Source organism: Camelina sativa, chromosome 20, assembly GCF_030686135.1.
Source record: "Camelina sativa cultivar CO46 ecotype springtype chromosome 20, ASM3068613v1".
Classification (NCBI taxonomy): Eukaryota; Viridiplantae; Streptophyta; class Magnoliopsida; order Brassicales; family Brassicaceae; genus Camelina; species Camelina sativa.
In genome coordinates, this window is record NC_141899.1 from 12,066,259 (window position 1) to 12,138,347 (window position 72,089).

Sequence of the window (72,089 nt, forward strand, 5' to 3'; positions counted from 1 at the left end):
ATTTCGTAAGTTTAATCGTTTTATTTCTTGCATTTTTATTTACAATTTCTGAAACCAAAAAAACTACCTTTGGTTCGCTTTAGCTATTTACGTCTCTTGCAAATCTTTAGTGTACCATTGTTCCTTGTGGATTCGACCTCGTATATATTGCTTTACGGTTAAGTGTATCGGTAATTGCTCGAACAATCACAAAAGTAGAGCCCACATGTTGCAAATATTTGATGAGGGGCTCTCAAAGAGAATGCTCGAAGATTCGTATTCAAGTGGACTTCCTATCCTCTCCAAATATAATAATCAACGAGATCCGTTTAAAGGTACAAACTATAAACCCTCCCAATCTTGATAATCTGCATTATATTTCCACAAGTCAATGTAAAAACATTTTTCTAAATTTGGCTTTTTTGAATTCTCACTTCTCACGTAAGGATTTGGATGTTCAGAAATCTGAACACCATAGGACTCTCCAATTCTATACTGAGACTAATCGAGAGGCGCAATCGTGTTGAGATGATGATGATGATGATGATGATGATATGTTTCCTTGCTTGAAGGTGAAAAGGAGACGAGGAAGACGATTGTGAACCACCAGCTTTGGATGAGAGATTTTGCCATGAGTCCTTGATAACTCTCTAATTTACATGTTTTAGACACCCTTTTTGTCCATATTTTGCATTATATATACCCTAACCTTAGCATTTTTAGGTCATTAACTGTAGGAATTTTCATTTAGGCCATTTAGGGTGCTGCATTCTTTCATTTGTGAATTTTGGATGAAAACAGGTGCTTTAGAGCCTAAAATGAGGGAAAACAAGGTCAAATCCGAGCATGTACCCGAATGAGCTATTGAGCAGGAAGAACAGTCTGAACCTCAACCCGATCGAAGAGGATCCAAGGGCAGGAAGAACAACCCGAAGACCTACACGAGGAACAACCCAACCTTATCCTCGAGCGCCGCCTCGAGCAGACCCTCGGGCAGGATTGAGCAGCTAGGTTAAAAGGGTTTCCATATATAAACCCCCCTCTTCTTCGTCTCGCCCTAGCACGCCGCAGACACTCAGAACAGAGAGCAAGAGCTTTTGAGAGAGAGACTGAGCGATTCAAACATTTTTTCCACTTTGTTAGGATTCGTTTTTATTTCTTTTGCTATTCTTTTTAGTTTTCGATTATGTACTCTTCTATTTTTGTCTTATTTTCAATACAATGCAGTTTTCATTCACTTGCATTTTTATGCTTTCCGCAATGAGATCTGAGTATTGAAATAAAGTTTCTAGGGATGGGATAGACAAATATGTGTTCTTGATCGGTTAGGATGTCTTAGCTTGATTGTTTATGTTATATAAATTCCTTTCTAGTTTGGTGTTCTTAATGCTTTTTTCAGACCGAGAGGTTGAGATTAGATGATGTGATCGCAGGACGCAACCTCGGCCAAGAAGACCAAGACGCGCCGGACGCGACCGAGACGTCTGACCAAGACGCGCCGGACGCGACCGAGACGTCTGACTAAGACGCATCGGACGCGGCCAAGGCAACCACTTCGGACGCGGCCAAAGCTCCAACAATCCTCCCCGGAGCCACCACACGCTGCAAGAGCTCAGCGAAGGCGGCCAAGCAACGGCTCAATCTATTCGTCCGGACATTCGCTCAACACCAGCCATCCCATGAAGACTCCGAAGGTTCGATCCGCCTAGTCTTCACTATTACCCAAGAGTGAAGACGATCAAGTCGCTCAAAGCGATGAAGTGAACTCTTTTTCCTTACTCCGGGTTTTTCCCAATGGGTTTACCGGAGAAGGTTTTAACGAGGCAGGGAGCTTGGCGCACAAAGCCTAAGGCCAAGTTGTTTCCCCGCAAGGCCAAGGCAGTTATCTCTTTTATTTCTTCTCTTGGGTTTAAATTTGAACTTTGGGAATATTCTTCCTTTAACCCTTTTGCTTATGAACGTTGAGAGCTTAGCGTTGAAAGTCAATTGAGGTGACGTGCTCCATTTACAAGGGAAACACGTCTAAGGACGATTGTGCGGACCATTAAGAGTCCGCTTGTCCCTAAGCCCTCACTTGACCTAATGTATTTAAACTCTCTCTTAGCTTTTGTTCCTCCTTAGACTTGTATGAAAATAAAAGTTTTCCTCAAGAGAGATTCTTGAAACTTCTCTCACTCTTTTCTTTCTTCAATCCGGGATTCAACCTTGAGAAAACCGTAACAAGCCTCGAACCGGGTTCGACCTTGTTAGAGACCGTATCAAGAGGAGAGCCAAGCCTCTTGTGTCATCTCTTGATCCACTCTCATTTCCCCCTCGCGTCACTTCCATCTTTCCACCATCGCAACCTCGAGTTCTGTTCCACAAGCCCTCGAGTCTTTACCGTTCCATCTTGACTCCTTACCACCGTCGTTTCCACCACTTCCCTCCGATAGCCGCATCCGTACGATACTAAGAGGCCTCACGACCTTACACGCGAACTACTAGTTGGAATCTCCTCTTCTCTCGTTTCTGTGGTTTGAATCCTCCATAGATACAAACCCCCAAGGCTTGTCCGAGCAAACTTTAACCGGTTTCGACTTGGCCGAAGACGCAACCTTCCATCGGTCCGCATCCGCGTCTCCGGGTCATATCATTAGATCTAGGGTGTTTTGCCATCAAGAGATGTTGTTGAAATGCTTGAATCAATCAATGCTAGAGATTGGTGACAACTTGTCCTATGGGAAGGTTGTTAAAGAGTGGGGACCATGGTTTAAGGAACACCTGACGCACCAATAACCTACTGGTGGATTTGGATGTGAGATCCTTTCCACGGTGAAGGGCCCATGGGGACAAGCTAGCGGGGGCTAGTGGGGTCCATGAGATGGATTGTCACAGAGATATACTCACTTAGCCTAAGAAATTAGATGTGTAAGGAGTTTATTGACAATAATGAATCGGTTTGTAATGCCTGCTTTGTCATGTTTCTCAAACGAGAGTTGGGTAGGGGAGTGACAAAGGTTGATTGTTTCTATCACGAGAGTGTTTTAACAAGATTTTAGAGATTCATTGATGTGACCAAAGGTCACGGTCGCGGAACGATCGGAGGAGGCGTCTTCGGACAACACGGGTTAGGCGGAACTTTCCTTGGACAAGGTTTGAGGAACCGAAACTAGAGATGAATCAAACGAGGAAAACGGAGTTTGAAAAGATTCAAACGAGCCGATCGAGAGAACGGTCGTGAACCCACGTTCTGGTCGTACGGATGCGGTACAGATGGGTCGGATGCGGAAGCGACTAAGAGTGGATGTGGTAAGATGCAAAGGACGTTGTGAGATGAAATGAGACGATGAAAGAGGAGGTGGATTGAGTGACGACACAAGAGGTTTGGCTCTCCTCTTGATACGGTTGCTAACTAACAATGAACCCGGTTCGAAGTTAGCTAGAGTTCTTTCCCTTAGACAATCTCGGATATAGCTAATGAAAGGAAGGAGACAACATCAAAGAATCTCTCTTTGAGAAAAGTTTTATTTTCATTCAAGTCTAAGGACTACAAAGAGCTAAGAGAGGGTTTAAATACTTAGGTCAAGAGAGGGCTTAGGGACACGCGAATTCACATTGATCCGCACATTTTTCCTTAGACGTGTTCTCCTTGTAAATGGAACACGTCGCCTCTTAAGACTTTCAACTTAACACTCTCAACGTTCACAAGGAATATTCCAAGTTCAAAATAAAGATGCAAAACAAAGGAAATAAAAGAACCGCCTTTGGCTTTGGCGCGGGAAGCGACTTAGCCTTAGACGTTGTGCACTAGGCTCCTTGCCTCGTTAAAACCTCCTCCGGTAAACCCAATGGGAAAAACCTGGAGTTTGGAAAAAGAGTACAATTCCTCACCTTAGTAACTTTGGCTGCCTTCACTCTTGGGTAAGAGTGAAGGCCATGCGAACTGGTCCTTCGTTGTCTTCTCGGATTGGTTGGTGTTGGACGAATGATCGAACGAAGAGGTTTATCCGCTGCTTGGCCTCCTTTGCTGAGCTCCTTGATCGAGTCGTGGCTCCCAGGAGGATCGCTGGTGCCTTGGCCCGTTCGAAGTAGGCATTTTAGCCGTGTCCGGTGCATCTTGTTCAGGCGTCTTGGTCACGTCCAGCGTGTCTTGGTCGGCTTCCTGTCCGGCGCTCACATCATTCCCGCCCCCTTGAAAAGGTTTTGTCCCCAAAACATCTTCGTCGTCACCTACATCAAATGGGACAAGGTCAGTAACATTGAAGGAGGTAGATGTACTATACTCACCTGGGAGTTCGAGTCGGTATGCATTTTCATTGATCTTCTCGATGACTCGAAATGGACCGTCTCCACGCGGGCTGAGCTTATCCTTTTGCTTCTGTTGGAACCTCTCCAGCCTTAACAGCAACCAAACCCAATCTCCAGGCTTGAACAACATCGGTTTGCATCCACGATTCAAGAAGCGTGCGTACTGCTCGGTCTTTCTTTCAATGTTGGCTCGAACCTCCTCGTGCAGATTCTTGACTAGCTCTGCTCTTGCGGCTCCGTCTTGGTTCTCGGTCTCGTCCGGTGGTAGAGGAAGGAGATCCAATGGTGTAAGCGGCTTGAACCCATAGGCGACTTCAAAAGGAGACTTCTCCGTTGACGAGTGGAGGGCCTGATTGTAGGCGAACTCTATGATGGGAATGCACTCAAGCCAGAAACCCTTATTGCTCGCGATCGCCGTTCTAAGCAAGGCGCCTATTGTTTGGTTTAAAACCTCCGTTTGGCCGTCAGTCTGTGGGTGAGCGGCGGTGGAGTAAAGAAGCTTTGTGCCGAGCTTCCTCTAGATGGTTCGCCAGAAGTGACCGAGAAATTTAGGATCACGGTCGGAGATGATAGTGTGCGGAACGCCATGAAGTCTGATCACCTGGCTGAAGAACAAGTTCGCTAGTTGCACGGCGTCATTGCTCTTGTTGCACGGTATGAAGTAGGCCATCTTGGAGAAGCTGTCCACAACCACCATAATGCTATCCTTATGCGCTAAGAGAGGTAGGCCGAGGATGAAATCCATAGACAAGTCAATCCAGGGCGCCGTCGATACTGGTAAAGGCATGTAGAGTCCATGAGGATGCGTTGTCGACTTGGAGGCTCGACACACGATGCAACGACCACAGTGCTTCTCGACCATGCTGCGCATCTTCGGCCAATAGAAGTGCTCTTGAAGCACGGCTAACGTCTTGGTGATGCCGAAGTGACCTGACAAGCCTCCGCTATGAGCTTCTCGAACAAGTAACTCACGAATGGATCCGGTTGGGATACAAAGCCGTCGCCCTCTGAACAGGAACCCCTTATGAAGATAGAACTCGGTGTAAATTCCCTTCCCATGATTCTGGAAACAGTCACCAAACTCAGCGTCTCCAGCGTATGCATCCTTGATGCTTTCAAAACCCAACACTCGAGCGTCCATGGTAGTGATGAGAGCGTGCCTCCTTGAAAAAGCATCGGCTACCACGTTTTCCTTCCCTTTCTTGTACTTGATGACGTAAGGGAATGACTCAACAAACTCCAACCATTTCGCGTGTCTTCTCTTAAGGTTGGTTTGGCCGCAAAGATGCTTCAATGTTCCGTGATCGGTGTGAATCACGAACTCTCGCGCCAGCAAGTAGTGCTGCCAAACCTCCATTGCTCGGACGAGGGCATATAGTTCCTTGTCGTAAGTTGGGTAGTTGAGCACTGCACCACTAAGTTTCTCACTGAAATACGCCAAGGGCTTGCCTCCCTGAGTAAGAACTGCACCGATCCCAACTCCCGAAGCATCGCATTCAACCTCAAATTTCTTGTTGAAGTCGGGTAAGGTCAACAAAGGGGCTTGCGTGAGGCGGCGCTTGAGCTTGGTGAACGCTCGGTCTTGCTCTTCTCCCCACTTAACCTCCTGATTCTTCTTGATCACGGCAGTGAGGGTTGCGGTGATCGTACTGAAGTCCTTCATGAACCTCCGGTAAAAACTTGCGAGACCGTGGAACGATCAGACTTGTGTGATGCTTGTTGGCGTGGGCCACTCCTCGATTGCGCGTATCTTCTCTCCATCAATCTTAAGTCCCTGCGAACTCACAACAAAGCCTAAAAATACTAATTCATCAGCAGCAAAGACACACTTTTTCCAGTTGACGTACAGTTGCTCTTCGCGGAGAGTAAACAAGACAGATTCTAAGTGTTTAACATGATCTGACAAACTAGAACTATATACAAGTATATCATCAAAGTAAACTACTACAAACTTATTAATAAACGATCTTAAAACATGGTTCATGAGACGCATAAATATAGAAGGAGCGTTAGAAAGACCGAATGGCATTACTAACCATTCGTACAAACCCTGTTTTGTTTTGAAGGCTGTCTTCCATTCATCGCCCTCCTTCATGCGAACTTGATGGTAGCCACTCTTCAAATCGATCTTTGAGAAGACGTTGGCGCCACTTAGTTCGTCGAGCATATCGTCAAGGCGTGGTATGGGATGTCGGTACTTGACAGTGATATTATTGACAGCTCCACAGTCAACACACATGCGACATGAACCGTCCTTCTTAGGCACGAGCAAGACTGGGACTGCGCACGGGCTCAAACTCTCTCGAACGTATCCTTGCGCCATGAGTTCGGACACTTGGTGCTCCAGCTCCTTCACTTCTTCGGGGTTGACTCGATATGCTGGACGGTTCGGAAGTTGGGCTCCGGGAACAAGGTTGATTTGGTGTTCAATGCCTCTGATCGGTGGTAGACCTTCAGGAAGTTCTTCGGGGAACACGTCGGCAAAGCGCCTAAGGACGTCGCGTATCACCTCCGGTAAGGCGTCTATCGATCCTTCGAGGCCTGAAAGCAATGTCTCTCGAAAAACCATCAGTAAGACTTGGGTAGAGTCCTTAAGGGACCTCCTAACATCACCATACTGAATCAAAAAGTTCTTTTTATCGTGCGAGTCTTTAGACAACCTACTTTACATTTCGTGAACTTGCGTGGGGCTCAAGGGTTTCAAGCAAATACGTTTGTTGTCATGGACGAAGAAATATTGGTTTGTGTGGCCGCAATGCGTGGTTTGCTCATCAAACTGCCATGGTCGCCCCAATAGGAGGTGGCTAGCTTGCATAGGCACCACGTAAAGTAGGACTTGTCCTTACACGGACCGACACTAAACGAGACCATGACTTGTTCCTTGACATGGATCACGGTCTTGTCATTCAACCATTTTAAACGATAGGGACGAGAGTGGTTTGTGCTCGCATGTGACAATTTCTTGACAAGACTAGAACTTGCAACATTGGTGCAAGATCCACCGTCTATAATCAAGCCACAAACTTTACACTTACACTGCACCTAGTGTGGAAGATGTTGTCGCGCTGGTTGGCATCATCGGCAGCTGCTACACTGGTGCTTAGGATGCGGCGGATCATCAAGAGCTCTCCTACGTCAGGCTCAGCTACAGCTTCTTCCAGCTCCGCCTCTACTCGAACGTTCTCCTCGGTCGCATCGTCGTCGGACTCGAGCTCGCCTGACTCGGTAAGGATCATTGTGCGTGCGTTCGGGCACTCACGAGCGTAGTGGCCTCTCCCTTGACATTTGAAACATACAATGTCGCGGCTCCTGGCGTCAGTAGTGTTGCGTCGTGGGTCTTGGGGCTCATTGGTGGCCGGCTCACGCGGTTTGAACCTTGTGTCAGCATTGGTCACCTTCGGCTTCTCTTGGAAACGATTTGATGATGACGCGTTAGGAGACCAATTCGGAGTTCCTTGTGTTCTGGTGCGAGTCACGAAGGCGTTCTTCTTCTTGATCTGACTCTCAATTTGCACCGAGAGATGCAACAACCCCTCAAAGGTTTGATAGGGCTGGCCTTGAGTGAGTCTCTGGAACTTCTTCTGGAGCTCACGGTGATAGAACGGGGGCACGTAGCACCGTCGCATCTTGACCTTTAAGACTTCCCAAACGGTGAGAGGTCGTTCTCGGTTGCAGCGCTGCTCAGCTTCAAGGCGATCCCACCAGATGAGGGCGTGGTCAATGAACTGAGCTACGGTGTATTGAACCTTGCGCAACTCCGGATAAGCGTGGCACGAGTATAGGTGCTCCATGCGGTTTTCCATTCGATCTAAGCTTCCGGGTCGGATTTACCCGCGAACGTTGGTGCTATCATATTATGAGCTGCTTCGTGGTGTCTTTGGGCTTCGTCGTACGGATCGTCATGGCGATGATGTCGTCTAGGCCTCGGTTCAAAGTCTTCATCGGACTGGTCGCTCGCCGGTTCTCGTCGTGGTCACCTTGCGAGCAAAGGATCTTCACGGGGAGGGTTTAACAGTTTGATACGTGTTAAATGCTCTGCAAGTTGCTCTATGCCATTGCGTAGAGCTGCGAGAGTGACTCCTATCTCGGGTGGTGCTGGAGGTGGTTCGTCAGCCATCGTACGGATCGGTTAGGGTGACGTGTAGCGTTGAGATGCGGCTTGGGTTTGAGTTTAAACCTCGCAAGACAAAAACAAAAACTCAAACGCGTGAGTATCAAACGTTCAAGGACCACACACATATATTTATCTCGTCACCAAATGATTGAATACAGCTCACCAAATTCAAACCTATGACTAAACAAAAGCAATAAAGCAAAAGTACTACACGACAAGAAATGCTTTATGACCAAAGATAAAAACACGTTTATGCAACAAGATGCTAGCTTTGTCGATCTAAAAGTAACTATGCAAGAAAACGGATGAACACTAAGACGAACAGGATGAACAAAACAAACGCTAAACAACCAAGACAAATGCTTAACAACACAACACATGCACCAAATTAAACCAAAGCCTAATCGGAACACGCGAAACGATTTTAAGCTTACTAGACTAACAAACAATCTAAATATGGAAACTTTGAACAAAAGAAACAAGTTTTAGAAAGAAACAACCTTGTAGGAGCTTTTGAAGCTTTGATACCAAGCAGATGTGACCGAAGATCGCGGTCGCGGAACGATCGGAGGAAGCGTCTTCGGACAACGCGGGTTAGGCGGAACTTTCATCAGACAAGGTTTGAGGAACCGAAACTAGAGATGAATCAAACGAGGAAAACGGAGTTTGAAAAGATTCAAACGAGCTGATCGAGAGAACGGGCGTGAAGCCACGTTCTGGTCGAACGGATGCGGTATGGATGGGTCGGATGCGGAACCGACTAAGAGTGGATGCGGTAAGATGCAAAGGAGGTTGTGAGATGAAATGAGACGATGAAAGAGGAGGTGGATTGAGTGACGACACAAGAGGTTTGGCTCTCCTCTCTATATGGTTGCTAACTAACAACGAACCCGGTTCGAAGATAGCTAAGGTTCTTTCCCTTAGACAATCCTGGATTGAGCTAATGAAAGGAAGGAGATAAGATCAAAGAATCTCTCTTTGAGAAAAGTTTTATTTTCATTCAAGTCTAAGGACTACAAAGAGCTAAGAGAGGGTTTAAATACTTAGGTCAAGAGAGGGCTTAGGGACACGCGGATTCACATTGATCCACACATTTGTCCTTAGACGTGTTCTCCTTGTAAATGGAACACGTCGCCTCTTAAAACTTTCAACTTAACACTCTCAATGTTCACAAGGAATATTCCAAGTTCAAAATAAAGATGCAAAACAAAGGAAATAAAAGAACCGCCTTTGGCTTTGACGCGGGAAGCGACTTAGCCTTAGACGTTGTGCACTAGGCTCCTTGCCTCGTTAAAACCTCCTCCGGTAAACCCAATGGGAAAAACCCGGAGTGAGGAAAAAGAGTACAATTCCTCACCTTAGTGACTTTGGCTGCCTTCACTCTTGGGTAAGAGTGAAGGCCATGCGAACTAGTCCTTCGTTGTCTTCTTGGATTGGCTGGTGTTGGACGAATGATCGAACGAAGAGGTTGATCTGCTGCTTGGCCGCCTTTTCTGAGCTCCTTGATCGGGAGGATCGCTGGTGCCTTGGCCGTGTTTGAAGTAGGCGTCTTGGCAGCATCCGGTGCGTCTTGTTCAGGCGTCTCGGTCGCGTCCATCGTGTCTTGGTCGGCTTCCTGTCCGGCGCTCACATCATTCATTGTCTAGGGAATATTTTCTTGAGGCATGTAGGATATCCCACATTGGTCAAGAACACTTATGAGTCGATTACCCCATCCTTAGGAGCTTTCTTATCTCGATTGTTTAACTTTATTCTATATCTCGACCACTTACCCGAACTGGTACTCGATCACCAGCTTCGTGTATACCTTCAAGTTGTTCATCCTTGACTTCTTGATCCGATCACTCCACCCGATCCTGTACTCGAATGCTTGCATCGAGTGCTTAGGTTGTGTGGGTCTTGCCTTTTTAATTGCTTTTGCTTATTTCAGGATTGTTAAATTAAACCCCAACTATTGCTTTGCTTGGCTTGACTTGCTTGCTTCTTATCATATTTTATCTGCTAGCATAACAACCATTTGGATTGATAACCCTTTGTACTACAACTGCATAGGGAATTTATACCCTAAATGAAAATCATGTTATCAGTCTTGTGACTTAACTTTTTGTCTTTAAGTGTGTCTATTTATATCTTTGGACTTGCTTCCAGTTTCATGTCATTGATTTAACGTCTCGAGATAAATGAAGTTTTGAATAAGTATAAAATTATGGAGAAAAAAAATATCAAATATGATTCTAACCAATTGACCATATCATCATGTTTGTAGCACAAGTTCGATTTGTTGTAGAGAGTTTTGCATTACGTTCATGGATGCATAAGATTGGTGAATCTACTGCAGGAAATTTGCGTCGAGCTCCATGAAACTACTACAGGAATGAATTGTGATGGTTTGATTTAAATCCTAAAGAAAAGAAAAACATGAAAAAAAAAACTGGAACAGATGGATTCCTAGTTAGGCTAGTACAGAAATATAATGTATCATTGAAGAAGCAAATATTCTGTTATAAAATGGTAATAAACAGAGCACAGACCTGAAGGAGAGCATATCCTTGACACGCGGAGCTCTAGGCATAAACACATATAATGAGTTTGTGAAGAAGGCAATCCTTCTTTGCGCTTCAAGGTTTTTTGGAACATACATTGCAGATTCTTTAATTGTTAAGAGTAAATGAAGACGGCTTATCTACAATGAAAAATTAAATCATAAAGTTGAAAATGGTTTTCAGAATGCACAAAGCTAAGTATCCCCGAGGATTAGCCTTATCATACTTTATAGCAGGTTCTGCACTAATATCAGCAAAAAGTTGACCTTCACTAGAAAAAGGTGCCAGCAATGTTTATTATTGTTTGTGTGGATACTATATTTAAGTACATTGACACTAAACAAATTAACTTTCCAGTTCTCAAACTATATATATAATTAATCTACTAACCTGTATTTATATTTCATCATATCTAGAGTCACTATCTTAAGCATATCTTACAACAGCGGATGTACTACGTATCTTTATAATGGGCACACATCTTTCTGCAACATCATAAGTTATACATAATTATTTAGTATAAAAAGTATTCACTGCCACAAACAATCTTAAATCAATAATAAGGATGTTGTTCACTTACCAAGATTCCGACATGCTCAACAAATTTACTGAAAAGAATCTAAGAACAAAGAGCTTGAAGATATAAGAACACCTCTCTTATATTATTGATTTAGAAAACTCTCTCAAAAACTAAATCTCTCTTTCAAGTCTTATGGAACACCTCTCCATAGACTCTTATATTTATAGGTTTCTAATTTTCCTAAACCTATTAGAATTAACATATTACAATTTATTAATCTTAGGAACTTTTCCTTTTTCCTATTCTATCTCTTTTGGCAACTTCCTAGGAGATAGCTTCTTCCACAAGTTGGAATTATCCAACATTCTCCCCCTTAATTCCAACTTGAACTTCGGGTGCTTCAATCTCTTGTACTCCGATCAGGTTCCTCATTTCTCTGAACTTGATTCTCGCTAGTGGCTTAGTAAGGATGTCTGCCTTCTGTTCCTCACCAGGAACATGCTCCACTTCTATCTGATCATTCTCCACACTCTCACGAATGAAGTGGTACTTTGTGAGTATGTGCTTACTCCTTCCATGAAACACTGGATTCTTACTTAGATATATGGCTGACTTGTTGTCAATTCTTAGTAAGATCTTCTCATCTAGACTAAGTATTTCTCTTAGCAGCTCCTTCAACCATATGGGTTGCTTTGCTGCTTCTGTAGCTGCCATAAACTCCGCTTCACATGATGACATCGCCACTGTTTGTTGTTTTTGTGAGGTCCAAGTGACTAAAGATGAACCAAGATAGAACACATGACCTCCCGTACATCTTCCATCATTGATATCAGCCTTGTAACTGCTGTCGCTGTAACCAACAACTTGACTCAACCCATCTCGCTTGTAGAACAAGCCTAAGTTGGTGGTTCCTTTCACATACCTTAACAAATGTTTGAGAGCTTGTCCGTGTACCACTCTCGGACTCTGCATATACCGGCTTAAAACTCCTACAGCAAAAGCCAAATCGGGTCGTGTATGAAGCAGATACCTCAAACACCCGATTGTTCTTCTATATCTTGTGGCATCAATCTCAGGTTGTTTCTCAGCCTTTGATATCTCCATACCAGGCTCCATTGTTATGTGCGCTGAGTTGCACGAATCCATCGTAGTATCGACAAGAATACCTCGAGGATAACCTTCTTGTTTTATTCTTATCCCATCTGCTCCTTGTACTACTTCAATACCAAGATAATATGTCAACTTGCCGAGATCTGACATCTCAAACTCTCTTGACATATCCCTTTTGAATTGTTCAATGACTTTCTGTGAAGTTCCTGTCACAAACAAGTCATCAACATAGATTGCCACCACCAGTCTTTCTTTCTTGTCGCTCTTAAGATACACAGTAGGTTCCTTGATGCATCTCTTAAAACTCATCTTCTTCAGAACATGATCAAGCTTCACGTTCCAAGCTCTTGGAGCTTGACGTAGACCATACAACGCCTTATGTAGTCTGTACACTCGATCCTCTTGTCCTCCCTTAACAAAGCCTTCGGGTTGGCACACATAAACCAGCTCGTTTAAGTCACCATTCAAGAATGCGGTTTTCACATCAAGGTGATGAATCTCCCATCCCTTTGAAGCTGCAATAGCAATGAGTAGTCGAATAGTTTCAATTCGAGCTACAGGTGCAAATGCTTCTTCAAAGTCTACTCCTTGTTGTTGTACATAACCTTTTGCTACAAGTCTTGCCTTGAACTTGTTCAATGATCCATCCGCTTTCTTCTTGATTTTATACACCCACTTCAACCCTATTGGTTTGACACCATCCGGCTTCTCAACTAGCTCCCAGGTTTTATTTCTAGCGATAGACTCCAGCTCAGCCTTCATCGCTTTAACCCACTCTTGCAAACTTAATGCTTCAGAAACAGACTCTGGTTCACCATCTATGGTAAGTAGAAGTTGTTCACTCTCTAGTTCAGCTAGTAGTACATAATCATTGAGGTATCGAGGTTTGTTGATAACACGTCCATATCTTGTGACAACTTGCTGATTTTCACCTACTTGATCCACGTTTTGTTCATCTTCTATCTCTTCTTCTTGGTTTGCAGGTTCTTGTTCCGGTTCATGATGCTCGACATTGTCATCGTGATTGTTCTCCTCTTCATTTCCTTCTTCTATAAACCCACCACGAGATAGTTTAAACCTTCCTGGTTCTCCATTGGTTTGGTTTTCTGCAGTCGACCAATCCCAAACTTTTGTCTCGTCGAACACGACGTCTCTGCTTACAAACACTTTCCTTGTAACTGGATCATACAGCCTATAAGCTTTCGAACCTGGTTCTGTCCCTAGATTGATCAAAGTTCTCGACCTGTCATCTAACTTCTTAAGATGTGGTCCAATGATCTTAGCATAAGCAACACAGCCAAACACTCGTAGATGCTCGATGTTAGGCTTTCTCGTCGTGAAACTTTCATATGGAGTCTGACCCACTAAAGCTTTGGTAGGAACTCGATTAATCAGATATGTTGAATGACATACGGCCTCTCCCCATAGTTCATTCAGTAGATTCATAGCCTTAAGCAAGCTTCTTGTCATCTCCATTAATGTGCGGTTTCTTCTTTCAACTACACCATTCTGTTGAGGAGTATATGGTGCAGTTAAATGTCTAGAGACTCCACTTCCTTCACAGAACCGGTTGAACTCAAGCGAGGTGAACTCTTCTCCCCTATCGGTGCGAAAGGTTTTGATAGACAAACCTGTCTGCTTCTCAATTCCTTCCTTAAACCTTTTAAACCGATTGAAAGCCTCGCTTTTCTCCTTCAATAGAATTGTCCACATGTATCTCGAAAAATCATCAATAAGGACGAAGACATACCGGTTGTTAGCTGGTGTCGGTGGAGAGATTGGTCCACACAAATCACCATGAATCAGCTCCAAAGCTTGAGCTGCTCGAAAGGATGTTGCAGTAGGAAACACAGTTCTGGTCTGTTTTCCGACTAAACACGCAGTGCACACATTCTTCTCATGAACAGATTGTGGCATTCCAACAACCATTCCCTGTCTCACCATATTGTTCATCACTCCAACACTTACATGTCCCAGCCGTGCATGCCATGTTAGAGTAGTGTCATTATCTTGGATATAAAGACACTTAGGATACTCAACCTCCATTGACGTCTTGTACAAGCGGTTTGAAGATCTCGTGACTCTTACCAACAACCGCCCAGCAGGATCGCTTAACGTTAACATGTCTCCCTTCATGTTCACTTCACATCCAAATTCAGTCGCTTGTCCTAGACTGATAATGTTGTGCTTCAAGTCGGGAATATAGTAAATCTCCTTGAGTGATCGCCTCTCACCCGTTTTTCCCACAAATACAATCGATCCCTTTCCAACAATATTGACAAACGAACCATCACCAAACTTAACCTTCCCTGTGATGTTCATATCTAGGCTTGAAAAGAATTCTTTCTTTCCCGTCATGTGGTTGCTAGCACCGTTGTCAAGATACCATATACTCTCACTGTTAGTATCATAGTTCTTGGGAAACACCTTATCCTCGTTCAAGAACACCACCTCATGAACGTAAAGTGCATCAGCTTCATGAGTTTCATTCAAATTTGTCTCTTGATGTGCAACTTCTTTCGCTTGACATGAAGATGCGTAGTGACCCGGTTTATCGCATCTCCAACAAATTATTTTGGATAGATCTTTCTTCTGGTTTTGATTCTGGTTTTGGTTTTGGTTTTGTACTTGCTCTGTAGTATCTCCTCCATGATTCTGGCCATTGAACCTTCCTCATCCTCTGCCTCTGCCAGAATTATCTCCACTGTAGTTACCACGACCAAAACCACCTCGACCATATCCACCACGACCATATCCTCCTCGACTGCTTCCTCTTCGACCATAACCTCCTCTGTTATAGCCTCCTTTGTTTCCTTGATATCCACCGTAGTTTCCTTGATTGTTTGAATTAGAGAACATAAGTTTTGCTTGGTCTTCACTACGGGTCTCCTCCCCTACACGCTCTTCATAAGCTTTTATGCGACCAACTATGTCTCCAAAACCGGTTTTCTTCAAGTCTAAGACTTGTTCCAACGATGCAACGATATGAATATATTTGTGTCTTGGGAGTCCTTGTAAGAACTTCTTTACCAACTTTGATTCGTCAATGATCTCTCCCAAAGAAGCTGACTGCGATGCTAGGCCTGAGATCTTGCCAGCAAAGTCATCAACGGAGTCGGTATCATTCATTGTTACTCGATCAAGATCTGCAAGTAGGGTTTGAAGCCTTGCTTCCTTCACACGTTCCGCACCTTGGTGACGTGCTCGTATGGCTTCCCATAGGGATTTAGCTGAACCTTGATCTCCAACTTGCAGGATGAGTGACTCGGGGATGGATTGGAACAGTAGAGCAGTTGCAACGTCGTTCATCTTCTGATCGGTGGATCCAGGATCAATAGTCTCCCACACCTCGCTAACTCGAAGCGTGATTCTCATACGCATCGACCAAACGGTATAGTTTGTCGATGTTAACATCGGACATTGGATGGATGGTGATCCAAGGTCCTTGGTTCGCGGCAACGGATTTGAGTCGTCCCCCATACTTGGTTATGAACAGCTTCTCCTTCACAACCTTGATCTGAGCTACAACCTTAGCTCTGATACCAAATCTAAGAACAAAGAGCTTGAAGATATAAGAACACCTCTCTTATATTATTGATTTAGAAAACTCTCTCAAAAACTAAATCTCTCTCTCAAGTCTTATGGAACACCTTTCCATAGACTCTTATATTTATAGGTTTCTAATTTTCCTAAACCTATTAGAATTAACATATTACATTTTATTAATCTTAGGAACTTTTCCTTTTTCCTATTCTATCTCTTTTGGCAACTTCCTAGGAGATAGCTTCTTCCACAAGTTGGAATTATCCAACAAAGAACAGGTAAAGGAGCCATTCTGAATTTTGTTGATATGTTGCTGCAATCCACTTTCCCAATTAAGTAATTGATAATCCTGTGATATTAGATATTTTCTTAGAATTTTTGAAATTAACTTAAAAACTCAGAGAGAGGACTGCGATTCCAAGTTGGAGCACAGATATATGCCAAAGCTAAGAGAAGTTAGAGACGCTACTATATGATCAAAATAGAGGAATGCTGAAGGAAATATATATATATATATATATATATATATATATATATATATATATATGTCAAAGTCTTAGTAGAAGAAGAAGAAGAAGTCAGATAAACACTAACAAAGAAGAAATCTAAAGAAAGAAACTCAAAATACCCTCACAAATCAAGAGTGATTGAACATGGAAGGTAGAAATCGAAGATCATTACAAGATACATTGAACGATTTCGAATGATTTCGATGTAGAACAAACAAAAATCATATACCTAGTCGTTCATGGTGGAAGTGAAGAACATGAAAATGCTTTTTTTTTGTTTTGGTGGTTCTCTACAAATATAAACTTCACACACCTCAGAAGCAAATAAGAGTATTAATTTATTATTCTCACACCTTACGTTTTTAATTTCATTAATAGGGGAAAAAATACCATCAACTTTTATTAATAAGAAATAACTAGGCACCAACTCGCACTATGTGCGGACAAATCGATCTTAATAAAATATTATGAGTAAAATTATTATTTGAGATTTAAGATTTGTTTTTGCAAAACAAAATATGTAAGTAAAGCTTTTTCGTTTATTCAAATTTGCATTTATTTTCTGTAAAATACATTTTACCAGTGAAATATTTGAACTTGTAAAAGAATTTTAAGGTGGTGTAGAAAGTTTTGATGTGTTTTTGTGTTTCTAAAGATCAAATTCACATATTTTATGTTTCACATTATCATCTACATCACTATGCCATTAAATAAATTTATATAAAAAAAGACTTTTTCGAATAATCGATTTAATGTAAACTAATCCTAAGTTTAAAAAATGCAATAAGAAAAATATATAAAAGTGGTAAATAAATGAATAATTTTTTTTGTTGTTTGTGAAATGTAATTTACTTATAATAATTAAATATATTATGAAAATGATAATTAAATACATTTCTGGATTTTAATTGTTGATTAAATCTTTCATTTTTAAAAGTTAATAGGAAAACATTGGCTTATATATGTCAATGACATATTTATATAAATAATAATGAGTTGTGAGGTCATTTATTTAAAAAAAGCACATGAGCTATGTGAGCGTGACACATTAGCTTTTGTATGAAAGTGTTTCTCTATTAGTATATATGGGATTTGGTGAATAACCGAATCCTAAAGCTTTAAACCCTAAAACCCTAAAATCGTAAAACTTTAAAATCGATTGCTATGAGGTTTTAGGATTGCTTAGATTGTTTGCAATTGAATTGATTATGCCATGATTAAAAAATAAATTATTGTTGATTGATTGCTTGAATTCGGTTGCATGAAAACCTTAGAACTATAAACCTAAATTCGAATCTCAAAGAGGAAAATATTAAACTGATTGTTCTAGGTTGTTAGAATCCGATTATGTTTGATTGTTTACTAAAAATCAAACCATAAAATCCTAATTAAAATCGGAATTACATGTTTGTTTATTTGGAAACTGTACAATCAAATATACTTTAGTATAATAGTAAAATTGTTTTGGGGAAGATAATTATAGAAGGTTAATAATAACTTTATACTTTTTTGTCTTTCTTTCTTAAAAACAAATCAGACAGGCACACACAATATCATCAGTTTTGTAATTACGGTTATTAGTTATGATACTGATTTAAGTAAACTAAACTATTTTGTTTCTATCATAATGAATACACACACCTCGTCATAATCTTTTAAAATCTCACCAAATCACAAACTATTTTTTCTTTTCTCAAATGAAATATCTAACAATTCCACAAAACATCACAAAAACCTCCAAAATCATGGTTCAATACACTCCTAGGCTAAATTACTATCCAGTTCGTAACAAAACTGAACCGGTTTATTACTGGACGTCGGACAATTTAGCCCTATCTACAAATTGCATACCGCCATTTACATTGTTAGCAAACCGGACTCCCACCGTGAACGCGACCACAGGGATGCGTTTGGCCAGACTAGAACCTTCCACGACACGTTCGAAGCGGTGGAACACACCTGAACAAAAAAGCACAATAAAGAGAAAAGAGTGAGTCTCTACGTAGTCAATAACAATTCATAGAATACACTTTAATAACGTCTCTGAGATCTGCAATTCAATAACGTCCCTCTCCCCATGAATCTAATATTGCAAATAACAGGAACAATCGAGCTAATGTCTTGGTATCATTGGTAGTTAATGTTCTTTACTTTCTAAGAATCTAACTCCGGTTAAAAACCTTATGGCTGATAGCAAGAACTCGGGAAAGAGTTAAGACAACACAATTTTGTCGGTTCAAGACTGTCATTTTTATTCAACATAAGAGGATCGGAGAATACCTTTGATGACTCTGCAGATCAAAAGTAAAGCAGCATTTTCATTTTCTTCCTCTGATTTTTTCATACTCTATTATGTATTAGTTAAGAAAAGTTTTTTAGATAGTCAAGTGTCTAGATCACATCATATAAAACCACAGAGACACTCAAAAGATTTATTTCAAGGTCGCTGGTGAAAGAATACAGTTTTGTCGTCATGAACCAGAGTCTAATCTTGGAGTGGAACAGTCAGATGGTGAACCATTTATGGAATGATACAAAACAAGATCAGCTCTTTTTATCAAGTGAGGTTTGCAAATAGAAAGTTGACTCTAATGACGAGAAGTGAGGTACACAAATGAAACTCCTAACAAACATGAACATATGTTCTATCTCATAGAAATTTTTGAGCATATGTTCAAGAACTGATGTTCTTAATTTCTGATTTCCAGGGCTTGGTCAAATTTTTTCTAAATTTCTGTATTTGTGTTAACTCTCACATTTTCTATTGGTTCATCTCAGATCAAGTATGTAACAACCAATTTTTATGGCATGTCACAGGTTAACTTATACCACAAGTAAACCATACTTAACCGAAAAATCCAATAATTCAATTTAAACGTCTTTCAAACCATCCTTTAAACGTTAAATTGAAACTAACAACCAGTTCGATAAATCCAACAGTGGAAAATAAAAAAATAATCTCCAGCTCCTAACACCAACACCAACTCTATCATCTACTCCTCATGGTTACCTGCAAGAGAAAGAGAGGGATGAGCAATCTAAGATTACTCAGCGAGGGCAAGCCTTAGGGCTCACGAAGTCTTCATACACAAACATGCTTAGACCATCACAAAGTCTAAACTTAAGACAAGCAATCAATCACGTGACAACGACACTCAAACATAAAACAAATGAGACTACGTCCCATAGACAACGCTGTGCATTGCGGGATTCCTCATGCTTTCGCACTTCTTCCTGCACATTTCTGTCGCCGTACATTACGGGATTCCTCATGCTTTCGCACTTCTTCCTGCACATTTTCATTACCGTGCATTACAGGATTCCTCATGCTTTCGCACTTCTTCCTGCACTTTTTCACTTGCGTATCCGGATTCCTCATGCTTCTTGCACTTCTTCCATGCACAACGCGTTGGCTCGTCAGCCAATCCTGATCTACCCGTATTCCGCGCCCGTAGACCACCACACAACTACAAGGAAAATTCCTTGTAGGACTCTCTGCGGCTCACCCGCTTCTTCGTGCCTCTCGGCACATTTTCTCCCCACACTCAAACAATTTACTTTATCATACAAACATGCATATCACACACCACGCAATCCGTTTTAAATATCTAGTTCTTTTAATTTTCAAATCCTATTACTAGTTCTTTTTTTCCTTATCTTTTATTTAATAAATATATATTATATATATATATATATTATTATACACTCAATAATCAACTAAGATTATTTATATATAATCCATAGGTATACTTGGCTTAACCTTAAACTAAGTAACTATCTAAACATATCGGCATATGAAAAAGACACCAACTAGTCCTCACCTTAGCAAAATGGGTTGGTTCTAGGGTAAAGACCAGCAACAACAGAAATCCAATCCAACAACGACAATGATCTCAATCTGCAATATTATCAGATTACCCGATCAATGATTATATTCCAATATTAATCACTGATTTAATCTAATAACCGAAACTGACTTAATTGTACTGGTACTTCACAAATAAATTAATTAGATGTAGTTTAATAATTAAATCAAACTAACGATCTAATAATTTATATCCCACAATTTAATTCACGTACGACGACATGCTCCCCGTTTAATACCACTTCCTAAACCAGCCACTACACACGGTTCAACAATATTAATTTAACGAACGTCATTGACAACATACGTAAATAACCATGCATGACACCACAACAACTCATGCACGTACGTTCCATAACTTCCTGGTTTAGTTGGTTACGTATTAGTTTACCTATGAACGAGCAAAACATCGCAACAACAACAACACGAGACATAGAGCTTGGTCGTTACCTCGTTCTGCAATTTTCCGCGACGGCTTAACTTGACGAACTGAACGGCGAAGTGGAAAACTCGGCAACACAGATCTGCGGTGGTTCAAGCTTGGTGATTAGATTGGTTCCAACAATCTATGAAAACACAACATAGTTCTCGGTTTGGTTCACGGATCTTACCTCTCCGGTGAAGACGTTTCACACGGCGGCACAGGCTGAGTGCGGTGACAATCTCCCGTGTCTCTAGTAGTGCTACAAGGGTTCGCAACAAGGTTCGAGTTAGGGCTGTTCCCAAAACGATAGAAAACTAAAGACTCGAGTTATGCGGAGGCTTACCGTGGAACGTGACGGCCAAGGGTTTGTGAGGCTTGTCTCGAAGTTTGTCCCTTTTTTATATACACACGCGGGGAGATTAGGGTTTGGTTTGGGCTTGGCTCACTAATGGGCTCGGTTTGGGCCTCACGGTTTAATTCTGGAACTGGGTCGTTACAATTCTCCCCTACTACAAAGGAATTCGTCCCCAAATTCGACCCGTCATCACTTTTGTCCATAAAAAGTTCTAGATAATCCAACCGCATTTGCGTTTCTGATTCCCAAGTATCCTCTCGGATCCCGTCTCTTTCCCAACATACCTTGACAGACTTGATTACTTTCCTTGACTTTCCGTCTCCTGACGGTCCAAAATTTTCACAGATTTACTCAATGCAGTTAAATTCCGGTTTAAATCTGCCGGCGGATTCGGTAATACTAATTCTGGTTCTCTAACAACTTTCCACAAAACTGACACGTGGAAAACATCATGGAAATTAGATAACTCCTGAGGTAGTGCTAAACGGTAAGCTACAGCCCCAATCTTTTCTGTAATCACATATGGTCCCATATATCTTGGCTTAAGCTTCTTTAACTTCCGGTTTTTATGCGCTCCTATGAATATTTTCATTTTTAAATACACTGCATCACCAACCGAAAATTCTAAATCCTTCCGACGTTTGTCTGCATAACTTTTTTGCCTGTCATGGGCTTCTTTAAGCCTGTCCCGGAGCAGTTCCACTTGCTTTATAGTCTCTGTGACCATCTCGGGCTCTAGGTCCTTACGTTCCCCGACTTCTGTCCAACAAAGTGGTGTGCGGCATGGCCGACCGTATAAAGCCTCGGACGGTGGCATCCCTATGCTGGAGTGATAACTATTGTTATATGCAAATTCCACCAACGGTAAATACTTAAGCCAGTTTCCCTCCCAGTCAAGTACGCACGCCCTCAACATATCCTCAAGCGTCTGAATTGTCCTCTCAGACTGTCCGTCCGTCTGGGGGTGATACGCTGTACTGAGACGTACCTTTGTTCCCAAAGCCTTCAGAAAAGCCTGCCAGAAAATAGAAGTAAACTTTGGATCCCGATCTGACACGATGCTATCCGGCACCCCGTGCTTTTTAACAATCTCGTCCAGGTACAACTGCGCTAGAACATCTGCACTATCGGTTTTCTTGATGGGCAAGAAATAAGTAGTCTTGGTGAGTCGGTCCACGATCACCCAAATGGCGTTCTTACCACCTGTGCTCGTTGGTAGCCCGGTGACAAAATCCATAGTTATCATATCCCATTTCCACTCAGGTAAAGGCAAATTCTGAAGTAACCCACTCGGGACTCGGTGCTCCACTTTTACTTGCTGACATGTCTGACACTTAGATACCCATGCAGCAACATCACGCTTCATATTGCCCTAATTGTAATACCGCTTCAGGTCGTGGTACATCTTAGTTGACCCTGGGTGAACTGAGAATCGCGAACTATGCGCCTGTGCCAAAATCTCATCCTTTAAACCCTTATCATTAGGCACCCTAACTCGGTTCTTATACATACACATACCATTCTCTGCCGTGTGGAACCCCTCCACATTGTTTTCCACTGCCTTTTTCAAATCCGCGTCAAGTTTTTGTACTTCCCGGATTCTACACAGTAGGTCAGCTTGATTCACCACTTCTAAACCAACAACGTCTTACCCAACCGATGTTGCACAAATACTCAGTGCACACAAAGTGTCTTCCAGCTCCTTTATCTCTTTTTCTCTTGAGACATCAGTTCTCCGCCTGCTCAATGCGTCAGCTACCAAATTGGCCTTTCCCGGATGATAGGCAATGTCCAAGTCGTAATCTGCTAACAACTCTACCCATCTCCTTTGCCTAAGGTTGAGGTCTGATTGAGTGAATATATATTTCAAACTTTTGTGGTCTGTAAACACTTGAACTTTTTCCCCATACAAGTATGATCGCCAGATCTTTAGAGCGAATACAACTCCTGCCAACTCCAAATCATGGGTAGGGTAATTAATCTCATGTGGTCTAAGCTGTCTAGATGCATAAGCGATGACCTTTTCGTCTTGCATCAACACGCAGCCCAATCCTGTTCCTGACGCGTCTGTATACACCACATATGGTACCCCTGGTTTTGGTAGTACTAGTATAGGTGTTTCCGTCAAATGCCTCTTCAATTTCTGAAAGCTGCTTTCACACTCCTTGGTCCACTCAAACTTCACATCCTTTCCTGTGAGTCGAGTCATAGGCTTAGCTATGCTAGCAAATCCTTCCACGAATTTTTGGTACTACCCTGCCAAGCCCAGGAAACTACGGACCTCAGTAGCGCTCTTAGGCGTTGGCCAACCACTTATCAAGGCTATCTTTTCTGGATCCACCGACACTCCAGTTTCTGAAACAACATGCCCCAAAAACCCAATCTTCCTTTGCCAAAAGCTGCACTTACTCAACTTCCCATACAGCTATTGTTCCTGCAGTTTGTCCAACACTATCCGTAGGTGTTCCTCGTGTTCCTCACGGCTTTTAGAATAGATTAAAATGTCATCGATGAATACTATCACACACTTATCCAAGTACTCCCGAAAAACATTATTCATCATCTTCATGAACGCGGCTGGTGCATTAGTCAACCCAAACGGCATTACTACAAATTCGTAGTGTCCATATCTCGTCCGAAAGGCTGTTTTTCTTATGTCTTCCTCTGCTATTGAAATCTGATGGTACCCGGATGCCAAATCAATCTTTGAGAACCATGAAGCTCCCTGTAGCTGATCCAACAACTCATCAATTCGAGGCAACGGGTACTTATTTTTGATGGTAACCTTATTCAATGCCCGGTAATCAATGCAAAGTCTGAAGCTACCATCTTTCTTTTTCACAAATAGCACTGGTGCTCCCCACGGTGAACTACTCGGCCGAATGAACCCTTTATCTGTAAGATCCTCCAACTGACTCTTCAATTCTGCCATTTCTGCAGGTGCCAGACGGTAAGGTGCGCGTGATACAGGTGCCGTCCCAGGCTCTAGTTCAATAGTGAAGGCATCTCCTCTGCTTGGTGGCGGCCCTTTTAAAGACTCAAAGACGTCCGCATACTCTGCCACTATAGGAATATTATCAACTCCAAGCTCCATCTCCTCCCCCACTACAGAAATCGTAGCTAGAAAGGCATCATTTCCTTTCTCTATCAGCTCCTCAGCTTGCATCATGGATATGATGGAAACCCCTCCACCCATTTTTACGCCTTGAAATGTTATCTTCCCCTCCGGTCTCGAGAAATGCACACGTGCTCTGTGGCAATCCAATACAGCTCGGTGCTTCTTTAACCAATTCATCCCAAGAATCACGTCATAATGATTAATCTCCATTTCTGCAAGATTCCCGAGCAGTACTTCTTCGTTTATCATGATAGGAACATCCTTGTGAACTCCGGTAGAACCCAATTTTTCCTTTCCCACAGTACCAATCCTCTTTGCCTTTGGGATAAATTCACCATCAAAGCTCCAATTCTGAGTAACGCCTGGCTTAACACAACTGAGGGTAGCTCAGTATCAAATAGGGTGTAAGCATTCCATCCTCCCACTAAAACCGATCCTACACGGTCATTCTACTTCTAAGCAAACAATTCACAAGCAATAATTCTTGAATTTACCAATCATAGAAAAATTAAAATAGCACTGGATAAGTTTGACATTTACTTACCAGCTATTGGCTCATTGTCCTCATCCTCCTCAGTCTCAGCCATCATCACACGAGGTCCAACATTTTGACGTTTTGGAGGTCGCGGCAACTGCTCTCTAGGACGATTGTTGACCTGCTGTCTCCCAACTTTTCTCGGGCAAAATCTTGCAATGTGTCCTTCCTGACCGCATTCGTAACAACTCCTGATGGTCCTAGTTCGAGTACAATCCTTCAGAACATGACCCGGCTGGTTGCACCCGAAACACATTAATGGAGTTCTCACAGTTGTTGCATCCCAAGTCCTCTTATTAGAGCTAGAACCCTTTGCAAGTCTCGCCTGTGCTGCCTTGTTCTGACTCATCTCCTTTTCCAACCCAATCTCCAAATTAGCAGCTTTCTCTACCAAGTCAATCTTACTGCGGTAGTCATACATCTCACATCGATTCTTGAGCTCAATCCTCAAACCTCTCAGAAACCTACGAATTAACTCATCCTCATTCATGAATCTGCCAGCAAACCTGCTCAGTCGATCAAACTCCCTGTCATACTCCCTCACAGTCATAGTGCCCTGACGAAGTTCCAAGAACTCCTCCTCCATACGATCCATAGCCTCTCTGGGAAAATACTTCCTTGAGAATTCGGTCTTGAAATCTGCCCAATACAGCTCATATCATCCATGTGCCTGGTCTATCTCCTTCTCCCACCATACCAATGCCTCATCCTTCAGATACTGCACTGCCAAGTCCAAGCGATACTCATGCGGACACCGAGCATTATCAAAATTCCTCTCCAGTCTCTTCCTCCAATTGTCAGCATCAATAGGATTAGACTTTCCACCAAAAGGCTCCATGCCCATGTCCTTCAAATTTCTCATGGCCTCCCAGTATGATGGACCCTGCACCTGGACCAGCGGTGGAGGCGGTGGTGGTTGCTAAGGCGGGACTACCCATTCTGGTGCATCATGTTGTGGTGCATCCTGCTGCGGTGGAACCACCTCTGGTGCTCCTCTCAAATTTGGCTCCCTTTGCATGAATTCCTGGAACCGGCGAAATTGCTCAAACATAGCCATCTCATTAGCTTCCCCTGCTCGAGCTACATTAGCATGCACGACTTCCGGCTGTTCATCACGCACTGGGCTCTCAGCCCTCACTCTTGGCTGCACTCTAGCTGCGGGTTTCCCTCCACGTTTTGGCGGCATCTGAATACAGAAGCAACAAACAAATCAGCCTTCTTCCACAGGACTGCCTTTCCGGGGCGAAACCGGTTTGACATAACCTAAGTCTCTGATACCAAAATTGTAACACCCAATTTTTATGGCATGTCACAGGTTAACTTATACCACAAGTAAACCATACTTAACCGAAAATAACCGAAAAATCCAATAATTCAATTTAAACGTCTTTCAAACCATCCTTTAAACGTTAAACTGAAACTAACAACCAGTTCGATAAATCCAACAGTGGAAAATAAAAGAATAATCTCCAGCTCCTAACACCAACACCAACTCTATCATCTACTCCTCATGGTTACCTGCAAGAGAAAGTGAGGGATGAGCAATCTAAGATTAGTCAGCGAGGGCAAGCCTTAGGGCTCACGAAGTCTTCATACACAAACATGCTTAGACCATCACGCAATCTAAACCTAAGACAAGCAATCAATCACGTGTCAACGACACTCAAACATCAAACAAATGAGACTACGTCCCATAGACAACGCTGTGCATTACGGGATTCCTCATGCTTTCGCACTTCTTCCTGCACATTTTCATTACCGTGCATTACAGGATTCCTCATGCTTTCGCACTTTTTCCTGCACTTTTTCACTTGCGTATCCGGATTTCTCATGCTTCTTGCACTTCTTCCACGCACAACGCGTTGGCTCGTCAGCCAATCCTGATCTACCCGCATTCCGCACCCGTAGACCACCACACAACTACAAGGAAAATTCCTTGTAGGACTCTCTGCGGCTCACCCGCTTCTTCGTGCCTCTTGGCACATTTTCTCCCCACACTCAAACAATTTACTTTATCATACAAACATGCATATCACACACCACGCAATCCGTTTTAAATATCTAGTTCTTTTAATTTTCAAATCCTATTACTAGTTCTTTTTTTCCTTATCTTTTATTTAATAAATATATATTATATATATATATTATTATACACTCAATAATCAATTAAGATTATTTATATATAATCCATAGGTATACTTGGCTTAACCTTAAACTAAGTAACTATCTAAACATATCGGCATATGAAAAAGACACCAACTAATCCTCACCTTAGCAAAATGGGTTGGTTCTAGGGTAAAGACCAGCAACAACAGAAATCCAATCCAACAACGACAATGATCTCAATCTGCAATATTATCAGATTACCCGATCAATGATTATATTCCAATATTAATCACTGATTTAATCTAATAACCGAAACTGACTTAATTATGCTGGTACTTCACAAATAAATTAGTTAGATGTAGTTTAATAATTAAATCAAACTAACGATCTAATAATTTATATCCCACAATTTAATTCACGTACGACCACATGCTCCCCGTTTAATACCACTTCCTAAACCAGCCACTACACACGGTTCAACAATATTAATTTAACGAACGTCATTGACAACATACGTAAATAACCATGCATGACACCACAACAACTCATGCACGTACCTTCCATAACTTCCTGGTTTAGTTGGTTACGTATTAGTTTAGCTATGAACGAGCAACACATCGCAACAACAACAACACGAGACATAGAGCTTGGTCGTTACCTTGTTCTGCAACTTTCTGCGACGGCTTAACTTGACGAACTGAACGGCGAAGTGGAAGAGTCGGCAACACAGATCTGGGCTGTTCCCAAAACGATACAAAACTAAAGACTCGAGTTATGCGGAGGCTTACCGTGGAACGTGACGGCCAAGGGTTTGTGAGGCTTGTCTCAAAGTTTGTCCCTTTTTTATATACACACGCGGGTTGATTAGGGTTTGGTTTGGGCTTGGCTCACTAATGGGCTCGGTTTGGGCCTCACGGTTTAATTCTGGAACCGGGTCGTTACAAAGTAACGAAAGGAGAGAATATATGCACTCTCGGCTCTGATATAAGTAGATTGCAAAAGATTCTTCATCAGTGTACTTTTTCAACTCTATTTACATATGTTCTATCTCATAGAAATTTATGAATTTATAAACATGTTCTTAATTTCTGATTTCCAGGGCTTGACGGTGGAATCTTTTTTGCTGAAGACAAGGAAAATGATGGAGACCAGATGGATGCGGACTGGCATGGCCATAAAAATACTGCCTATTTTTTAAAAAATGTAATGCAGCACTTTAATACCGGTATTATTATATGCACATTTTGGCAATAATATTGATTAATGTTAATATTGAGAGTTAATGAAAATTAGAATTATTCATGTCTAAATATACAATTTATGTGCTTATCTTAGTTTAGGATATTATCTCTACTGATGAGAGTCTAATAAAAATTATTTTCCTAAACTTCTTTGTGTTTTTCAATACTAGGTGCTTCCCCACGCAATGCGTGGGTTGTGGTGTAGTTGGCACTTTCTTGTTTTTTTTTTCGTCTTTTTCGTTTTCTCTTTTGTATTATTTCGTTTTAATTAGGCATATATGGGCTTTGCCGTCACTTTTATTTATACACTATATGTTTATACCATTTCGTTCAGATGTGTATAATTGTGGCGTTTACTTTTTATGAATTATGAAGATGTTGTTTCTTGCTTTTGAGGATCTAATCTGATCATTGAGTGATATTGTTTCCAATACATTTATTGTATTATAGATTTTCTAATTAACTGCTTATGTAAACCCTTCATACGTTGATGTTGTAATAATAAGTTATTTTTTTGAAAATATCTTCTGTGTAAGTGATTATGTTTGTATGCCCATGTTTTGATCTAATATCAATAAGATCGTTTCTGTTTTTCTTTAGTTGGCTTTGAAACCAATATTGAGTTAAGCAAATAATGGGTCGAATTATGGTGTTAATAAGGAATATAAAATCTTATGTATATATATTGTATATATGTGACTATAAATTTAGCTAACTAAAAAATTATGTAATATTTAAATACAATCTTGAACATATATATATATATTTTTTTTTTTTTGTGGGAGAAATGTATGAAATTATTGGATAGAAGTTATTTTTTAGTTAAATGACCTTTAATGTCTTTAAAGTGAGTTAAATATTAATAAATTTTTATATGTGTCTTGACTTTTTTTAAAAGGAATACCAAGTATTTCCTTCCAAATTTGAAGTGATATAGCATTTTAGTTTTCTTATATGATTTTATGAACTTCAATGTAAAAGTTTTTCAAAGTAATAAGTACACTCACTGATTGAATTATAAAATTTGGAGAAATGTTTATTTCGTTTAATCATATGCTCTTTTAAATAAATTAAATAAGTATGTTGTTATTCCTACAAATAGGACAACATATACTATAGTTTAACCATGGAGTTAAGCAATGGAAATGGAACTTGTGATTGCAAGACAAAATGCTTATATGTTACACATTGATCGTTTAAAAATGAATAGGAACATCTAATTCTCAAATAAAGTTGATTGTTTTGTTAAAACCAACATATGTGAATTTAAATTTAACTATGCAAATTTAAAAAATAAATATGAATAGATTAGAAAGGCAAGAAATATAAAAGAAATATTTTTTTATATAAATAAAATAAAAATTGAAAACAATGTTAAATATATATAATACTTTCTACATTAAAATATAGAATCAAACTCTTACAAGTTACAACATATATGAGATATAACAACATTTGATATTGGTAGGAGAGGAGGAGAGAATGTTTACTATAAGATGGTAATCCAGATTTGATAATGCAGATGAATCTTTAAAAAATAGAACAATGTAATATCTATATATATATAATACTTTCTAAATTAAAATATAGAATCAAACTCTTACAACACATATGAGATATAACAACATTTGATATTGGTGGGAGAGGAAGAGAGAATGATTACTTATAAGATAATAATCCAAATTAGATAAAGGAGATAAATCTTTTAAAATAAGAACAATGTAAAATATATATCATGTAGTCTCTAAAATTAAAATTTAGCATTAACAATTTACAATGATATTTCTTTTTTTTTTTACAACCCATACAACAAAAATAAGAAATAAAAAATAACAAAAAAAACGAAAAATGATTTGAGGAATTGTAGAAGAGAATGAGAGAATGTGAAAATGAGATAGTAAAAGAATGTCAGTATGAGAGAATGATAGATTGAGAGAATGCTTATTTATATGATAAAAAATGATGGAAGTTACATTTAGAACTATGGAGTTACAATAGTAATTTATTGTGTTTGAATAGAATTGAGTGGTAGAATATGATTAATGCATAATTTAATTTATTTTCAGTTATAATTTTATTTTAATGTGTGAGTTAAATGTATTGTGTTTATTGGATCTTAAATATTATTTAAAGCAATTAGAAAGCAAATAAAAAAAATAAAATAAAAATTAGAAAACATTAAATGAAAATCAACCAATAAGGAGAGACCAAAACCTTACTTTTATATATATGATATATTGCTTTAAACTTTGAAATGAAAAATATATTATAAACAATAATTTTACATGAGAAATATATTAATTTAGCCAACCAAAATATGAATATAAGTTTAGCCAACCAAAATAAATAAAAAATATTAAAATTCAACCAAAAATAATTTCTCTTGAAAAATAATAAGTTAGTAGGAGGAATGAATTAATGTACAATTATTGGATAGGAGTTACATTTGAGTTAAATGGAGTTACATGTCTTTAATTATAAATAAATATTTTAATTTTTTATAACCTAAAATAAAAGGAATACCAAGTGGCTGAATCAAAATTCACATGATTTGGTTGTTTGTTGATATAAACTCAACACTTACACATAATATTTCAAAATAAAAAAATATTACTTTTTAAGTGACAAACTAAATTAGTTTTCTTATAATATTATATGAATTCTTCAATCTCAATAATTTTTAAAATCCCAAGGATAATTTATATTTTTTTGGTTTTCACTTATCAATTTAATTTATAGTGCTAGATTTCATACTAATGGTTTCATCTTTAAAGAATTTAGTGAAATGATATTTTTAAAATTATATTTTATTTTTATATTTAAGTTCCAGTTGAATATGTTTTGTTTTTTGGATCATTTTTTATTTTGATTAAAGACACAAAAAACCAATTGTTTAATTATGTTCTTTTTGTTTTCAAAAACCTCAAATCATAAAAAATATATATATTATATTGATCTCTACAGATTTAACAATTGGATCACAAAACAAAATAGTCTTTATAAATGGATAAATGGATAATTATATTGATCTTTAAATATTATATTGATCTTCATAAATTATTAAAAATGATACATGAATATGTGAGATAACCAGAGACATAATAGATAATTACATATGGATCATTTCAACTTTATGATCTTATTGTATGGTGAATATTGTAAGGAAGTATGAAAATAATGACTTATAAGATGTTAATATAAAATAGAAAATGGAGATAAACATTTTAAAAGATTAAAATAAATATATAAGATATACATATCATACAAACTCTAAAACTAAGCTTTTACAATGATATTTGATTTGATTTTTTATAATCCATACAACAACAATAACAAAAAAATACAAAACAAAACAAAACAAAACAAAAAAAAAAAAGAGATTTGAGAGTAGTGGAAGAAGATGAGAGAATAAAATAGTAATAGACTAAGAGAATAAGATAATGAGTATTTATAGGAAGAGAAATGATGAAAAATTATATTTAGAAAAAAGAGAGTTACAATTTTAATTTATTGTTTTGTTTTAATACAATTGATTAATACAACTTAGTGGAGAAATAAAGTTAATGCATAATTTATAGGGAGAAGCTATAAAGATTTCAGTTTTATATTATGTGAGTTAAATGTGAAAATTAATTGTTTTAAATTTGTGTTTTAATATAAATTTTTTTTTTGTTAAAATTGCATTGCCAAGTGGACCAATAAGGAGAGACTGAAACTCTACTTTTATATATATGATTTAAATTAGTGTGAAAAAAACAAAAATTCCTCAAAAACGCTTAAGCTCTCATTTCAGGTCGAATCACCCAGCTTTTTCAGTATTAAAAACCCAAATTTTTCTTTGGTTTCCTTCCTCCGCTAAATTCAACATTTCCACAATTTATCTCTCTCTCTCTCTCTCTCTCTCTCTCTCTCTCTCACACACACACACACACACACACACACCTCAGGCTTCTGGTGTTCATCTCTATCTCTCTATCTCTCTATCTCCCCCCCCCCCAAATCTCAAGTTTGGACTTCTCTGATTTCTTTTGTTTATAAACACTTCTCTTTCTTCTAATTCTCAAATAATGTATTATATGTTACACATTGATCGTTTAAAAATGAATAGGAACATCTAATTCTCAAATAAAGTTGATTGTTTTGTTAAAACCAACATATGTGAATTTAAATTTAACTATGCAAATTTAAAAAATAAATATGAATAGATTAGAAAGGCAAGAAATATAAAAGAAATATTTTTTTATATAAATAAAATAAAAATTGAAAACAATGTTAAATATATATAATACTTTCTACATTAAAATATAGAATCAAACTCTTACAAGTTACAACATATATGAGATATAACAACATTTGATATTGGTAGGAGAGGAGGAGAGAATGTTTACTATAAGATGGTAATCCAGATTTGATAATGCAGATGAATCTTTAAAAAATAGAACAATGTAATATCTATATATATATAATACTTTCTAAATTAAAATATAGAATCAAACTCTTACAACACATATGAGATATAACAACATTTGATATTGGTGGGAGAGGAAGAGAGAATGATTACTTATAAGATAATAATCCAAATTAGATAAAGGAGATAAATCTTTTAAAATAAGAACAATGTAAAATATATATCATGTAGTCTCTAAAATTAAAATTTAGCATTAACAATTTACAATGATATTTCTTTTTTTTTTTTACAACCTATACAACAAAAATAAGAAATCAAAAATAACAAAAAAAAACGAAAAATGATTTGAGGAATTGTAGAAGAGAATGAGAGAATGTGAAAATGAGATAGTAAAAGAATGTCAGTATGAGAGAATGATAGATTGAGAGAATGCTTATTTATATGATAAAAATGATGGAAGTTACATTTAGAACTATGGAGTTACAATAGTAATTTATTGTGTTTGAATAGAATTGAGTGGTAGAATATGATTAATGCATAATTTAATTTATTTTTAGTTATAATTTTATTTTAATGTGTGAGTTAAATGTATTGTGTTTATTGGATCTTAAATATTATTTAAAGCAATTAGAAAGCAAATAAAAAATAAAATAAAAATTAGAAAACATTAAATGAAAATCAACCAATAAGGAGAGACCAAAACCTTACTTTTATATATATGATATATTGCTTTAAACTTTGAAATGAAAAATATATTATAAACAATAATTTTACATGAGAAATATATTAATTTAGCCAACCAAAATATGAATATAAGTTTAGCCAACCAAAATAAATAAAAAATATTAAAATTCAACCAAAAATAATTTCTCTTGAAAAATAATAAGTTAGTAGGAGGAATGAATTAATTTACAATTATTGGATAGGAGTTACATTTGAGTTAAATGGAGTTACATGTCTTTAATTATAAATAAATATTTTAATTTTTTATAACCTAAAATAAAAGGAATACCAAGTGGCTGAATCAAAATTCACATGATTTGGTTGTTTGTTGATATAAACTCAACACTTACACATAATATTTCAAAATAAAAAATATTACTTTTTAAGTGACAAACTAAATTAGTTTTCTTATAAAATTATATGAATTCTTCAATCTCAATAATTTTTAAAATCCCAAGGATAATTTATATTTTTTTGGTTTTCACTTATCAATTTAATTTATAGTGCTAGATTTCATACTAATGGTTTCATCTTTAAAGAATTTAGTGAAATGATATTTTTAAAATTATATTCTATTTTTATATTTAAGTTCCAGTTGAATATGTTTTGTTTTTTGGATCATTTTTTATTTTGATTAAAGACACAAAAAACCAATTGTTTAATTCTGTTCTTTTTGTTTTCAAAAACCTCAAATCATAAAAAATATATATATTATATTGATCTCTACAGATTTAACAATTGGATCACAAAACAAAATAGTCTTTATAAATGGATAAATGGATAATTATATTGATCTTTATAAATTATTAAAAATGATATATGAATATGTGAGATAACCAGAGACATAATAGATAATTACATATGGATCATTTCAACTTTATGATCTTATTGTATGGTGAATATTGTAAGGAAGTATGAAAATAATGACTTATAAGATGTTAATATAAAATAGAAAATGGAGATAAACATTTTAAAAGATTAAAATAAATATATAAGATATACATATCATACAAACTCTAAAACTAAGCTTTTACAATGATATTTGATTTGATTTTTTATAACCCATACAACAACAATAACAAAAAAATACAAAACAAAACAAAACAAAACAAAAAAAAAAGAGATTTGAGAGTAGTGGAAGAAGATGAGAGAATAAAATAGTAATAGACTAAGAGAATAAGATAATGAGTATTTATAGGAAGAGAAATGATGAAAAATTATATTTAGAAAAAAGAGAGTTACAATTTTAATTTATTGTTTTGTTTTAATACAATTGATTAATACAACTTAGTGGAGAAATAAAGTTAATGCATAATTTATAGGAAGAAGCTATAAAGATTTCAGTTTTATATTATGTGAGTTAAATGTGAAAATTAATTGTTTTAAATTTGTGTTTTAATATAATTTTTTTTTTTGTTAAAATTGCATTGCCAAGTGGACCAATAATGAGAGACTGAAACTCTACTTTTATATATATGATTTATATCAGAGTGAAGTGTAAGGATAAAGTTATTATTCTTGAGAGTGGTATCAGTCTTCGTTTCCTTGTGTTGTCGATTAAGATCCAGAGCCATTCGTTATCCTCTTCTTCTCGAGGTAAGGGCGGTTCTTGCTGCTGATTCCTTCCTGACTAAGGTACGGACTCGGTTGTTCTTACTTTTTTTTTATTCTTATCGAGTAATCTCTCTCTCTCAAACCCTAAGTATCTACTCCGCTTCTTAAGTTATCGAGTCTGATTTGAATGTTTTTTTTTTTCTTTTCTTTATGGTTGTAGGAAAAAATGTCCAGTACACAACGCGTCTATATTCAGCCTCCACAAAGGTCTTTGTGTCTTCATCTTCCGCCTCTCAAGTTCTCATTCAAACCTGTTTTGATAATCTTCCATTACTTCCATTACTTCAACCTATTGATTGCATTCTGAATGGTTCATACAAGATTTTATATAATTTGATATTTATAAGTCTTAACTGTTTTGATAAGTTGTGAAAATATATATGAACTGATTGTAAGTAAATTACGTTAAAGCGAGAGATTGTTTTGATCATAAAAGATAAGGGACACATTATTATTCTTTATTTGGATAATAGCAAGTAGAAGGGGTAAACAATCTAAGGATCAATGACCTTCTTCTACATCACATAGAAATCCTGGAAATAGTAGAAGCTAGCTTAAGACTCTAGCATTTTTTGTCATATACACGACAATTATTGAAAACAGGAAAACAACAGCGCACATAGTTCGTGGATATCTTTGTTATGCAGTACATAACTCAGAACATGCTTCGGTGCAAGGTACAACAGCTCCATTCACAATTTCACTTGCATCTAATTCACCGAAACAATATTAGAATTAATTGATTTTTCATATGCTCCATAATTCAAATAATAATAATAATAAAATAACAATAATATTAATGAGTTTCTGTGTTACCAGAGTTGTCGAGAGTGGCTAACGTACGACACACGGAGGATGCACAACCCAACTTGCAGTATTCGCTAACTGCATCACCTTAAATAAAATAAAATTAAAAAATAAATATTCTAACTTGCATCAAAATCTTGGTCCAACCTGTAAATGATATAACTTAATCAAAACAACAAAGAAAAAATGTGAAATTAAATTACCAGAGTTTTCAAGAATGTCACGTGGACCCGGAGGACATGGCCCCTCAACAATTTTGCATCCACAAAGTTTTGCACAAGTTTCCCTAGAAGCTCCAGTTAAACGGCATACATTGTAACAGTTTCTAGCGGTCGTGTTTAGGCAACAACTCTTTGCTTCGACTTGAATCTGCGCCATGACAAGACTCATTACAAGCACACTTAGAATCAAAGTTTTGCCTTCCATCTTTCGATTGATCGGTTGTTTGATTGCAAAATGTATATGTGGAGAGTTATAAGCTTGTATTGATGAAATGGTGATGAGACAAAGCTCGTTTAAATACTAGTTGGTCTACATTTAGCAACCACAAACTTCGTATGATACACTTATCATCACATTAATTATCTGTAGACTTTGTGTGTACACGCTGCGTGGTACCAAACCTTATCTTAATGGTAATCTAATTCAGACTAAGGATATGTAGTTTTAATCTATTCGTCTTTTTCTTTTTGGATAACCAGAAAAAGAAAAAAAGAAAAAAACTATTCAAGTTTTGTGTTACTTGATATATTTGAATCAGGATACTTAATAGGGAGTCACTATTCCGTATTAATTATGATGAAGTTCTTATAATTAGCTTTATAAATATATATGAGTAGAGAGTTTATATTATGAGTATTCTGTCAATAAATTTTTGTGTTTCTTTATATAATTTCTTTATTTTGGTTGTAGAAATTTCTAGTTATAAGTTATAACCAAATCTCTTCTAGACTTCTAGTTATGTCTAGCTGATGGCAAATTAAATTATGAACAAAAAATCCAAATAGTTTGTTACAACACGTGTTTTGTGTTTATTTTTGTTTTTATCAATACTTTGTATACTAGAATAGGACCCGTGATAAAATACTGGTTGAAATAATTTTTTGTTTATTTTGTAGTTTTTATTTAAAGCAACATATATGTCCTTTTTTATACTACTTTTATTTGTTATAATTTTTTTTTTTTCTTTTTGGATGAAACATTATGTCATAAAATCATATGATGTATATGATTTATGGAAAGAACATCAATTTTGTAAGATCAAGATTATTAATTTTTTGTTATAACTTATATGCCATGAAAAATGTTTATGTTTTTCGTTTGCTATTTTTTTTTTGTTTTTTTTTTGAACATGTAAATTATGGTTTTTATAAGTTTTGTCGTAAACATGGCCCAGTAAAATGGTAGAAGTGAAATGTTTGTTTATATGATTAGGAATAACTATATTATTCTTCCGAATTAATATGTCAATAATAGAGACGATGATTAAGGTACTTAATTAGGGATATATATACGATTTTTTCAATTTTTTTGTAGTTATTATGCTTTGGGTTCAAGATTCTTTGTGGTTATTATGAGTAATACACCTAAAATCCATACTATCCTTAGTTACCAAAAAATCAAACTAACCAAAAAATCATTTCTATATCTATTATATAGTCTACCAAAAACAAATTCATGTACTTCCAAAACAATATATTACGGATAATATTACGTTGGTACCAGATGAATGCTTGTTGCCATGATTTGATTGTTTTCATTGAATCTTCATTTAACAATATGGATTGGTTTATTCATGGTTTAGGAAATTTAATGTGTATTTAAATATTTGAAAGTAATATTTCTGCATATTTGGCTTTTAGAATAGTTCATATCACTTGTTTACAAAGGTAATTGGATGCGACTCCACTCTAGCACGACGCGCCAGCTTGTCCGCATTACAATTTTGTGATCTGGGAATCTGAATTACAGAAAATGATAGGAATTCATCCTTATCTTCTTCAATCACGTCCAAATATGTGTTGAAAGCAGGCCACTCAGAAGGCGAATACACCATCTTAACCAAATCAGAACAGTCTGTGAAAAAAATAACTTTCTCATTATCCGCACTAATCATACACCGCATTGCCCAAATGAGAGCTTCCACTTCTGCATGGAAGGGTGACAAGCTACGGCGAGAATTAGATGCACCCATAGTGAGAGATTCTCCCTCAGGAGAAATGCAATGCCATCCTCTGCCTATAAACTGGTCAGTCGCCTTCCAAGATACATCCACAAAACATCGATGGTTGGTTCCATATCCATTAACCACGGCACTAGTATGAAACGTAGAAACAGAGAAAGGTTGAAAGTCACCCTGAGGTGAAGATCCTACAGGATCCTCCTGGGCCAAAAACCAAAGCTTTGCTTCCTCTTCCGCTATCTGTAAAATCGCTAATGGATTGGAATCCAAATTGCTAAATAATTTATCATTTATGGCCTTCCAGATATACCAGAGAATCCACGGGAACACGTCCACCGAAGGAGTGTCATGAAATCTCCAAAATAAAGAATCCATGTTTTCATAGACAGAGTCTGAAGGAAAACAGCCCGAGGATGTCAGGAATGGGGACAAACCCCAAACCTGCCTAGCCGGAGTACATAAGAATAGGGCATGATTGACTGCCTCCTCCGTCCCTCAACAAAGCGCACACTCCATATCACAGCCTAGTCCACGTCGCCGCAGATTAGCTGTTGTTGCCATACAACCCGTAATTGGTTGCCACAAAAAGTGTCTAATTTTTGGTGGACACTGAATCTGCCAAACAAATGCCTGTAGAGGAATAATATTGGGACCGGAAACAGGGGAGTCGATTTCCAGTTTCTGGCTTAAAGCTTGATATCCAGATTTAACGGTGTATACACCGGTTTTTGTCAAATGCCAACCCAATCTATCCGGTGTGGTCAGATTACCAAGAGGTAAAGCAGAAACAAGGGCAAAATCCTCCGGCTCGGAAGAGGTCAAAAGCAAAGCCAAATTCCAAGAATGCGAGCTCCTGTCAATGAAAGTTTCAACTCTAACGCAATGCTGGTCTCGAGGATTGAGCAGGAATCCAAGGGTCAGACCATACTAAAATAGAATCTCCAGATCCTACCCGTTTAATGAGTACTTTGTTTACTAGAGAGCGAGCATTGAGCCATCCATAAGATGGGGAGTAAGATTTAATTGGATCCAATGGATCAGAGTGCCTATAATATTGACCTTTGAAAACCTTTGCAAATAAAGAGTCTGGAGCTGAAATCAACCGCCATAGTTGCTTAGCCAACAATGCGGTACTAAAATCATCCAGACACCAAAAACCCAAACCTCCCTCCATCTTATCAATACATAACCTGTCCCAAGCGATCCAATGTAACCCTCGTGTTTCTCCTGAAGAGCTCCACCAGAAGTTAGAGATCGCACTAGTAAGTTTCCGTGTAACTGTTTTTGGAAGTCGAAAACAGGACATAACAAAGGTAGGGATAGGCGTCGCAACCGATTTGATCATTACCTCTTCCCCCCCCCCCCCCGAGACAGCAACCTAGCAGACCTGCCACCGGCTTGTTTTTGCAACCGATCCTGAACAAAGGAAAATATTTTAGTTTTCGACCAGCCAAGACTCTCAGGGATGCCTAAGTATGAGCTCATACCACCCAATGCGGTAATACCTAAGATGCCTTTTAATTCCTCATGCACACCCGCATCCACTGAATGTCCCAAATGAACCGAGGACTTCTGGAAGTTAATCCGCTGTCCAGAAATCCGTTCATACTGTCTTAGAATCCTTAAAACAACCTCACAATGCTCCTTTGTGGCCCGACAGAAAAACAGACTATCTTCTGTAAACAATAAGTGCGAGATCGCCGGACAAGCAGTCGACATCTTAATACCCGTAATAAGTTTAGACCTTTATGCCTTTTGAAGGGTTTGCAATGAGAACCTTGGTGCAAAGGATAAAAATATATGGTGGCCGGCGATCTCCCTGACGAAGTCCTCTAGAAGGAATTCTGGATCCATGGGGTTGACCATTTAATAAAACACTATTCTCAACAGATGTCACGCACCACATGATCTACAAAATCTGTTTTCAAAAATACCAAATTTCCACAATAAATGATCAACGAAAAACCATTCTACCTGATCATAGGCCTTACTCAAATCCGTTTTAATGGCCATGAACTTGCCCTTACAAGAGGGGTTAGTGCGGAGTCCATGAAACATCTCCTGAGCAATCAAAATGTTATCCGTAATTAACCGTCCTTCCACAAAAGCCGATTGTGTCTCTTAGATCAACGCTGGCAAAAACTTACGCAGTCGCTGACATAAGATATTTGAGATAATCTTGTAACCAACATTGCATAAACTAATAGGCCTCCATTCAGTCATCCGGGTCGGTTTATCCGCTTTTGGAATAAGAGAAATATTTATCCTATTTTGTCGTTTATCAAAATTACCACCCTGAAAGAAAGATTCGACCGAAAGCTTTAAATCAGCCTTAACTGTATCCCATGCACGCTGATAAAAAAGGCCGTCATACCATCCGGTCCAGGAGCTTTATCAGGATGCATCATAAACAGAGCCTCGTTGATTTCCTGTTCTGGGACTGGTTTCGTCAGTGTCTTATTAATTTCACCTGTGATAGACATGCTAATTTCACCTAGTGATTCCTCAATATCTGTAGGATCTGTGGATGTGAATACCTCCTGAAAATAAGAGACCGTTATATCCTGAACCTTAGTCTCCTCCGTAATCCAACGTCCAACCTCGTCATGCAGCCCGACCATGCGATTCTTAGCTCTTCTTTGTTTCGTCTGGGCATGGAAATAGCTAGTATTTTGATCTCCAAGACGCATCCAGCGACTCCGACTTTTCTGATACTAGTCATCCGCCTGAGCGGTCGCTAAGTTAAACTTTTAATCCTCAATCGTTTCTTCACTGTACGGGACCTGCGCTTTCTGCCATCGAGAGATTGCCTGGCGGCACTTAATAATTTTGTCCATTAAGTTTCTAGTTACTCCCGTTTCCCCAGAGTCCCATCCCTCGAAAATGGCTCCAAAGAAACCCTCCTTTTCAAGCCACCGTCAGTCAAAACGAAAAACGCTCCTCCCTCGTCAAACTTTATCTTCCAGAGAAGCTAATACTGGTTTATGGTCTGAAGCTATCATCGGTAAATATTTCGTGAAGGAATCACTGAACAGGTCATGAAATTTCTCATTGGCTTGAGCTCGATCAAGACGACAGCGGATTGGCTTCTTATCTCGCCAACCACGCCAAGACAAGCTATCCCCAACCGCAGGAAACTCTAGTAAACCACAGTGCCGAATCATTGTATTAAAACCGACAAAGGAAGACGCATGGCGGAGCTTCCCTCCACGTTTTTCATGGTTGCCTTTTAATTCAATAAAATCCCCAACTAGAAACCAAGGAGAGTCTCTAGAGAGACCAATTCGTTAACCGTTCCAACACTAAGTCTCGATTCGTTGGGACAGGGTCACTATAAACAAAAGTAAAATAAATAATTTGTCCTTTATAAGTAAGTTCCACATCAATCAACCGATTAGACTCAAATAAAACAGAAACATCAATTCTTATTATAAAATAAGGCCAAACCTCCACTACAACCGATAGGATCAACCGTTTTTAAGGTTGAATAACCAAAATGATCAAGAAAAAGTTCCAAAACAGATAAAGGCTGTCTAGTTTCAGATAAAAATAAAAAATCAGGCCTATGCTTCCCCCATAAATCTCTGAGATATCCAATAGTTGCTTTATTCCCAAGCCCTTGTCAATTCCAGCTTGAAATCTTCATTTATCCATTGTTGGTTTAGGTGGCTTTGACCCACCGGTTGGACCCTTCTCCTGTTCTTGGTTCCTCGGGTTTGTTCCATCCCCAACTGAATCAGTCGCTTTAGGGGCAGGACGCTTCCTTGGTGTTGTACGCAGGTACACACTCAATTTCTTTGAAGCTGATCCTTTGAGAGCCAAAGGAGGCTTAGCCTTGCGAACCTTATCCACCAGCAAAACCCCGATAGAAGCAGCACCTGCATCAACATTCATATCCATGGAGCCTCCCTCTGTGTCCGCTACTACCCCCCCAAGAGCTGCAGTAACCAAAGCGAGATACAAGGTAGGATCATCCAACAAGTCATCCACAAAGCCGGAGTGATCCTATCAGAAGCCCACAAAGAACAGTGATCCACGTCGTGACATAGGCTGGAGTATTTCTTGCAAAAACCATGGAGTCTTTCATAGCGAAGGTTGACAATTGTCTCCTCCCAGTTGTAAAACTCAATTACCGTTTCAAAGCATAATGGCTTGAAACAATTTACCGTAACTTTCACCCTTCCACCATTGATATCAACCATATCCACCCAACCAAGCTCAGAACCAATGCTGCAGAATGTTGACTCGGCCCAGAATTGAAATGGGACGTCCAAGACCCTAACCCAAAAGGTTAATTCCGAAGGGTAAGCTGGATCCACCGTTGGACTCCAACGCACTATGGACACCATCCAATGATCAAAATGAAATGGAGCCATCTAGAGCACCTCCGTGATATCATTTTTATTGTCAAAGTCAAACTGGAACTTCCCAAGACCTAAATCAGCACCCACTACCTTCCCCTCCAAGTGCCAAATCTTGGGGAGCATGATCAGAAGAGATTTCATGTCATGCATCCTGGGGTTCATACAACGACCCACCACCGTCTTTGAGTATCCCGCTATCAGAGCTAAGTTGTCAAAATAAGGGATCTTGATTCTCCATTTAGGAGCCATCCTCTTATCACTCGTACGCTCCACACTTTTTCCCAATAAGCCACTCTGAGACATGATTAAACTCACCACAAAGACCCAAACACACCAAAGAAATAAGAAAAGCAAACACTCAAAAACTGAGGAGATGAAAGCGAATATGTTGTGATGAGGATTGAATACGAAGAAGCGATCCTTTATATACACCCAAACTTTCCAAAGCCACCAGATGAGAAATCCCAACGATTCGAAGAAGTAATGATAATTGATATCCTCTCTATATGCAAACACCAGAAGAGTATTTGAAATCGCCATAAAATCTGTCAAAAGAGAAACCCGAAACTTTGTCCTTCTCCATTGCGGATCAATTAGACGCAATCTGATTCAAAATAAAACCAAACCTCTGTCGCATATAATAATCCTGCTATCATTGGTGGAAGAAGATCGTAAATGCCAAACAAATCTCAAGGGAAAGGAAATATGGAAAACTCCAACCCCAATCCCCATTCAATCCGATCGTATCTAACATTCCGGAATCCACTTGCCCAGAGGATCCCCAGATTCCAAATTAAAACCATATCTCCGACCGTAAAATAAGATATATTTGCGATCAGTTACCTCCCGGACATGAGTCCCATTAAGGAATTTGGGCTCATTCACCGAAATTAGACATGGGGCCTAGTAATAGGTTACAACTTGGCATCAAACTCTTTGGTCCAACTTGCAAAAGATACAACTTAATGAAACAACAAAGAAAAAAAAAAATTAAATTACCAGAGTTTTTAAGAATATCACATGTATATTCTGGAGGCCATTTTCTCCCTGGAACAATTTTGCATCCACAAAGTTTTGTACAAGTTTCCCTAGAAGTTCCAGGAAGACAGCATTATATTGTAACAGTTTCTAGCAGTCGTGTTTGTGCAACAACTCTTTGCTTCGACATGAATCTGCACCATGACAAGAATCATTACGTGCACACTTAGAATCAAAGTTTTGCCTTCCATCTTTCGATCAGTTGTTTGATTGCAAAATGTATATGTGGCGAGTTATCTACTAGTTGGTCTACAATTAGCAACCACAAACTTCGTTTGATACACTTATCATCACATTCTCCGTAGACTTTGTGTGTACTCGCTGCGTGGTACCAAACCTTTACTTAGGATCTGACTGGTTTAAACGCTGCGGTTGCAGTTGCGGTTGCGGGAGATTGCGGAAGCGGGCGATTGCGGTTTCAAGCGTTATTAAGCGTTTTGAACGACTGGTTTAGCGGTTTAAAATTGGTGCGTTTGCGGAAGGTTTACGATTGGTTGATCAGCGGGTGCGATAGCGGTTGGAACATAATAAATGTGATATATAATATATAAATTTTAAAAACACCCATTTTTTTTATTAAACTTGATTTATAATTAAATTTTATTAAAACAAATACTAAAATAATTATTCAAAAAACAAATAAATTTTATATTTAAATACTTATTCCTTTATGCATTTGGCTTTTCACTAAAAATTTAATCAAATAATTTGATAAATTACAAAACATATGCTTTAGATCGTAGATCGTTTCTCTTTTCTCTTAGATCGTGGCTCAATAGTTTCATCGGTAGGAATGGTCAAGTGAGAGTTGAGAAGAGTCACTGGTGATTTGGTTTAATATTTTTTACAAATAATCTTATTTTCTTAAATTTCTGATGAAATATTATATTTATTTAGATTTTTTTGAACTTATGTGCGATGTGCCATTAAATTTACATCAATTTTTCGGGTTATTATTAATTGGAATATTATTTAATTCTAATTGTTTATTTTATAATCTCTACAATCATATTTGTACTTCATTTTCTCCCATCCTTAATGAGTAAAATGGATAGATAGAAGATATAACAAAAAAAAATTTCATTATCATTGATTCCTTTTAAGTTTAAAAAAAAAATAAAAAATTTCAATCGCAATCGCCCGCAACCGCAAACGCTTGCAGGAGGCAGCTTTTGGAATTCAGTGGTTTGAAGCGGTTGGAAGTGATTTGGAGCGACTGGGAGCGATTTGTGTGATTGGTTCCAATCGCTAGCAACCGCTATCACCCGCAAACGCAGTGTTTGCGGGAGGTAGCGGGAGAACCAGTCAACACCTTAGGGCCTGACTGGTTCAAACGCTGCGGTTGCGGTTGCGGTTGCGGGAGATTGCGGAAGCGGGCGATTGCGGTTTCAAGCGTTATTAAGCGTTTTGAACGACTGGTTTAGCGGTTTAAAATTGGTGCATTTGCGGGAGGTTTACGACTGGTTGACCAGCGGGTGCAATAGCGGTTGGAACATAATAAATGTGATATATAATTATATAAATGTTTTAAAATATCAAAAACTTTATTAAACTTGATTTATAATTAAAATTCATTAAAAATACTAAAATAATTATTAAAAAATAAATAAATTTCATAATGAAATACTTATTACTTTATGCATTTGGATTTTTACCAAAACTTTAATTAAGTAATTTGATAAATGACTAAAACATATGTTTTAGATCGTAGATCTTCTTTCTTAAATCTCACACACTCAATAAGTTTTGTGGGGCAGTATTTGCATCGGTAGTAATGATCAAATGAGAGTTGAGAAGAGTCACACGTGATTTGTTTTTATTTTTCACAAATAATCTTATTTTCTTAAATTTCTGATGAAACGTTATATTTATTTAGATTTTTTTGAACTTATGTGCGATGTGCCATTAAATTTACATCAAGTTTTCTGGGTTATTGTTAATTGAAATATTATTTTCTTCCAATTATTTATTTTTTTAATATTTTTAATCTTATCCGTACTTCATTTTCTCTCATCCTTAATGAATAAAATAGTTAGGTAAAAAATATATATAAAATATATTTCATTATCATTGATTTGTTTCAAATTTTTTCTAAAAAAAAAAAAAAAATTTGAAACGCAAACGCCCGCAACCGCAAACGCTTGCGGGAACCAGCTTTTGGAATTCAACGGTTGGGAGCGATTGGGAGCGACTGGGAACGATTGGGAGCGATTTGTGTGATTGGCCCCAAACGCTAGCAACCGTCCGCAAACGCAAACGCAGCGTTTGCGGGAGCTAGCGGGAGAACCAGTCAAGCTCTTAGTGTCTCTTCCATAAATGTTACCAGTCAAGCTGTATCTGGATTATACTAATGAAATTAGAGCATCTTCTATAAATCTCCTATATATTAAAAGAGAAGCATTCTGAAGAAAAAGCTGATGTGTCATCGCCAGAGAGCTCCGTAGCCAATTTATTATTCATCCTTAATATTCCATAAAATTACATAAAACTGCCACTGTTTATATATATATATATATATATATATATATATATATTTTTGTCAACTGCCACTAAAATTGGTAAATATCTTTCAAAAATTGATAAATATTATCCCTTACATATTTTTAAAATTAAATTAATTTTACTATGTATTGTAATATAATAATATAACTATTTTATGAGATGTAATATATATATATATATATATATATATATTTAAAACCTTATTTTCAGAAATATAAATAATTTTACCTTTCTAATAATTTTATAAAGCTCTAATGGTGAAAGAATCAAAGATCATTTTAAATTGGCTCAATGCTTATTCTTTTGCTAAAAACAATAACTATATTTGCCCAAAAGAACATATGATCACCAATTGAAATGGCATGAATATATACTTTAATTTGGATAACTATGTAGTTAAACATTATATATAAATATGTAGTTATAATGTTTTTACATAAATCTTAAAATTTAGAAAATCCAGTCCAATAAAAATGAAAACAAGTAATAATATTATACCAATAGCTAGGCCTAGGCATAAAAACCGAACCTGAATACCTAACCTAGAACCCGACCCGAAAAACTGGGTTCAGGTTGGGTAAGGGTTTGCCTATAAAACTCTATTGGGTTCTGTTTTCCAATACATGTGGGTTCAGGTTAGGGTTGGATAATAACGGATACCTGTTTGGGTACCCATCAGACCCAAACATATAAACATATTTATAATATTTAGCATTAATATAATATAATTACCCAAAATTATAATCATCATTTAGTTTTATACCTAAATATCAAATAATCAAAATATCTAAAATAATTTGTCAGATAAGTCAGAATTTAGCTAAATTTATTTAAATCTAAAGATTTTTTTCGGGTACCCGGTAGATCGGGTGCTAATCGGGTTCTAAAATTTGAAACCCGAACCCGATAGTACCCAAACCGAACCAAAGCCATATATCTAAAAATACCCAATGGGTTCTATTTTTCTAAACCCGTTTACTCTAACCCAAATGAATAATACCCAAACGGGTTACCCGAATGCCCAACCCTACCAATAGCTGAGATATATAGGGATCTAATGACCAGTTAAAATTTATTAAATCCAGTGATATAATACCTTAACTAAGACCAATTATATAAGGGATCTAATGATCAATTATAGTCTTCCCACTCACGAAACAATTTTGTAATTTTATTTCTCCATCAATTACGGACACATATATTACTTAAAAATACTAATAATATCCAAATTAATAGAACTCTCCTTAATAAAGTACCTTCTGGTATCTCCTATATAAAATTCTTTATATCCCATTTTATTATTTATCTTTCTCTTACTATATTATTTACATTAAATTGTCATTAGTATAACTAATAAATATTTCATTCAATAATTGAAGGAAATTTATACTATTAATTGGGGAATACATTTAAGGGTTAAAAAAATCATATCAAATATTCATGTTGCCAAACTGACCCAATTGACATCTTAAGAAGAAAAAAAATATTAAACAACTGATTTATTGTATTTTAGGAAATCATTCAAATTAGTTCCATAATAATCAGGTTATGAAAATTTTGTGTGGGTATATTTATGTATGACAAAGTACGGGACGAGAATTATGGAAACAAGAATTCAAGCAGAACATATGCAGACATACTATTTACTCATGTGAATTACGAGAAATGGGGTTTTCTCGGGTCAAAAAAATTTAAACGTTGCAATCAGACATATTAGACGGGTTTGATCGCTTGACAATTATATTTTTGAAAAAATTATGCAAAAATAACTCCGCACGTACGTGCGGGTCTGAACCTAGTTCTATTGTATTCCATAAGAGCATCACAAACTCACCATCTTCTATAAACTCTATTTTAAAGTAAAACATACTTCAATTCATCTCTATTTTCACTTTTGAAATTAAGTTTGCTATTTTGTTCTCTAAATATGTAGACGAGTTCTGTTTCTTTTTCTATAATAGAATGAAACTCTTTTATTCGCAAAGTGGTCACTTTTCATTTTTATTTTTAACAATCTATGATCAAAATTAATTTTCTTTTTGGGTTTGTTTAGGGCTGGGCAAAATATTCGGACCTGAAAATTTTACCTGAACCCGATGAAAAATACCCTATCCGAACTTTAAAAAATCCGATTGGATGCTTTTAGTAAATGAAACGGGTACCCGAACCCGATTGGGTATATCCGAACACCCGAACAAATACCCGAAACTATCCAAAGTTATATATATTTTTAACAATAGATTGAATCACTATTACCAAATAAATTAGTTTTCATTTTTAAATATGTCAATTTCATATATTAGTTAGATAGATTATATAGTTTTAACTTTGAATTTGATGCCATTTGATGTTTTAATAAGTAAAAAATTATTGGCTTGTGAATTTGGTATTTTATTTTATAGAATTGTTCTTTATTTTCATGACTTCAATTTAGTTTGATAACTTTGGTTTTTTTTATAATGATTATAATCATTTTTAATGAATTTGGATTGATTTCATTTTTTTTGAATTCGGATTGATTTTGGCTTTTTTACTTTGGTTTGGATTTAAAAATTACAAATCCTATGCGAAGCCGAAATATAATTTGAGGTTTTGGGTGAAACCCAAAAATACCTAAACTCGATGAATGTTTACCTGAACCCGACCCGAAATCCAAAAATATCCGAATGGGTATTAATTTTCTAAACCCAAAAACCCAAAAAACCCAACCCGACACCCGACAGGGTACCGTCAGGTTTATAATTATGATAACAAAATTATTTATTTTAATCATAGATTAATTAATAATGAATGAGATAAATATATTTTACCCCATTTATTTATCTTTGCTAATTTTTGTACAGTCTAAAACACCGAAATCAAACTTTAGCTTTAGCTACTTTTGAATTAAACTACTTTTGAAAGTATTTGGTGTAATCATTCGGTCCATAATATACTACCAAAAATTTCACCGCCCTTCTGTTGAAAATGTATTGGGTTCTTGTTCACCCAAAAAAAAAAAAAAGATAATTGGGTTACTACTCTAACAATCATGACTATAAGTTTTCCATTACTTCAGCCTATCGATTGCATTCTGAATGGTTTATGCAAGGTATTATATAAATTGAGATTTGTAAGTCTTAACTTGTTTGCTGAGTTGCCATTGGATGTTGTCAAGATATGAACTGGTTGTAAGAAAATTACGTTAAAGCGAGAGTTTGTTTTGATCATAAAAGATAAGGAAACATTATTATTCTTTGTTTGGATAATAGCAAGTAGAAGGGGCAAACAATCTAGGGATCAATAACCTTCTTCTACGTCACATAGAAATGGAAATAATAGAAGCTAGCAAAAGGCTCTAGCATTTTTTGTCACAATTATTGAAAACAGGAAAAACAACAATACATAGTTCGTGGATATGCTTATTAGGCAGTTTCAACAGCATTGGATGAGCCCTTGGTACATAACTCAGAACATGCCTCGGTGCAATGTCCAACTGCTCCATTCACAATATCACTTGCATCTAATTCATCAAAACAAAATTACAATTAATTAATTTTTCAATTGTTCCAAAAATCTAATAATAATAATCATAATGATAATAATAATGAGTTTTTGCGTTACCGGAATTTTGGAGAGTGGTTAAGGTACCACACACAGAGGATGCACAACCCAACTTACAGTATTCGTCGACTGCATCACCTTAAATAAAATAAAAATCTTGGAACTTGCATCAAAATCTTGGTCCAACTTGCAAAACATATAACATATAACTTATAAGTTAATTATTGAAACAACAAAGAAAAAAATATTAAATTACCAGAGTTTTCAAGAATGTCACGTGTATATATCCTGGAGGATATTTTGTCCCTGGAACAATTTTGCATCCACAAAGTTTTGCACAAGTTTCCCTAGGAGTATTAGGAATACGGCATATATTGTAACAGTTTCTAGCAGTCATGTTCGGGCAACACTCTTTGCTTCGACTTGAATCTGCACCATGGGGAATTTATAAATTAAATAAACTGAAATTGAAATTGGAGGTGGAGAAAACGGTGCGTTTTGGTAGGAGGGTGATTTTTAGGCGACTAGGGTTTTTGGTTTCGTGGTTGTCAAGGCTACTCGCCGGCGCCGTTGGGCTGCTTGGAGAGGATGTCGGAGGCGACTGTGGGTTCCCTGGGGGGCTCCAGTCCTAAAGTTAAGGGATCCTGGGTTTCGATGGTTAAGGATAAACAAGTTCTCACAAAATTCGATGTCAATCTGCAAGTTTCTGAGGGGAAAACCTCTGTGGAGATCCTGATGAATTACTCACTCACGTTACGCCGCTTTGGGAGGATTTCCTCGTTGGTAAATTTTTGGACAATGCCCCGCATATTGGAAAGGTTTCAGACCCACTTATAAGGGCTCGGATTCTTAAGCGTGGTATGTGGAATATCGCAGATGTGCCGATGGTTGTGTCCAAGTGGTCTCCGATTACTGAAAGGGCTCTACCGGAGGAAAAGTCCATCCCATTATGGGTTCATCTGAAGAAAGTTCCCTTGCATATGTACTCATTGGAAGGGCTCAGTTTTATTGCCAGTGCGGTAGGTACTCCGGTCCGGTTGCACCCTGAAACACGGGCCTGCTCAAACTTTGATGTGGCAAAAGTCTTTGTCAACGCGGATCTAACAAAAGTGCCTCCTACAAGCATCTGCTACTCGAAATCTGGTACAGACTTCTCTGTTAATTTCCACTATCCATGGTTGCCGCCTAGACGCTCTGTTTGTGAGAAGTGGGGTCATATGGCAGCTCGATGTGTGGTTAATAAAGATCCTGCGGTCATCACGCCTCCTGGATTAATTCAAACACAGGTGGGAGAGCCAGAGGTTACTCCACCTTCCGCTGTTTCAGCTGTTGTGATATCGGACCAACCTACTGGCTCTGCTTCACCTATGGGGAAACAACTATCACTAGAGGTCACAGATAAGAGGGTCTGTGCTACTGTTGCTTAGAATACGGGTTCGGAGGAGTGGTCTACAGTCTCACCGTCAAAGATGGGCCGTAGCCCTCCAAAGCACACTACTACTGAAACACAGCAGGAGTCGCTTATCTCAGCATCGAAGTTTGCAGTTCTTAGTATTGAGGAGGTAGAGGAGGGTGAAATCAGTAAAAAGGAGGATGAGATAGTGGACTGTGGACAGGAGGCACGTGGGCCTGCTCGTTCTGAAGTCGATATGCAGAGTGATCAGGACGTCCCCTCTGGCCGGTCTGACGTCACTGATACTAAGACTGGGGGTCGACCTCCCTCTGCACGCATCTTTCAGAAAAAGCTAAGGAATGGAGGAGAAGTTATAACACAAGCAACTAAGGTTACTACCTCAGTTGTCTCTACAAAGAAGCTTCTCAAACGCCAAGTTTAAATAATGAGTTTCTCATGGAATGTGCGCGGCTTCAACAAAACTATTAAACATTCCATAGTTCATGACTAGACAAGTAATCCTGAAATGCAATTCGGCTGCTTATTGGAGACGAGAGTAAAGGAGAAGAAAGCAGATAAAATTGTCTCTTCAATATTCAGAAACTGGTCTTTTTAGCAAATTATGAATACCACCGTTTAGGTCGAATTTGGGTGCTCCTGCGACCAACTGTTAGACTTACTCCGATATTCAAAAGTTATCAACTCGTTACATGTTCTATTTTGCTGCTAGGTAAGACTGAGGAGGTCTCTGGGAAGATCTTAGGAGCCACCAGGACTCCCCTCTTTTCCGCAATAAGGCATGGCTCCTCATGGGGGACTTTAATGAAATCCTCGATGGTGAGGAGCACTCGGACTATCATCACTCACCAATCTTACCACCAGGGTTGCGTGAATTCCAAGCAGTGGTCTCTCACTGTAACCTGACCGATATGGGGTCTCATGGCCCACTCTTTACTTGGTGTAACAAACGATCTGATGGCTTAATCTGCAAGAAGCTGGATCGAGTTCTCATCAATGACGTCTGGCTCCATCGCTTCCCGCGTGCTTACTGTGTCTATGAGGCAGGAGGATGCTCTGATCATCTTCGCAGTAGGATACAATTGGATGTGGGGTCACCTGCTCTTAAGAAACCTTTCAAGTTTATGAATGTAGTCGCTAACTTGTCTGAGTTTTTGCCTATGGTCAAGGCGTACTGGGACACCACTGCACCTCTATTTCATTCTACCTCTGCTCTATTCCGGTTCCAAAAACATCTTAAAGGGCTGAAGCAAGGCATTAGCACGCTGACTAAAGACCGTTTGGGTGATTTAGTAAAAAGATCTAGAGAGGCTCATGCTACTCTGTGTGCTAAGCAAACCGATACTCTCACACACCCGACTGTTGATGCAGTTCAAGCAGAGGCGGATGCATTTGAGCATGGGCAGTTTATCTCTGGTCTTGAAGAGAACCTCCTGAAGCAGAGATCTAAGCTCCACTGGCTACATGTAGGAGACCAGAATAATCGTGTTTTCCATAATGCGGTTAAGCTTAGGGAAACTCAAATTTTGATCCGAGAGGTTCTCTGTGCTGATGGCTCCGTGGCTACCACTCAAGAGGCTATTAAGCAGGAGGCGGCCAGTTTCTTTGCGGATTTCTTAGGCCAGGTTCCCGATGATTATGATGGTGTCACTGTGGATACTTTAGCATCCTTGTTGCCATATCGGTGTAGTGATAATGATGTCGCTATCTTAACGCGGGAGGTAACAGCAGATGAGGTGCAAAAAGTTCGTTTTCTATGCCGGCTAACAAGAGTCCTGGACCTGATGGCTTCTCCACTGAATTTTATAAAAGCGCCTGGCCTGTCATTGGCAATGATTTTACGGTGGCCGTACAGTCGTTTTTCATAAAAGGTTTCCTTCCCAAGGGTGTTAACACCACCATTCTTGCTTTGATCCCTAAAAAGGATGATGCTAGAGTTATGAGGGACTACAGACCCATATCTTGCTGTAATATCATCTACAAAGTGATCTCAAAAATCCTTGCTAACCGCCTCAAAGTTTTGCTTCCTAACATCATCTCTTCCAATCAATCTGCATTCGTCAAAGATAGGCTTCTTATGGAAAATGTCTTATTAGCATCGGAACTGGTCAAGGATTATCATAAAGAAGATATCTTGTGCTATGAAGATTGACATCTCCAAAGCTTTTGACTCAGTGCAATGGTCCTTCTTGCTCAACACGCTTCAGGCTTTACACTTTCCCGCGTCATACATTCACTGGATTCGCCTCTGTATTTCCACCGCTACTTTCTCTGTCCAAGTAAATGGTGAGCTCGCGGGCTTTTTTGGAAGTGCGCGTGGATTGAGGCAGGGCTGTGCTCTATCACCGTACCTGTTTGTCCTATGTATGAATGTTCTATCCCATTTGATCAATAAAGCGGCTGTAGAGAATCGATTTGGTTATCATCCTCGCTGCCACAATCTGCACCTCACACATCTCTGTTTTGCCGATGATCTCATGGTCTTTGCTGATGGTACCAAGCGCTCTATTGAAGGTGTGATTCGGATTTTTGATAAGTTTGCTGCTTTCTCGGGCCTCAAAATTAGTCTTGAGAAATCAACTCTCTATATGGCGGACATCTCTCCTGTTGTACAAGCAGACATCCAAGAAACTTTCCCTTTTGAGGCAGGCTCCTTACCGGTACGTTATCTTGGCTTGCCACTCCTGACCAAGGCAATGACAAGCCAAGATTACTCTCCACTAGTAGCCAAAGTTCGCCAGCGTATCAGTTCCTGGACAGGTCGTTTTCTATCTTATGGTGGTAGGTTGCTACTTATCAAATCGGTTCTCATGAGCATAACCACTTTTTGGTCTTCTGCATTCTGCTTGCCAAGTAAATGTCTAAAGGAAATCGAGAAACTCTGCTCTGCATTCCTTTGGAGCGGCCCTGATCTTAACACTCATCACGCAAAAGTCTCCTGGTCGTATGTTTGTCTGCCTTACTCTGAGGGTGGACTGGGCATACGGCCATTAAAGGAGACGAACATTATCTGTGGACTTAAACTCATTTGGCGGCTATTCACTAAACCATCTCTATGGGGGCTCTGGACCCACACGTATCTGATCCGCAATAACTCCTTCTGGGACGTTGTCGCTTCACCCTCTCAAGGGTCATGGATGTGGTGCAAGCTCCATAAACTTCGAGACCTAGCCAAACCTTTTCACAGTAAACAAATACGAAATGGGGAAACAACTTCTTTTTGGTTTGACAACTGGTCTTCAATGGGAACCTTATTTGATCTCTTAGGCCACAGGGGTAGTATTGATCTGGGAATCTCCAAAGATGCAACAGTGGCAATAGTTATGCGTACTCACAGGGTAAGAAGACATCGAGTAGATGTGTTGAACAGAGTGGAGTCTGAGATCGCCTTGGCAAAACTGAAACTGCAGCCGCACAATGCTGATGTGCACCTCTGGAAGTGGCGCTCCGGTCTCAAACCCAAATTCTCAACAAGGGATACCTGGTATCAACTGCGTACGCCTCACCCTGATTGTGCCTGGGCAAAGGGTATTTGGTTCACCCAAGCTACACCAAAATTTGCTTTCATCACCTGGCTGGGACTGCTCAACAGACTCTCAACAGGTGATCGTATACTGAAATGGAAAGCCAATGCTGAGTCATCCTGTTCTTTCTGCAACACACCTTTTGAAACACGCAACCACATCTTATTTCAATGCCCGTATTCTTATCAAATCTGGTGTAAACTCATAGACGATCTGCTTGGAACTCGCTCAACAGCAGATTGGGATGAACTCAGTTCACTCATTACAGATTCTACCCTCGGTAAGAACTCTCTATTGCTTCTGCGATACTCCTTTCAAGTCACGGTCCACTCCCTTTGGCTGGAGCGTAATAACCGTAAGCATGGTGAGAACCCCCTCTCTGCAGAGCTACTCGGCAAAAGAATCGACAGGACCATCAGGAACAAGCTTCTTCTTCTCTTGAACTCAGGACACCAAGATTATCAAGATCTCTTAGTGCTCTGGTTCTCCACCAGAACATAAAATTTCTTTTTTCCAATCAACTATAGTTTTTAAAACTCAAAACAGCTATATCCATTGTAAAGAACAGGTTTTTTGATGAATACAATTTTACATTCATTCAGAAAAAGAAAAAAAAAAGAATCTGCACCATGACAAGACTCATTACGAGCACACTTAGAATCAAAGTTTTGCCTTCCATCTTTTGATCAGTTGTTAGATTGCAAAATGTATATGTGGAGAGTTATAAGCTTGTATTGATGAAATGGAGATGAAACAAGGCTCGTTTAAATACTAGTTGGTCTACAATTAGCAACCACAAACTCCGTTTGGTACACTTATCATCACATTCTCCATAGACTTTGTGTGTACACGCTGCGTGGTACCAAATCTTATCTTAATGGCAATCTAATTCAGACTAAGGATATATAGTTTTAAATTTTTAATCTATACTTCTTTTTCTTTTTGGTTAACCAGAAAAATAAAAACAAATCTATTAAAGTTTTGTGTTATTTGATATCTTGAATGAAGATACTTAATATGGAGTCACTATTCCATATTAATCTTGCTGGCTATATATATTTCGTATGTTCGTGCTAACCGTGTAATTATGATTAAGTTCATATAATTAGTTTTATAAGTATATATATACGTATATAATTAGTTTTATAAGTTCATATATATACGTATGACTGGAGAATTTATATTATGAGTATTCTGTCAATAAAATTTTGTGTTTCTTTATTTAATTTCTTTATTGTGGTTGTCGAAATCTTTTAGTTAGAAGTTATAAACAAATACTTATCTTCTAGTTATGTCTAAGCTGTTGGCAAATTAAAGTATCAGACAAAAAAATCCAAAATAGTTTGTACAACGTGTTTTGTGTGTATTTTTGTTTTTACCAGCTCTTTGTTTTTTTTTTTGTTTTTTTTTTTTAAATATTGCGTTGGGACCAAATGAATGCTTATTGCCATGATTTAATTATTTTCATTTTTCATTGATCCATCAATTAAAAATAGGGAAAATTGGAAATAAAAGAGTTTTTTTTTTCCCAAAGTTTTGTCCGTCTACACTTTTTTTTTAAGTTTGGTGAAATAGGTTTTAAGATATAAACAAAAGCCAATTATACCCTTAACTATATTTTCAGATTAAATTTGTAGATTTTTATTACTGAAATTAAGAAAACACCAAATTTTCTCAAATTAATTTTGGGTTGAAATCGAGTGGGTCTAATTTGTTCTTACTGGGTCTCGAAAATTAAGAAAAAATTAAGTGGTTCTTGACAAATTAAGAAAACAATTCAGAAAGGGCTAATCGAGAAAAAACCTTCCGCCGTCTCTCTCCATCTTCACCATCTCACCGTCATCTCTCACCATAGTCACCATCTCACCGTCGTTTCTCACCATCGTCACCATCTCACCGTCGTCTCTCTCCATCTTCACCATCTCACCGTTGTCTCTCTCCATCGTCACCATCTCTCTCCATCTTCACCATCTTCCGCTGATTCGATTTCTTCACCGTCTTCCACCGTCTATCCATCTTCACCATCTTCCGCCGTCTCCCCATCAGATTCTTAGTCGTTTTGATGGTCTCCTCTTCACTATCTCCAGGTCAATCTGGTTGGATTTCTCTTCTCCATTTCTACATGTCGATCGAATTAGGTATGTTGACTTGTGGAATTTTTTTTGCATGTTTAAAATTTTTCCTTGTTTAATCTCGATTTTAACCTAGAATTGTATAATTATAAATAAATTATCAAATTTTCAGTTTGGATTTCTCTTGACCATTTATCCATTTTGATCGAATTTGGTATGTTTAATTGTGGAATTTTTTGGGAAAATTATAAATAAAGGAGTTTTTTTCAAACATTTGTCTATATACACTTTTTTTTGAAGATTGTCAATTGTGACGAAAATGCCCCTACTAATAGATATAGTGAAGTTTTTCGGAGTTTAAACCAAAAAACAAACAATAAACCCATGTTAGTATACAACTGTGTAAAAAAAAATTCGAAAAAAATGTTTTGGGTGTCAAAAATCAGTTTGTAAATTGATGATTTATGGTCTAAATTGTTCAGAAAAGACTTTCTACGATTTTTTCAAGTTCTGAAACACTTAGATTATTCATTCTACAGTTTGTACATGTTCTACGAAGTTTAGACGAAAAAATTGTTCTAAAAACTTCAAAAACTGAATTTTGTATGTTCTACCAAATTAAGAATATGTATTCTACATTTTTCTTCATTCTACATCAATTCAGAATATATTTTCCACGTTTTACCCTGTATACTGAAAGAAATAGAAGATGTATCATAAACATTTTAGAATTTATAATCTGTAAAACTTAGAATACTATAGAAATAGAAAGAAAATAAACTAAATAAGGAAAGTGAATATTTTTTGAATAATCTTAATTTATGGTTACGATTCTATATTTATTTTGTAGATATGTTCTAATATATTTTAGAATGTGTATTCTAAATTATTTAGAAGAAAGACAAAAACAGGAAAAATTGACTATCCATCTACGAAGTACATATATGAAACCAATCTTAAAAGTGTAAAAATTTACATTCAAATACCATTAGAAATATTTAATAAAGATTAATTACTTAATTTAATAAAGATAATAAATACTTTGGCCAAATATAAACAATATATCAGAATTTTCTAATAAATCTTTTAAATAATTATTAGTTTTCAAAAAAAAATATTTTCTTTTTCTAATTAATTATGGACGATATTATTTATTTTTTAAAATATATAACCAATCAGGATTTTTAAAACTAAGATTTTATATCCAAGTAAATAATATGATTATTTTTAATGACTAGATTTGGAAGATTTTGTTAAGATTTTAGATTATGGTTCTCCTATCATTTTTCTTTTATTTTATTTGCAAACTGTTTTGAATTATCATATAATACTTATGATTAATAAATATGTAAAAAAAATTCTGCATATGTTGTGATTTGAATTTTTAAAATCAAAGATATATTACTCATTCTATGAAGAAAAATGTGTATTTTGATTTTTCACATTGGCGGATTGGTAGAACTAAATTTATCTGACTGATAAAATCATAAATTTTATTTACTCACAATTCCAATATCATAATTACTACTTCAAAATATTTCACAAAATAATGATGCAAATAATACAAACAAGCAATATAAAACTGTATTATACATCAAACAAATTAAAAACTATAATATTCTAAAATAATTTTTTTAAAAATAAATCAAACAATAATTTTATTATTATATTATTATTTTTAGAAAAGATATTAGAGGCTTAGGTTTCTATATTGTTTTCTTATTTTTGGACATAAATTTACTTTCAAAATTTATTTATATTTTCGTTTTTGAAAAATGAGGGCAAAACTGGGTTAAAAAGCAAATTAAAACCTATATGACCAAACCTACAAAAAAAAAGTGTAGATGGACAAATGTTTTAAAAAATATCTTTTTTTTTTCTAATATTCCCGAACTTTTTTGGCATGTTTAACTTTTATCCTTTTGTAATCTCGATTTCAATCCAGAATTGTATTATTATAAGTACAATTAACAATGCTTCAATGATTTTAGACAATAATGTGTTAATGATGAGGATAAAGCTCTCGGTTTTCTTATTTTTCACTATTGTGTAGACTTTAAATTCTTGTTTTGCATCTAAATGGTTAATAATCTAGGTTTTTTTGTTCTTAAATCATAATTTTAAGAATCTGTATTTTTTGTTTTTGAAAATTTGACTCTTTCTATCTCAAGAAATCGAGTAAGTAAGCATCATTTCTTTGTCTGGTACCTTTTTCACTATTGTATTGACTTTAAATTCTTGTTTTGCATCTTAATGATTAATAATCTCTTCTTAAATCATAGTTTCAAGAACCTGTATTAATTTGTTTTCGAAATTGAACTTTATAGTATATAATTTTCTCATGTGTTTGTTGATTTTTGTTATGATTATAGAGGTTTTTTCTTCTCTCACTGCTTTTTAGCTTGTCGTATCTTCGCTTGTTGCATCTTCACCGCTTAAGAGGTATGTAGAATTCTATTACAATTTTTTTTTTGAAACCAGTTATCATGTCTATATTTGTGATTTGTAATATGTGATTTGATTCAGTTGTGGCTAATTTATACTAATTCATCTTTTACTATATTTGGCAGGAATGGAAAAGAAGTATCCTAAGCGGCTTATGGAAGATGGAAGTGAGCCACAAGTTGGGCAGATTAATAACTCTTGTCGAATGTCTATCTTACACAAAATCAAGAGTGCATTACTAGAAGAGTATGAAATTGTGAAGGGTGATCCAGTTTTTGCAAATATATTTGCATTGTATGAGAATGGTCTTGGGTACTCAGCTTGGTTGATACACAGCATCATGTGTGGGCAGTTGGTGACTAAGAGAAGACATGAGCTGTGGTTTGTGTTTGGTAAGAAGCCGCTTAGATTCTCAATGCAAGAATTCCATGCAGTTATTGGGCTTAAGTACAATGACGATTTCAGTGATGATTCAGAGAATTGGACAGATGATAATGGGTTTTGGAGTAAATTGTTGAGGAGAGGTGGTATCATTACCATTCAAAGTTTGATGAACACCCACCTTGAAGCAGCTCCATCGTGGGGAAAAAAAGAAGATAGGATTCGGTTTGTGTATGTTTGTGTAATTGTTCGGTTGGTAGTGGCTAAGGATGAGAAGAAAGCTATACCACATTCATACAACAAGCTGGTCATGGATCTTGAGAAGGTTAGGACTTATCCTTGGGGTCTTGTAGCTTTTGACCATTTAGTTAGTTGTATAATGGAAGCAAGAAAGAAACTGAAGAACCGCATTAGTTACATCCTCAATGGTTTCTCATACGCTCTTCAAGTTTGGGTTATAGAAGCCATTCCTATCATTGGACAACTTATGGGAGAGAAGATTGACAAAGAGAATACAGTTAGTCGATGCTCTAACTGGAAAGGTGCTGCAAAAGTATCCTATGATGAGCTCCTGCTTGTAGAGAAATCAATTGGAAACAAGGTTAGTTGACTACTTTTTTTTTTGAATATATTCGAATATGTTGATTATTTTTACTAATTGATAAACGAACATGAATGTATGTTGAATTGGTTTTTTTTGTTTTTGTTTTGGCAGAATGCTGTTTATCCATACATTTCCTCCACCAGAAACTTTGATGTATTGGAGTCCATTGAATTTATGAGGAGTGATGAAATTAAAGATTGTGAATTGGACACTTGGATGCTTTGATCAGATCTGACTATGATTTTGGAGATCATATTTGGGAAAGTGTCGAAGGATATGGTGTGGAAGATGATAATATTGAGGATGTTGAAGAACAATCTCATACTGTTGGAGGGGACAATGAAGTTTCGGTTGGTTTGGAGAGTGGTGAGAAGCAAGCTAATACCCCAGAAGTGTCTAGCTTGAAGAAGACGAAGAAGAAGCAAGTTGATCATGGAGCAGAGACACGAAATAGGATGGTGCTATCTCAGCGAGCATCAACTTCACATTGTTCTTGTGGAGATGATATGAAGCGATTCTTTAAGGAGTTGATTGACTCTTCTTTCAAGAGCTTCACAGAGACCTTTGGGGAACGATTGCAAACATTGGAGAAAGATGTATCAGATATCAAGGCCTTGATATCCAGACCAGCAGAAGTGGATCCTAGTCCTGCATAAGTGGATCCTAGTCCTGCATAAGTGGATCCTAGTCCATCACAAGTGAAGCACAAAACTTCGGTACGAAAGAAATAACTCAGTGCCTTGTTCGATCTGTTATATTGTAATCTTGGTGTGGTCTTTCCCTTTTGTTGTATTCTTGTTTGTATGTGTATGTTGTAAACACAAAATAATACTTTTTAACTTATGTGTTGTAAACTTTAACCAAAACCTTTTATAATTTTTTTTTAACAGGTTGAACCGTTTAAATTAGATAATCTGTTTACTCCGCCTCTTTAGATAGACCTTAATGTAGATACACAAGACTACCTAAAGAACACAATATGACACTTATCTCAAAAGTCTGTTGTATTCGGATTTGATCATACACTGAGTCCCTGAAACGCGGGTATAGATGAACCAGATGCGGTGTTGACTTTCGTTGCTGATGATGTATGGAATGCTTTTGAAGAGTGGAGTAGACATCTCGAGTAAGTGATTCATACATTTTTATATACAAGTTATACTTTTATATACATGTTATGATTTATCAAATTATTTTTGTAACCTTACAATTGTTTTACGTTTACATAAACATTCAACTGGGTCCAACTTTACTTGATCGAGAATTGTTTGACTGAGTCATGATGGGCAACAAATGGCTTGGAAACGAGGTACGTGTCAATCTTTTTAGAAATCATACTTTATATTTTTTTTATTGCATCAAACCTTATTTTAAGTTGGATCCTGTAAGAATTTCCATAGTAGCCTGTAAAGCTTCCTTACTGCAAAAATATTCACCTTTTTTTACCATTGAATCTTCCAATTTTGAACCAGTAGCATCACCAAGATTAGCATCAGTAGGCTTTTCTAATACATCATTAGTCGGCTTATGTGAATTCCTTGAAATAATAGCTACTGATTTTCCTAGATCAACTCCCACATCATCACCATCACTTGTATCATGTGAGTCCTTATTCAGATCAAACTGGACTTTACTCCTATCATCATCAACTACTCTTTTGAACGTAACACACAACCGAATCATGTTTTTCCTTTTCAGATATGCAAGAAATTTTTTCATTCCTGTATCATTTGTCAATACAACGGGAGGAGAATCAACTTTAACCTCTGTGGGTAAATAACTGAATTCCAACATCAAACATACTTTGCTCTATTTCATAGTCTTCTGAAACCATCACCTTCAACTCTTCAGGAGACGTAGTGGGTTGCAAAGTCAGTAATCTCGCACGTTTTTCTTCATCATCAATAAATCTCCACTCCTTCTTGGCATCCAGTGTCCATACACCAAAAGTAACGTAGATTTGCATCATAAACATGTAGAATGTCGATTTTTCTGTATTTGTCAATCTTCTAAATAATTAAGAATAGACATTCTAATATATATTAGAACATATCTAAATAATAAATACAGAATCGTAACCATAAATTAAGATTATTCAAAAAAATATTCACTTTCCTTATTTAATTTATTTTCTTTCTATTTCTATGGTATTCTAAGTTTTACAGATTATAAATTCTAAAATGTCTACGATATATCTTCTACTTCTTTTAGTATACAAGGTAAAATGTGGAAAATTTATTATGAATTATATAGAATGAAGAAAAATGTAGAATACATATTCTTAATTTTGTAGAACATGCAAAATTCAGGTTCTGAAGTTTTTAGAACAAATTTTCCGTCTAAACTTCGTAGAACTTGTACAAACTGTAGAATGAATAATCTAAATATTTCAGAACTTGAAAAAATTGTAGAGAGTCTTTTCTGAACTATTTAGACCAGAAATCATCAATTTACAAACTGATTTTTGACACCCAAAACATTTTTTTTTTCAAAAAATTTTCTACACAGTTGTATACTAACATGGTTTTTCTGTTTGTTTTCTTGGTTTAAACTCCTAAAAACTTCACTATATCTATTAGTAGGGGTATTTTGTCATAATTGACAATCTTCTAAAAAAAGTGTATATGGACAAAGGTATGAAAAAAACTCCTTTATTTTTAATTTTCCCAAAAAAATATGGATTGGTTTATTCATGCTATAGAAATTTAAGTGTGTTCGGTTTAAAAGAATAGATTTGGCCACCTAGGTCACGAAATTGCACTTATCTTTTCGGTCAACGGTCCTAAGAGAACTCCAGAGTTAAGCGTGTTTGAGCTGGAGTAGTGTTAGGATGGGTGACTTTCCGGAAAGTGTCTGTCGAAACTGTGCGAGTGAAGACAAAACACAGGGAAAGATCATGTGGTGATTTGTAGGGACGGTAACAAGTCTTCAAAGCCTCCCGGACAGAGCAAACCGGCCGTCAGATATGGATGGGCTCACGGGCCTAGTGAATGGACGTGACGCCCATTATGGAAAGTGTGCCCAAGGACTAGGATTGGACATGAGACCCACTAAAATGTGGCGGTCGAGGCATTACAAGTGATATCAAACCTGAACTCAGACAAGTGTGGAGTCGAGTGGGCTCACACCGTCGGGGATGACAGTCTTGGTGCGCAACGAGGACGTTGCGATCTGTTAGTGGGGGTGACGGTCTCAGGTCAAGGGTCCTGAGAGAACTCTACAGTTAAGCGTGCTTATGCTGGAGTAGTATCAGGATGGGTGACTTTCCGGGAAGTGACTGTCGGAACTATGCGAGTGAGGACAAAACAAAGGAAAAGATTATAATGCCCTGACCGCCACCTCTTAGTGGGCCCCTTGTCCAATCCCACTCCATGGGCCCACTTTTTTAAATGGGCCTCACGTTCTCTCACTAAGCCCGTGAGCCCATTCATATCTGACGGTCGGTTTGCTACGTCCGGATGACTTTAAAAACTTGCTACCATCCCTAGAAATCACCACATGATATTTTCCTTTGTTTTGTCCTCACTCACACAGTTCCAACAGTCACTTCTCGGAAGGTCACCCATCCTTACACTACTCCAGCATAAGCACGCTTAACTGTGGAGTTCTCTCAGGACCCTTGACCGAAAAGATAAGTGCACTTTGGTGACATAGGTGGCCAAATCAATTCTTTTAAAGCTCTCCACAAGTCTATGAAACTGGGGTGTCATAGTAATCCCGATATCCCAATTATACATCCGCTACAATTACACAAAACAGTTTAGTTAGCAACAAAAGACAAACATTCATGTCATATATAGAGTACAAAAATAAGGCATTGCCAAAATTATTTTGTGAATTACTGCAAATTTCCTAAAATATCGCTCTTGAACGGGTACTGGAGTATCCTTCCAACTGTAGTAAGGCCCATCAATCTTTCTCCTAAATATTCCAGCAATCGCTCGAGACAGCTATCCTTTGAGCTGGTTAAACCTTTTACATTAACTGAGTTAGTTTACTAATACTAAATATAGAGTTGAAACTAGTAAAAGGAAAAACTATTGAAACTATATGGAGTTCAAATACAGATCCTACTGAAACTAGTGAAAGCAGAAAGTTGTTTCTTGTTTTGGAATAGAGATCCTCAAACGAAACAACCAAAAATTATTTTCAAACTACACTTATAGACACTTAAAGGAATACTGAGTTTAAAATTTAACATACAAAAGGAGAGAGTTTGTATACCATATAGAATCAACTCCAGGGATAGGATGCTCAGACAGGAGTGGTAGATGTTGTCGGCTTGAGAGAGCTAGCAAACCATCCAACAGATCTTGGTAGTCTACATTTGGATTAGGGTTTTGTTGTCAACAAATCTGAGATTAGGAAGGTGATAGAAGCTAAGAGGCTGTTTTCATAGTTTGTTGGTCAGAATCTTCTTGGTGCAAAGGTGAGCACATGACCATGGCTGGTCTAAGCTTGAGACTCTCTGATTTTTGTGTTTATGTGTTGTGTGGTTGATTCCTTGCTTGTGTTTGGTGGATTTGTGGTTTCTATGGCTTTCTGTAGCTTCTGGGAGAGCCTCGGCCACATTGGAGGTGTTTGGAGTCGGAGATATAATAACTCTCTAATTTACATGTTTTAAGCATCTTTTTGTCCATATTTTGCATTGTTTATACTCTTACCTTAGCATTTTTAGGCCATTAACTGTAGGATTTCGCATTTAGGCCATTTAGGGTGTTGCATTCTTGCATTTGCATACTTTGGATGAAAACAAGTGCTTTAGAGCCTAAAATGGGGAGAAACAAGGACAAATCCGAGCATGTACCCAAAGGAGCTATCGAGCAGGAAGAACAGTCTGAACCCCAACCCGATCGAGGAGGATCCAAGAGCAGGAAGAACAACCCGAAGACCTACCCGAGGAATAACCCGACCTCATCCTCGTGCACCCCATCGAGTAGACCCTCGGGCAGGACTGGGAAGCTAGGTCAAAGGGGTTTCCATATATAAACCCCCTCTTCTTCCGCTCGCCCTAGCACGCCGCAGACACTCAAACCAGAGAGCGAGAGCTTCTGAGAGAGATCTTGAGCGACTCAAACACTTTTCCACTTTTGTTAGGATTTATTTTACATCTTTTTGCTATCTTTTTAGATTTCTACTTTGTACTCTTTACTTCTACTCTATCTTTTAATACACTGAAATTTTCGTTTATCTATGCTTCTATGTTTGCTGCAATGAAATCCTTGTAGTGAAGTAAAGTTTCTAGGGATGTGATAGACGATTTTGTGTTCTTGATCGGTTAGGATGTCTTAGCTTGATTGTTTATGTTTTATAAATTCCTTTCTAGATTGGTTTTCTTAATGCTATCAATAAACCAAGAGGGTGAGATTAGATCTAAGGTGTTTTACCATCAAGAGGTGTAGATTAAATGCTTGAATCAATCAATGCTACAGATTTACTCACTTAGCCCAAGAGATTAGATGTGTAAGGAGTTTATTGACAATAATGAATCGGTTTGTATTGACTGCTTGATCATGTTTCTCCAACGAGAGTTGGGTAGGGAAGTGATCAAAGTTGATTGTTTCTATCACGAGAGTGTTTTAACAAGATTTTAGAGATTCATTGTCTAAGGAATATTTGCTTGAGGCATGTAGGACATCTATACTGGTCAGGATCACTTAGGAGTCAATTACCCCATCTTTAGAAGCTTTCGCATTTTAATTGTTTGCTTTTTTATTCCTTACTCGATCCCTTACCCGAACAGATACACGATCACCTACTTCGAGTATACCTTCGAGCTGTTCATACTTCCTTTGCCTACTCGATCACCCCACCCGATCATGTACTTGAATTCTTGCATCGAGTGCTTAGGTCGTGTGGTTCCTTGTTTATATTCTTTTCTTTTATTGTTTTAGGATTGTTAGACAAAACCCCTACTATTTCTTGGCTTGACTTGCTTGCTTCTGATTGCATCCTATCTGCTAGCATAACAACCATTTAGATTTATAACCCTTTGTACTACAACTGCATAGGGAATTGATACCCTGGGTGAAAATTCTGTTATCAAGATCTGTGTCAGAGTTCGTAGGAAAACGATGCTCGGCATATGTGTCAATAGACACAAGGAGTGTATCGGTCGACACAAATGCGAGGACGGCGAGAGAAACATAATGAGCATCGATCGACGCATGTGGAAGTGTCAGTCGATGCAAATTAGAGTTTTCAGAAAATGTCGAGCATGCTTCAATCGACACACAAGGTGTGTGTCGGTCGACACCATCCCTGCCTGTGTCGAACGACACAAGGAGTGTGTCGGTCGACACCAACCTCTCAGCAGACTGCATATACTTCCTTTTCCTGGTTTGATTGTGTTGCTTGTTGTGTGTTGGTCATTGAATTTTCAATTGCTCGTGTGTCTAGCCTAATAGATAGGATGATTGCCTCAGTGAGTATTTGTGATAATACTCATGCGTCTCAATTGTTGTTTGTGATACAGGTAAAGGCAAAGTGTGATCGTGGAATCAAGGTGATGAAGAGGAGGATGTTCTAGTGGCTCGGTTGGATGTTGTCTGGCTTCTATTAGATTGCTAGAGTTGAGTCGTTAGAATATTGCTAAGTTGCTAGTTTATTGTTTAATCATTTGTTGAATGATTTGTGGTTTATGTTGGAATAATACTGGTTATCTAGTTATTGGATTATGGTTGGTTAATTAATTGTTTATATAGTTGTTTCCGCTTTTGAATTTGAATGGTGTTATGATGTTAGTGAGTATGGGATCACTAGTTATATATTATGTTAAAAAAATGGGTCGGGTTGTTTCATCTGGGGTGGATGTGTACTTGATTATGGATTTGTCCTCGATGGTAGATGTGTACTCGGAGATGAATTTATTATCGGTGCTGGATTTTTCCTCGGCGGAAATTGTGAAGGAAGGCTTTGATGTGAATGGGTTGCAGACTGTGATGGGTTCAACGAATGAGAGGATCCGTTTTGACCATTCATGATTTGGATACATGTGGCCGTTTTACCAGCATGACCTTGGTAAGAACCCTTACTCTTAGGAGCCATTAGATGGAGAAGGGAGAGGATTGAGAGAGAAGGAAGAAAATGATTTAGAGAAAGGTGAGGATTGAGAGAACAAACCCCTAGATCGATTTACAGAAAGAGAGAGTTGAGAGATTAGCTCGAGAAAGGAAAGGATTGAGAGGGTCCGATTTAGAGAAGGAGAGAGTTGAGAGGATTGAGAGAGAAAACCCTAGATCGATTAGGAAATGAAATGAAGTTGTGTTAAATCAATTAAGTATTTCCCTAGTTATTAACAAAACAAAGTCCCTCTTTAGTCGCAAAACGGTGGTAAAATAAATAATAAGGGGAACATGAAACGCCAAAAATAATTAGACAAACTAAATAATTGGTGGGAACATAAACCACCAAAAATTCATAGCAAACAGTAGCAAACTTCGTAGCAAATAAGTCGCATATAGGTAGCAAACTTGTCAGAAAACCATATAGTAGGACAAGGGTGGCAAATTCATCGCAAAGTGTAACTCTTTTATGACTATCTGATATCAGTCGCAAACCAAAAGCATGAATTTTACGCATTATGAGCTGATTTGCAACATAGATCACTCATATTAGTAGTAATAGCAAGAGTTAGTAAAATTTTGTTTTTATAACATAAGTTTTAATTTTTTCTTAAGTCCTACACATTCTCTTATAGTGACATGTAACACTTAAGATAGATTTGGAACTTATGCATGTTTGTTTTGTAAACATTAAAATTTAAGACTTTGACAAAGTTTTAATAACTAAGTGCAATCAAGTCAAAGCATAAATATACAGTAAAACCTCTATAAATTAATAATGTTGAGACTATGACATTTTATTAATTTATAGTGATATTAATTTATCTATAAATATAATTATTATTTTATGGTGTAAATTAATAATTATTAGTTTACAGATATATATTTTAACTTTTCTATTTTTAAAAAATTTTGAATTAATATAATTTTAGCAAAAAAAAAACTTTCATATGTTATAAATTTAGAATTGAATTTATAATATTTAGAAAACGCTATTGACAATAAATTACAAATAATCTATAAACATATTAAAATGAAAATGATGCATATATATATATATATATATAAATAGAAATTGAAAACTTAAAAAAAAAAATTTAGCTACTTTTATGACATGTTATAGAGTATTTTCTATCATTATAGTTAAAAAATACAACATAAAAATTGTTTTATAGATATGAGCTGTATGAAAAAAATTCAAAATTCTAAATCATACATATATCAACATATCTATATATATATATATGTAAATTTATATTTATATTAATTTACGATATTATTGGGACCATATTTTACATGAAAATTTCAAAAAAAAAGTATTATCTTATTATCTTATCAAATTTTGTTAATTTTTACACTGGCCCGACTTGGGACCATCAAAATTTATTAATTTATAGTGTTTATTAATTTATAGAGTATTAATTTATAGAGATTTTACTATATAACTAAGCATGTAAATACATGTCAAATGTGAAATTTAAGATTAAAAAGATCAAGACTAGGTAAGTAGTCTATAATTAATAGCTAATTCAGGTGTTAGTCGCAATGTCGTAGCAAATTAATGTAGTCTAAAAAGGGTCGCAAATGTGTGACCATTTTGTGTCTATCTTTATAATGGTGAAAATCGACTTGTCGCGACGACTTTGCTACTAAACGATACTCAAAAACGTTGTTGCAAATAGATCGCCATATTCCGATGTATTTGCGACTATCTGTTACGGACCAAAACTATAGTGGCAAAGTAGTCACAAAGTGTGTCTGTTTTGCGACTAAACACACTCAGTCGCAAAAGAGTTTGTATGTAGTTGCTATATTGAGACGGATTTTTGACTACGTTTGTAACATCCGTGAACCGAATTCCCGGTTTAGGGGTGTATCGGTCGATGCAGGTTCGGTTTTCTCGGTCGAGTTTTAAGTTAAACGCTGTGTTTTATGTTAGGGAAAACCCTTAACTCGTGCTTTTGTCTCATTCGACGAGATTGGCCGTTTTTTGAGAGGAAACAAAAGAGAGAAAAGGTTCTTGAGTGTTCTTGAGGATTTTGGGTGATTTGAGGCTGTTCCTGTAGAGATCTGTAGCTAGGATCGTTGTTGGAGCTTCCTAGGAGCGTTGTTTTGCTTGTTTAAGGTTCTGAATCTTCTTGGCAAAGGTAAGTGCATGACCATGGCTTATCTAAGCTAGAGATCACTCTGATTTGCTTGTTATGTGTTGTTAGGCTTGTTAGATTGTTATTTGGGACGTTAGAAAGCTTTCTTGTGGCTTGGGATCAAGTTATGTGGTTGTAGGAACGAAGATCCGGCAAGAAGCTTCGGAGAAAACACGATGCTCGGCATTGCATCGGTCGATGCACTTTGTGTGTCGGTCGATGCAAGTGCGAGGACGGCGTGTAAAACCTAGGGTTTTCGTGTTATGTCAAGCATGTGAATCTCCTGAAACAGTGCGAGTGTCGATCGATGCAAGCGCATCTAGCATCGGTCGATGCAACCTTGTGTCGGTCGATGCATCCCCATCTGGTGTCGGTCGATGCATGTTGGTGTCGGTCGATGCAGAGTCCTGGTTTGCTATTGGTTATTGTTGATTGTTGGTTGATGGTTAGAGATGTCTCTATTGCTTGTGTGTATAGCCCAGTAGATGGGAGGATTGCCTTACTGAGTGTTTTTAAAATACTCATGCATTGCAATTTGTGTTTGTGGTGCAAGTAAAGGCAAAGTGTGATCGTGGAATCAAGACAATGAAGAGGAGGATGTTCTAGGGACTCGATTGGTTGTAGTCTGGCAATGGTAGGTTGCTAGAGTTGAGTCATTAGAAACATTGCTAGGTTGCTGGTTCTATGATTCCTGATGTTTGGTATTTGGATATTGATTATGTTATAATATTGGTAATTATTAGATATTTACTCGATATTGGTATTTGTTATTTCCGCTGTTGGTTGTGATTGTGGTTAGGTGGCTAGTGGGAATGGGACCACTAGTTGTAGATTATTTATTATTATTATTATTATTATTATTTTTTTTTTAAAAAAAACAGGTCGGGTCGTTTCAGTTTGGTATCAGAGCTCTTACAGTTCTAGGTTTGAATTCACGAGGCTTTGTGCTGTAGATGTTTGGGATTTGCATGCTTTGATTGGTTATGTGAGTTAGTCAATTTTGTGTGTGGTATGGAGTCCTAGAACATCCTCTTCGAGCCTACTTTGTGATTTCACGGCGATTTTATGTTTTTGTGTTATAATTTAGATTGTTTGCTTAGTCTTCTGCAGATGGCTAGAGATGGTGTTGTTGCTGGTCGTGGACGCGGACGTGGTCGTGGTAGGGGCAGAGGCCCAGCAATGAGTGAGACTGCGGACCAGAGTGTGACAGCTGAGGGTGTTGGCGAGTCGTAGGGTGTCCAGGAGGATTCCATGAGTGTGGTCGGAGGGGGCGGTGTTGATGCTCCAGTGGCCAGTGATTTTAGGGTCCCGGGTGTGGGAGTCCCAGCGGGTGGAGTCCATGGTGCTGACTTTACGGCTTTGCTAGCACAGTTGTTGGAGCGGTTACCACCAGTCGTACCGGCTCAGGCTCAGGTGGTGGCACCAGTGGTGGCGGATGAGCGGCAGCCAGTGGTTGTGGATGCAGGACCACATGGACATTATTTGTCTATGCTCAAAGAGATGAAGGGCATCGATACTGCGCGGTTTTTGGGTGATACAGATCCTACCGTTGCTGATGCGTGGAGAACGAGTGTGGAACGTAACTTCCATACTCTGAGATGTCCTGAGGAGTTTTGGGTGGACATAGGGGTCCACCACTTGGTTCGTGATGCTCAAGTGTGGTGGAGATCAGTGGATGCTAGGAGAGTGCAGAGGGAGATGACTTGGGCTGACTTCGTCTTGGAGTTCAACCGCAAGTATTTTCCTACGGAGGCATTGGACCGGTTGGAGGTGTAGTTCCTTCAGTTGTCTTAGGGGACGCGGTCAGTGCGGGAGCTAGACTTAGACTTCAGTCGGTTTCTATGTTATGGGGGTCGGGCTATGGAGCCTGAGGAGGTCCAGATCATAAGGTTTATGAGGGCTCTTCGTGATGACTTGAGGGTCCATTGTAGAGGACGTAGTTATGCTACGCGTGCAAAGCTGGTTGAGACTGCAGCAGAGATCGAGGAGGACATCCGGGCACAGATAGTGGCGGTTAGTCCAGCAGTTCAGTCTAGTAAGGCTCAACATCATGGAGGTTCTAGCAGGGGCGGCAAGCCTACGCAGGGAACTAAGAGGAGGTGGGAGGCTATGTAGATATCGAGTGGTGCGAGTTGCTTCAAGTGTGGGAGCAAGGATCACAAGATTGCTAGCTGTCCCAAGAGGAGTGCTCCAACGGCAGCAGCTCGTGTATGCTATCATTTCAGGGAGCCAGGGCACATCAGGCCCTTGTGTCCCAAATTGCAGCCGACAGCAGTGGCAGCGTTGCAGCAGGTGCAGCCTAGAGGGCAGCAGGTGGCACAGATTGAGCAGGCACCACGGGTTTACACGACTGCAGAGATTGGTGGAACCAGTGCCGGGGCGATCACAGGTATAATTTCTGGTACTTAAGCTTTTTGAATTTTAGTAGGTTCAGATTTTATGTTTTTCCTGTGATAATGTGTTAGGTTCTCAACACATGGGGTTTGTGTAGGGACCTTGTTGGTGGGCGGGTTTAAGTCCCACGTTTTGTTTGATTCTGGAGCTTCTTATCGCTTCATTACTCTGGAGTGTGCAGTGTGTGCGGGAATCAGAGGGGATCCCGGGGAGCGTAAAGGAGTTGTCAGAGTTGGAGGCAAGTTCCTGAGAGTTATTGGATTGGAGGAGTTGATATTCAGATCGCAGGAGAGTCGTGGTCAGCGGATTTGCTTATCAGTCCAGTGGAGTTGTATGATGTTATTCTCGGGATAGATTTGTTGCATCGGCATATGGTGCATTTGGATTGTCATCGGGGTAGAGTGGAGTTTGAGCGTCCAGAAGAGAAGTTGGTTTTCAGGGTATTAGACCGACTTCTGGGAGTCTCGTGATCTCGGCCATTCAGGCCTGGAAGATGATCGAGAAGGGCCGTGAGGCTTATCTGGTTACTATATCTATGCCAGAGTCAGTGGAGAAGTCTACGGTTAGCGGTATTCCGGTAGTGGAAGAGTTTAAGGATGTGTTTCAGTCATTGCAGGGAT

The 72,089-nt window shown here is 37.8% G+C and overlaps 4 protein-coding genes and 2 long non-coding RNA genes across 7 annotated transcripts; 1 reads left to right on the forward strand and 5 right to left on the reverse strand.

Moving 5' to 3' along the window:
* Positions 1-24,613: 24,613 nt before the first annotated feature.
* On the reverse strand, positions 24,614-25,745 carry LOC147918750 (uncharacterized). Its single transcript, XM_087503462.1, has one exon. It carries the CDS (start codon positions 25,495-25,497, stop codon positions 24,904-24,906), a length of 594 nt encoding a protein of 197 aa, XP_087359588.1. The 5' UTR covers positions 25,498-25,745; the 3' UTR covers positions 24,614-24,903.
* A 9,134-nt stretch (positions 25,746-34,879) lies between these two features.
* Positions 34,880-35,455, forward strand: LOC147918751 (uncharacterized). Its single transcript, XR_015592510.1, has 2 exons — positions 34,880-35,015; positions 35,155-35,455. It is a non-coding gene; the product is annotated as an uncharacterized LOC147918751 (long non-coding RNA).
* On the reverse strand, positions 35,416-36,349 carry LOC147918752 (thionin-like). 2 transcript variants are annotated; one of them, XM_087504418.1, is made up of 3 exons: positions 36,005-36,349; positions 35,811-35,879; positions 35,416-35,704 (listed from the first exon to the last, which is right to left on the reverse strand). In XM_087504418.1, the coding sequence occupies exons 1-3, from the start codon at positions 36,225-36,227 to the stop codon at positions 35,634-35,636; spliced, it is 363 nt and encodes a 120-aa protein (XP_087360544.1). In that variant the 5' UTR covers positions 36,228-36,349; the 3' UTR covers positions 35,416-35,633. The 2 variants fall into 2 exon arrangements, with proteins under 2 accessions (XP_087360544.1, XP_087360543.1); XM_087504417.1 differs by having other exon boundaries at positions 35,811-35,888; positions 36,005-36,301.
* Positions 36,350-37,674: 1,325 nt separating this feature from the next.
* LOC147918753 (uncharacterized) lies at positions 37,675-38,358 on the reverse strand. The gene has a single exon (XM_087503684.1). It carries the CDS (start codon positions 38,356-38,358, stop codon positions 37,675-37,677), a length of 684 nt encoding a protein of 227 aa, XP_087359810.1.
* Positions 38,359-40,733: 2,375 nt separating this feature from the next.
* On the reverse strand, positions 40,734-41,147 carry LOC147918754 (uncharacterized). Its single transcript, XM_087503685.1, has 2 exons — positions 40,938-41,147; positions 40,734-40,886 (listed from the first exon to the last, which is right to left on the reverse strand). The coding sequence occupies exons 1-2, from the start codon at positions 41,145-41,147 to the stop codon at positions 40,734-40,736; spliced, it is 363 nt and encodes a 120-aa protein (XP_087359811.1).
* A 7,936-nt stretch (positions 41,148-49,083) lies between these two features.
* On the reverse strand, positions 49,084-49,810 carry LOC147918755 (uncharacterized). Its single transcript, XR_015592511.1, has 3 exons — positions 49,687-49,810; positions 49,491-49,568; positions 49,084-49,389 (listed from the first exon to the last, which is right to left on the reverse strand). It is a non-coding gene; the product is annotated as an uncharacterized LOC147918755 (long non-coding RNA).
* Positions 49,811-72,089: the final 22,279 nt, after the last annotated feature.

Bases quoted from the DNA above. Each gene is read 5' to 3' on its own strand.
- LOC147918750 (XM_087503462.1), bottom strand. From the start codon at position 25,497: ATGGATCGTATGGAGGAGGAGTTCTTGGAACTTCGTCAGGGCACTATG.
- LOC147918752 (XM_087504417.1), bottom strand. From the start codon at position 36,227: ATGGAAGGCAAAACTTTGATTCTAAGTGTGCTTGTAATGAGTCTTGTC. The intron at 35,889-36,004 runs GTAATTTAATTT...ATTTTATTTAAG, and splicing joins TGACATTCTTGAAAACTCTG to GTGATGCAGTTAGCGAATAC. The intron at 35,705-35,810 runs GTAACACAGAAA...TCGGTGAATTAG, and splicing joins AGCCACTCTCGACAACTCTG to ATGCAAGTGAAATTGTGAAT.
- LOC147918753 (XM_087503684.1), bottom strand. From the start codon at position 38,358: ATGGATTCTTTATTTTGGAGATTTCATGACACTCCTTCGGTGGACGTG.
- LOC147918754 (XM_087503685.1), bottom strand. From the start codon at position 41,147: ATGATTCGGCACTGTGGTTTACTAGAGTTTCCTGCGGTTGGGGATAGC. The intron at 40,887-40,937 runs GTTTGACGAGGG...TGGCTTGAAAAG, and splicing joins TAGCTTCTCTGGAAGATAAA to GAGGGTTTCTTTGGAGCCAT.